At 39.2% G+C, this 72089-nt stretch overlaps 4 protein-coding genes across 9 annotated transcripts in view; 2 read left to right on the top strand and 2 right to left on the bottom strand.

Annotated features, from left to right (window-relative positions):
• Window positions 1–14364: 14364 nt before the first annotated feature.
• lepa (leptin a) lies at window positions 14365–18310 on the top strand. The gene is made up of 3 exons (XM_053623510.1): window positions 14365–14491; window positions 15524–15726; window positions 17461–18310. The coding sequence occupies exons 1-3, from the start codon at window positions 14431–14433 to the stop codon at window positions 17827–17829; spliced, it is 633 nt and encodes a 210-aa protein (XP_053479485.1). The 5' UTR covers window positions 14365–14430; the 3' UTR covers window positions 17830–18310.
• Window positions 18311–19102: 792 nt separating this feature from the next.
• Window positions 19103–44747, bottom strand: rbm28 (RNA binding motif protein 28). The gene is made up of 19 exons (XM_053623504.1): window positions 44371–44747; window positions 41974–42132; window positions 41711–41871; window positions 40402–40477; window positions 38736–38828; window positions 38558–38629; window positions 38395–38449; window positions 36935–37131; window positions 36760–36826; window positions 35823–35932; window positions 34429–34505; window positions 34122–34257; window positions 31411–31475; window positions 31062–31220; window positions 27030–27179; window positions 25052–25159; window positions 22531–22781; window positions 22308–22422; window positions 19103–20012 (listed from the first exon to the last, which is right to left on the bottom strand). The coding sequence occupies exons 1-19, from the start codon at window positions 44486–44488 to the stop codon at window positions 19872–19874; spliced, it is 2310 nt and encodes a 769-aa protein (XP_053479479.1). The 5' UTR covers window positions 44489–44747; the 3' UTR covers window positions 19103–19871.
• Window positions 44748–46961: 2214 nt separating this feature from the next.
• si:dkey-5i3.5 (uncharacterized protein LOC565091 homolog) lies at window positions 46962–55434 on the bottom strand. Of its 4 annotated transcripts, none has more exons than XM_053623506.1 (3): window positions 54703–55434; window positions 48611–49092; window positions 46962–48034 (listed from the first exon to the last, which is right to left on the bottom strand). In XM_053623506.1, exons 1-3 carry the CDS (start codon window positions 54795–54797, stop codon window positions 47673–47675), a joined length of 939 nt encoding a protein of 312 aa, XP_053479481.1. In that variant the 5' UTR covers window positions 54798–55434; the 3' UTR covers window positions 46962–47672. The 4 variants fall into 4 exon arrangements, with proteins under 4 accessions (XP_053479481.1, XP_053479482.1, XP_053479484.1 ...); XM_053623507.1 differs by having other exon boundaries at window positions 55230–55433; XM_053623509.1 differs by lacking the exon at window positions 54703–55434 and adding an exon at window positions 51897–52030.
• Window positions 55435–69129: 13695 nt separating this feature from the next.
• Window positions 69130–72089, top strand: part of prrt4a (proline rich transmembrane protein 4a) — a 6231-nt gene continuing 3271 nt past the window's right edge. The window contains exons 1-3 of one of the 3 annotated variants that reach the window (XM_053623511.1): window positions 69130–69758; window positions 70310–70357; window positions 70444–70952. In XM_053623511.1, coding sequence (XP_053479486.1) covers window positions 69682–69758; window positions 70310–70357; window positions 70444–70952 — 634 coding nt within the window. In that variant the 5' untranslated portion in view covers window positions 69130–69681. Of the gene's footprint in view, window positions 69759–70309; window positions 70953–71452; window positions 71675–72089 lie in introns of those variants that run through there. The other 2 variants (XM_053623512.1, XM_053623513.1) reach the window with 2 other exon arrangements.

Genomic DNA, 72089 nt, shown 5'->3' on the forward strand with positions numbered 1-72089 from the left:
GAAAGTAGTTCTTTTTTTACCTAGCCTAATAGGTTTAAATGTTATAATTTTATTGTCACAGTTATATACAGTTTTTTACTATTAAAAAATCTTTAGTTGTGCGGTGCGTTATCTCTGTAGCAATGTTATAGTGGAGAGGTGTGAATTGTTTGCCCAGCCGGGAGTCATACCCCTTCCATTTCCCATCCCCCTGCTCACCAGCAGCTAAACACAGAGTCACGATAATCTACACACAGAAAATCAACAGTGTCCTGACTAATTTTATAACAGACTTGTAGCAATAAAATAATTCGTTTGTTTATATTGGATGAAAATGTCAGAAAAGTCGATTATGGCCAGTGTACTGTGAGAAAGAGTAGAAACGTCCAAGTATGTTACTGGCAGAAAACTCAATTTTGGTCAAAAACTTATTTTTCTTCATATTTATCCTTTTCCCAGAATTCAGCCACAGTGACAACTGCTGGGTTTTTCCGGACTGCCACATATATTGATAAATCAATTTATATTGCAAATGTAATATATGCTGATATATTTGACATAATTGATTGTCAGTGAGTTTGAATATCATTCTGTGAAATCCTCTATAGAAAATGAATCTATATCTGAATATTCTGTTTATACTGTACATCATGTTGTTATTTTTAAAAGTATAACATGTATGCTCCTGACACTGTGTCTGCTCGTGTATACCTTCATCTGCTTCGAACACAGTTTTATTATCTCTTGAGACTAATGTTTGGCATTGACTCAGTTAGTACACTCCTGTCTGCATGATGTCATCGTCTGTACCGCTGTCAGCCAATAATCATAAACTTTTTATCTTCGTTACTGGAGAATGATGTAATCATGTTCAATATATGTATGCTCAGTAGTATGTAAAAACTACATTAGATTTGATTCATTATGAAATAATTGTTCTTAGTAGTGGAGTTTTGAACCGTGCTTTTCACACAGAATTGAACATTTTTGAACCACAGCAGTTGTCAGATTTTTTTTTTTTTTTCATCCACAGGTAGGCATACATTAGATTAATTACTGTATATCTGCATATTAAAATATGCTCTACTGGTCTCCTCAATACAAGCAGTATTTGAGCCCATTTTCAACATTACTTATACATTAGTGTATTAATGTAGTTCATATGTGACAGATAATTGTCTACTAATTCAAACATATATTCTATACATATGACCATTTAGGACATCAGTAAAAGAATTAGTTAGGAAAACACAAGGTTACATATGTACTGTAAGCACAGGTCCAGAACTGAGGACCACCAGAGCAGTTTTCTTTGGAATTTGTAGAATTTTCCCATTTGCTCATTTCCTTGCTAGCAAAGTCAACACCTTGTCATCATGACCGTGACCCCACATGTACAGCCTATTAAAGGTTTCTGCTACGTCATGTTTGTCCTCTGGCCTTTTTCGTCATTCCCATCATCGTTTGTGACCATGATTTTCTCGTGGTCCTCTATTCATTCAGAGAATCACATTTAAAAAGCATAACCTTCCATTCTACTTACGCCCGTGCAGGTTCTTTATGAACTTGTGAACTTGTTGGCATCTTGAGTACACTTTGAGACTAAGAATCTCAAGACTGAGAAAGTGTTAATAATAAGTGTGTTTTATTGATGAGGATGACTCAAACTCACCACACAGCATATGGGTTGCAATAAAGCAAAATTCATTCTGTAGAATTTGATGAGGGTAGATGATGTACTCCATGTTGTCACGTCACAAATGTCCACAAGTGAACAGTTAATGGATGAGAGCACCTTTGACATGTGTCACAACCAACTGTGGCTGTTTGGTGTATATCAGATGGATTGGATGCAATTGTTTTAAGAGAACATTTAGGCTTCTTAGATTTGAAATGAGACAAATTCCACCTCCTTTCTGGATCAAAAACTATCCTGAAAAGATCTTGGCCAGACAGGCCCATGTGTTACATATTTCTACTGTCTAATTCTGTAGCAGCATCTGAACATCTGCTGTCAATTTAGCCAGTTGGCGATGGTCTTGCACATTTGTGGGTGGACCCTTGTGGTCTGTGGTGGCTAACAGTGAACTAACTGACTATGTATACGTAGAGCATAACAATGCTTCCAAGGCACTTCAGAATTAACTGAAAAGTGCCTTGGAAGCATTATCATGGTCTGCTCTTACACAAATTGTGTTTTTGTGAAGAAAAATGATCATGCCAAGGATAACTTTTATTTATTTATTTTGTTTTGACATGACCCATGAATGGGCCTTGTGATTGCGGCCATGCTTCAACTTCCACTTCCCAAATACTGTTCCATCACAAAATGCAAATCGCAGTTCAGTCAGTGGTGTTAAAGTTGGGAGCTTAAATTTAAAGGATGATGCAATTTCCTCTGCAATCAAGGGCAATCTATTATTTCCCTACAAAGAAAAAAGTCACTCTCTAGCCTTATTTATTTATATAGGAATTAATTATGAGCAAGGTGCTTAAACTGATGATTTGTTTTTGTCAGTATAAATTCTGACTTTTGCCCCAATGTTGCCAAAGTGGAATGATTTAAATTAATTGGCTCATTGTCATCTTGCTATTTAGACTCTTGGCCCAATATTGACATAATGGATTCAAAGGTGACTGAAATCCTGTTGGCCCTGTAATCAAATGGTTGGCCCATTGTTGGCCCCATGGAATTAGCTAATGTTGGCCAAACATTGGTCCAATAGTAGTTTGCTACCTTGGTTGTGATCAGCTTTTATTTTGTGTCATAATTAAAAACCACTTCTTGTAAAACATGCACTTTTTGCATATTTAATGTGTTTATAAGGTTGACCGGCTAGAGCTGAGTTTCCAGCTGGGACTGGATTTACTAGTCAGCAAGTATCATAATTAGTTACCAATAGGGTTGCCATCTATACCCATTTTCCTGGGATTGTCCCATCTGTCCTAGAAAATATATTGCATTTCTTCACGAGACACCAAATACACCAGTTTTCTCAGTTATACCAATGTGCAATGTTCACTTCTCACTGATCAGACAGAGTTGCTAGGACCTAATTGGATATTGGACATCATAAAACATACTGCTCCACAAAACTGTACTAAAATGTATGAACTCAGGATTGCTAGGTTAACGTGAGCCAAATTCTATTTTAGGGCTAGTTGGCTTTCCCATTTCTTTAATTCAGGAAAATCCTCTGACAGTCCTTGATAGAAAGAATAAAAAAAGATATAAAACATGGTACAGTTTTTAACAGTGAATGAATGAAAAAAGAGTGGTATGCTGAAACCAACTGATGGTTATCCAAATTTGGAAATATCCAGCTGGGAATCATTAAACATGAGGATATTGAAGTACTGGATGACCAAAAAAAATCACCAGCAATATAATTTAAAAAAAACAACTGAAATCACAAGGTAATCTCATCATTTATGGTGCGATTAAGATTCAGAAGAGGATAGAAGTGCAGTGTCTGCATTATTGGGAAGCAGAGCGATGTACTGTTTGTGTCCATGTACTGTAGAAAAAAGGTCAGTGCAAAAAAAACTTCCATGACTCAAAAAAAAAGCAAAAGTGAGACATTAGTGAGGAATGTTTTGATGCCATTTAGCCAGGAGCAACTGGTTAAAGACTTGCAGAAAGTTGGCTGATTTGCTTTCAGATTTGTCCAATTCACGTCATACAGCACCAAGCTGTTTTCTTACAGTTCAGTACTGCTTAACATGAGCCAACACTATCATAGAAAAGCAGGAAAACAAGCATGGCTACAGCTACCTCAGTTCAAAGTAAAAATAATAATAATAATAATAAATCACAGAATTATATGCAAATCCTGACATGACAGCTATGACCAACTAGCAGCAATTTCCTCATTCACTCATTTTAGCAAAGTCATCAGTGATGTTATTTAATTTCAAGCCCTGGGCTCTGACACACTCAACTGTGTGTGTAGTTAATCCATTTAATCTTTCCTGAGACATTCTGCTTCTCGGGTAGTTTTTAAGTATTTTTAGTTTTGAAAATTAACATTGTGCTATTGGCTGCTGCACTGTTAGACACAAGTAACTGATGGATGATAAAAGGCTATCACATGTCAGTTGAACATGGGGCAGCATGATTTCTTCTCCAAGGGGCCTCTCCTTTAGCATGTGTTGTAGTACCCATTTTGACCACTAGGTCAACAATAGCTATATGGCACTAAATGGGGTAATGAGCAAGCTGCCACTAAATCATCAACATCTAGAAAAGAGAGCAAACACTGACTTTTATCTGTTAAATAGCATGATTTGTTTGAAATCGCTGGGTTCTCAAAGGAGGTAATTAGTATTTCAACAGAATTTTAGAATTCCACAAGATTCACACAAAATGACAATATTTCATGAGGAGAAAAAGCTGAATGCAAAGTTGTAATGCATTAGGTATCTTTTTTTTTTTTTTTTTTTAACTATATTTATTTGACTTTCATGGTCTGCTTCTAAAAGGCGGAAGGAATGAGCTAAAGAGATTAAATTGAGTAATGTATCTGTCGGAGAGTGCCATTATCCACACTTTTGCATTTTGGAATAAACAATTAGACATACTGTCGGGCCAGCACCTGGGCTCACCCAGTTCATGCGCTCTGCCATGTTAGTTCCACCCCCGAAGAAATGGACGGGCATTTGCTAGTATCATATTCACTGAAAACAGCTAATCAAATCTTCACTGCTGCTTGTTAAGGTGATGAGGCGTTTGTTCTTAAAATATTCAGCAACCTTTTCTGCAAAGTCATAAAGGTTCAGTTGCTAAAAGAGCCATGTGAGTTCCTTGATGTCAAGTATGAGGAGATATTCAGGCCTAATTGCATGGTTGAATTCAGTGCTCTGTGAGCAGCCTTTACGTTTCTATAAAAAAAAAAAAGATTTCAACATTTAGGCTTACTTGGCATAATTCTTTATATGCAACATGGGCTGTTCCTTTACAAATAAGCAATGTTGCCTGACTATTGATCAACTGAGCAAAATGTGGTATTCAGGTCTTTGGTGGCCTGAAGTGATAACACTAGTTTCCAGCTGGGCCCTGTATCAAAAAATAATTAAAATAAAGTAAGATCAAAGCTTTCATTCTTTAATTCTCTCATTATCTGTTTAAAAAAAAGGGAATTTGAAGATTCCCATGTTTTGCAAAGAAACTCATTTGTCCACCCATTATACAACACGTGTTTACTTGTAATGCAAGGAGCCTTAATTAGCTCATATACTATAATGTTTATGGTAATATATAGGCTAATGTTAGCTTGTTTGCTAGTTAATGTTAGCTAGTTTGCTAGTGTTTGGTTTCAATAAAATAAAATTTTACCTACTGTTATCTAGATTATGAAAAAACTTGTAGAGCCTGTAGTGCTGTCGAGGTAACATTAGCTAAACGTTTAACTAGCAACATTCGTGCAGTGTAAGCTTAGTTAATGTTGCTAAAGAAAGATGTGCTGATTCTGTTAGACAAACACACACACGTGTGTGTGTGTGTGTGTGTGTGTGTGTGTGTGTGTGTGTGTGTGTGTGTTTAATGCTAAAAATAGCTGTACAGCTGTACATGAGTTATTTTTTAAAAGATTTTATAAGTACAAATAAGTCACATGAAGGTCTTTTCAGTATGCCTGCATTGACCTATACAGGAAGGTCAGACTATGGGTGAGAGACAGATTTCGTCTTTTCCGCAGTGTGACGCTGTGGCAGCCAAGCAGAGAAATCCCTCAGCGGGAATCTCATTCCACACTTATTGCCACACACGCGCACACACACGTGTGTTTGTCTAACAGAATCGTCACCGCACTAATGTTGCTAGCTGAATGTTTAGCTAATGTTACTTCTACAGCACTAGCAGAGCAGTCAAGTTTTTTCATAAGCTAGGTAACAATAGGTAAAATATTATTTTATTGAAACCAAACACTAGCAAACTAGCTAACATTTGCTTATGTATTACCATAAACATTATACAGCATATACCATTCAGCCATGGCATCACAACCACCTGTCTAATATTGTGTAGGTCCACCTTGTGCCACTAAAACAGCTCTGACCTGTCGAGGCATGAACTCCACAAGACCTCTGAAGGTGTACTGTGGTATCTGGCACCAAGACGTTAGCAGCAGATCCTTTAAGTCCTGTAAGTTGTGAGGTGGGGCCTCCATGGATCGGACTTGGTTGTCCAGCACATCCCATAGATGCTCAAATGGATTGAGATTTGGGGAATTTGAAAGCCAAGTCAACACCTTGAACTCTTTGTCATGTTCCTCAAACTCCCTGAACAATTTTAGCAGTGTAGCAGAGCGCATTATCCTGCTGAAAGAGGCCACTGCCATTAGGGAATACTGTTGTCATGAAGGGGTGTACTTGGTCTGTTCCCAGCAGAACATTGCCCAGAGCATCACACTTCCTCCGCCAGTTTGCCGTCTTCCCATAGTGCATCCTGGTGCCATTTCTTCCCCAGGTAAGCAACGCACACACACCCGTCTGTCCACATGATGTAAAGAAAAACGTAATTCATCAGACCAGGCCACCTTCTTCCATTATTCCATGGTCCAGTTCTGATGCTCATGTGTCCATTGTAGGTGCTTTCGGTGGTGGACAGGAGTCAACATGGGCACTCTGACTGGTCTGTGGCTGCGATGCACTGAGTGTACTGATACCTTTCTCTCTTTTCTTGTTCAGCAATTTGTGCTACACTAACTCTTCTGTGGGATCGGACAAGATGGGCTAGCCTTCGGTTCACCAGTTGTCCTTTCCTGGACCTGCTCCTGGTACGTACAGTGAGGGAAAAAAGTATTTGATCCCCTGCTGATTTTGTACGTTTGCCCACTGACAAAGAAATGATCAGTCTATAATTTTAATGGTAGTTGTATTTGAACAGTGAGAGACAGAATAACAACAAAAAAATCCAGAAAAACGCATGTCAAAAATTTTATATATTAATTTGCATTTTAATGAGGGAAAAAAGTATTTGACCCCCTCTCAATCAGAAAGATTTCTGGCTCCCAGGTGTCTTTTATACAGGTAACGAGCTGAGATTAGGAGCACACTCTTAAAGGGAGTGCTCCTAATATCAGTTTGTTACCTGTATAAAAGACACCTGTCCACAGAAGCAATCAATCAGTCATATTCCAAACTCTCCACCATGGCCAAGACCAAAGAGCTCTCCAAGGATGTCAGGGACAAGACTGTAGACCTACACAAGTCTGGAATGGGCTACAAGACCATTGCCAAGCAGCTTGGTGAGAAGGGGACAACAGTTGGTGCGATTATTCGCAAATGGAAGAAGCACAAAAGAACTGTCAATCTCCCTCGGCCTGGGGCTCCATGCAAGATCTCACCTCGTGGAGTTGCATGGATCATGTGAACAGTGAGGAATCAGCCCAGAACTACATGGGAGGATCTTGTCAATGATCTCAAGGCAGCTGGGACCATAGTCACCAAGAAAACAATTGGTAACACACTACGCCGTGAAGGACTGAAATCCTGCAGCACGCGCAAGGTCCGCTGCTCAAGAAAACACATATACATGCCCGTCTGAAGTTTGCCAATGAACATCTGAATGATTGTGAGGACAACTGGGTGAAAGCGTTGAGGTCAGATGAGACCAAAATGGAGCTCTTTGGCATCAACTCAACTCGCCGTGTTTGGAGGAGGAGGAATGCTGCCTATGACCCCTGGAACACCATCCCCACCGTCAAACATGGAGGTGGAAACATTATGCTTTGGGGGTTTTTTCTCTGCTAAGGGGACAGGACAACTTCACCGCATCAAAGGGACGATGGACGGTCCATGTACCGTCAAATCTTGGGTGAAAACCTCCTTCCCTCAGACAGGGCATTGAAAATGGGTCGTGGATGGATATTCCAGCATGACAATGACCCAAAACACATGGTCAAGGCAACAAAGGAGTGGCTCAAGAAGAAGCACATTAAGGTCCTGGAGTGACCTAGGCAGTCTCCAGACCTTAATCCCATAGAAAATCTGTGGAGAGAGCTGAAGGTTCGAGTTGCCAAACGTCAGCCTCGAAACCTTAATGATTTGGAGAAGCTCTGCAAAGAGGAGTGGGACAAAATCCCTCCTGAGATGTGTGCAAACCTGGTGGCCATCTACAAGAAACGTCTGACCTCTGTGATTGCCAACAAGGGTTTTTAAACCAAGTACTAAGTCATGTTTTGCAGAGGGGTCAAATACATATTTCCCTCATTAAAATGCAAATCAATTTATAACATTTTTGATGTGTGTTTTTCTGGATTTTTTTGTTGTTATTCTGTCTCTCACTGTTCAAATAAATCTACCATTAAAGTTATAGACTGATCATTTCTTTGTCAGTGGGTAAACATACAAAATCAGCAGGGGATCAAATACTTTTTTCCCTCACTGTACCAACCACTACATACCGGGAAAACCCCACAAGACCTGCGGTTTTTGGAGATGCTCTGACTCAGTCGTCTAGCCATCACAATTTGGTCCTTGCCAAAGTCACTCAGATCTTTACACTTGCCCCTTTTTCCAACTTCTCACACATCAACTTTGAGAGTTACTTATTGTTCACTTGCTGTATAATATATCCCACCCCTTGACAGGTGCCATTGTAACAAGATAATCAATGTTATTCACCTCACCTTTAATGTTATGGCTGATCCGTGGATGAACTAATTAAGGCTGCTTGCATTACAAGTAAGCATGTGTTGTATAATGAGTTGACAAAAGAGTTTCTTTTCCAAACATGATTCTTCTGTTTCGTTTCTGTTTCAGGAGGACTTCTGAGAAATGCTGCGTGGAGGCTGAAACACAAATTCCTTGTCTAGTGTCAACATTTGCTGGACACAGAGTCCAGATTCTGAGCGCAAATATTCTTTAGATATCCCGCATCGTGGTTCATGGGCACGTCTGTTGAAGGCTGCAGTATTGTTTAGGAAGTGAAATGACTCTGTGGGCAGTGATGTCAGTGTTTGCACAGGTGAAGTTCCACTATTGGCACAGTGTATATGCAGGGCAAGGTGCCATATTGTCTTACATACCTGCACATTGCACAAATTATTATGGGATCCTGTTTACTTGAAATAATTAAGTTCTTTCCCAATCCTTTTCTTTTTTTATTACTTGTGTTAAGTGTTAAATTATAAACACAAGGCTGCACACATTCCTGAAATATGTGGTCTTTTCTTGTCCCAGGGGAACCAGTAAAAACTTTTCCGCCGGGTACTCACACACGCACACACACACACACACACACACACACACATATCTCCTGCTTCTGTTCTATCTTCCAAATAACAGCATCATAGCGCCAAAAATAGCAGTGTGACTACAGGAATAGAAACATTTCCTGTACGTTTTCACTTTTCCCGTAATTTTGGTGCTCCAGACACACAGCTATAGAGCCGTACGTGCCAGTGGCATACACAAGGCTCTTTTACAGTTCCGATAACAACGTGTAACTGCCACACCTGGATCTGGATCACTGTTTAACTCACACATGTGCAGACAGATCCCTGACATAGCACTAATCTCCCAGTGGAGCGATTACATTGCTTATACTGCTGAGGTTGAGAGTGTATTACCGGACGCTGGACAACACTGTCGATTGTACCGTACTGTTCTGTTCTCTGTTCCCAGTCGTCTCCTGCCGAGCACACTGACAATATTCAGAGGAAGCTTGTGTTTATACACTAAGCTGGGTTTATATGAATCCTGAGAAACAACACAACTGTATGTGTGGATCAGTCTGCGCTGTACAGGTTCTTACAACTCAGAGGTTTTAAAACTCAGTCTGAAACATTAAACCAAAGCCTATTAAAATGTTATGTTTTTAATAATGTAGGATCCATTAAAAACTGACATTACGGAAAGCAGTGTTGCATATAGTGAATAATTAAGAAATTCAGACATAAAACTAAGAATTTATTGTACAGAGTTTAGCCGGTTAATCTACAGATACCCGTAATTTTTTTCAATCGCTATATCATTATTTTTAATTACATTTTATTACATTATAGTCATTATTTCCACTTGATAAGTCATTATTTTGACTAACCAAGTTGTTATTTTGTCTTAATACGTTGATATTTTGACTTAGTATCTTGTTATTTTGACTTAGTAAGTCGAAATTATGACAACAATTGAAAAAAATAATTCCCACCTGCACTCAAAATAATGATTTGGGAATTGCAGAAAGAAAATTCACACCTTGCGGTTCAGGGCCTCCGTAAAAATCAGGTCTATTTTTTGAAGGAAAAAGAAAACCATGATCTTCCTGATCAGAGTGGTGGTGGATCCAGAGTCTATCCTGGGAACTGGATGCAAGGTGGGAACACTCATATTCTCACACTCCTTCACACTTAGTGGTAATTTCAAAGAGACAAGTCGCCTACTGGCATGTTTTTGCGAGGTGGGAGGAAACCGAAGAACCCGGAGGAAATCCACTCAGACACAGGGAGAACGTGCACCATGCCACCGGACGGTACTCTCACCCGAATTTTAGTTCTTCGTCGTGTGGCATTTTAATTTCCTGTTAGCTGCTTATTTAAGGGTGTGTTTCAATCAGCTCCCTAGCTCCCTCGGTCATGAACCAGTATATTGTGTACATGAGTTCAGGCACTGGTAAGGACCCTGACTTACTACATATTGGGTACTTACATTGTAAAAAATTAAAACGTAAAAATATTGCCATTTTATATATCATATAAATTTGCTGACTAAATTACACGCATTTCTGTCATTATACATCAAGCAGGATCGTAGCTAGTCGATTTTTTTTTTTTTTTTTACAAAAATCATTAAACAAACTGTAGAGTATACAGTATAGATCGTCAAATAAAGTTAAAAACCACTAACGTAAGTAATCATTTGTGAGCTATAACAATGATAACAAGTTACTTACATTTGTAAATGGAAGTTGGCTAAGAGTCTGTCCACCATTCAGAAAGCATTTCATATCCAGTAAGGGAACATTGTGAGCATCGATGCTCCCTGTTTTTTGTGTGCATAGTGGGATTTTTATAGGGAGCGAATGTCCCAGTGCACCGGCAGGATTTTGTGATTGAGAGAGGCCTTAAAATGGTTGACTCCTTGGTCATTGCCCTGACTACTGAACTAGGAGCTGATTGAGACATAGCCTAAGCCACATGGACATGCTCATTTCAAAGCCTTACAATTTGCTACCTATTTTAGTAAATTATGAGTCATTGTTACGTTCACTGATCGTCCTGTTTCTGAGTTTCTGGATTTGCCCTTGTGTTGATCTGTAGTTGATTACTGTGTCGCTATAGTTGCTTGTGTTATCACCCTGATTCTTGGAATTGTGATTTGAACTGTGTTTAATAGTGACTGTTTTGTGTATGATCTGGATATTCACTTTGACTACAATGACCGTATTTGCAATTATATTTCTAATTAAGGTTTTGCACATGGATCCTACTAACTACCCTCTTGAGTGCCCTTTGTTATACTGGAGCTGTGAGGCAGCAACGATATTGGCTACACCACTGTGCTGCTCAGTCTGATTTCTGAAAATGCCTTGATGATTTCTTGAAGAACTATTCTGATATACTGGTCTACGTGGGTGAATTCACACTTGGGGTGAAAACTTCATCCATCCTTCCATCCATTCCTTCCATCCTACTCAAGGTCATAGGGGAGCCTGGAGCTTATCCCTGGGGATTTGGGGCACAAGGTGGGGGATACCCTGAATGGGGTGCTAACTTATCGCACAATCGCACACACATTCATACACTATGGACAGTTTGGAAATGCCAATCAGTCTACAATGCTGTGGACTTGGAGGAAACTAGAGTACCCAGAGAAAACCCCTGAAGCACGGGGAGAACATGCAAGCTCTGTGCACACTCTGGGATGTGGGATTCGAATCCACAACCCCAGAGGTGCAAGGCAAACATGCTAACCACTAAGGCACCGTGGTGGTGCCAACTCTCAATAAAAAATTACCTTAAAGGAGACATATTATGTACCTTTTTACAATATATAATGTATGTCTCAGGCGTCCCCAGAATGTGTCTGTGAAGTTTCAGCTCAAAATACCCCACGAATCACTTATTATACCATGCTGTAAATGCCCCTTTTTGGGTGGAAGCAAAAGCACACTGTTTTTGTGTGTCTCTTTAAATGCAAATGAGCTGCTGCTCCCCGCCCCCTTTCTTGAAGAGGGCAGAGGCTTTACAGCTCGTGCTTCGGATACGAAATGATTCGCACAAAACATACACAGATTTCAAAAAGACAATCACCTTACTGTATTGCGCATAATAAAGGTGCGGTTATGAATTATACAGACAGTAACCTGTTTTCGGGTTACTAGACATAGCTCTGGTCTCTGTGAAGACAATTAGAGACAATGATAGCTTTAGCCGCATTAGCCGTGGAATCTGCAAACAAGCACGATCGGAAAGGCGATTTGCAAACATTCACAAAATATAAAGTGCGATATTTACGTCTTCTAGATATGAAGCTGGATCGTGAACAGTTGGTACTGATCCATGCTTGAGAATAAACTTTTTAGCAAATCCTACTTTGTATTGACCCTCGTTCACAAAGCAGTCTGGTGTAAAATAATTCGCACAAACATACACAAATTTAGCACTTTTTTGGGAGCACATTTCCTTCACAAATAAAAGTTCTCCACTGCGTCTACAGTGGCTCTGATGCCGGGAGTACATGAAGACGTTTATGTTCATTCTTCCAGCCAACAACAGAACACTTACAACGCTTACAAAGCTGAGACATTCTTTGTATCACTGTAGCTGCTCCAACGTGGCGAACATGGCGGACTGTGTACAGCTCACTCAGGGGAGGATCTATGCTAATAGGGCAGAGTCTGTCACCAGTCATGGGCAGGGCCTGTTCTAATGTGTCAGAGAAAACAAAAACGACTCATTTTGAGACCCTGTTTATGATTAATGGGGAATGTAAAAAAAAAAAGAGGAGTGGGTGGATTTTTACCATTGTAGAGTGGTTGTGTACACACACTACCGACACACATTTATGTTCAAACACCATGTAAAAGTAAATTTTGCATAATAGGTCACTTTTAAAGAGAAAATATCATTTTTCAACATTGAACCTAAGAAAAGTTGCACTATAACTTGCACTTAATCATATGCTGATACTGGCTACAATTTTCTCAGAAAGAAGTAACATGGTTGAAATTAACAGGTTTTTGGGAGTAAGTTTTTAGCATAGAATTAGATGTGATCAAAGAGCAACCATACTTGCAAACTGCATATTATAAAATGTGATCAACTAGCATTCATACTAATGGCATGATGACATTAAGGACCTTCTCGTTATGTACGTGTCAATTTTTTTTTTTAATTCATAATTTTGTATAATTATATTATATATACTTTTAGTATATAATTTACTTTTCAGTATATAATTTGGTGAATTCAACATGACCTTTTCAGTGAACATCACATTATCATGCAAAAGAAGAAAAATGAATGAGAGAACTTTCTTCAGGAAATGATGTAACTGCCTGCTATGATTTGTGGTAATGTGAAAAAAAAAATTGAGAAGGAATGCTGTGGGACTCATGGAAAAGGAAGTCTAAGCATGTGAGGTTAAAAGCATTCACAAGATTTTTGACATGTTTTAATTATACAGGTAAAATGGAGTGGGACACGCTATAGACATGCACGTAGGCTGTTCGGAAAGAGACTTTAACTATGTTTGAAATGTCTTTTACTTTTACTTTATGTACATATTTGTCAATGTAATATCAGTGGCACAAAGCTCAGTATACTAGATCAGGGATCAGTGGCTTAATAAAGGCAAGTAAATAACATCATGAGTGAATCAACATGTTGGGGGCGTCAGTGTTTACATTAGGACTGTTCCACAGAGTGACACACTATTACTATTATTGTGTAAAGAGAGAGAAACAGATGGTCTTTCACAATTCACAAAATAACTGTGCGACTGTGGAATGTTTAGCCGTGATATATCTTGCAAATATTCTTCCTGGGGACATGATGCGGGACATCAAAAACACACATTTCATCAGATTCCACTCTTCCACTTTTATAAATGTTGCGCCCTTTTGAAGTTAAAAGCAATGAATGATGTGCTGTCCAGTCGAAAACCAAAAATATTTGCACAATTGGTTGCAAAATCAATATGTTGGGAAATATTTCTATGGATTAATCCAATTCACTCTATTCTTTTTTTTTTTTTTTTTTTATAATTAGCACCAAACCAAAAAGGAAAATTTCCCAAAAACTCAGAGCACTGGCATGCTTTGCTTAATTTAAAAAACATGCAAGCGCAAAACAATGCTCACACTACAAGTTGAAGTGTGTATCGCTATGGTTGTGTGTGTTAGGTCTGATGTGTTAGAGGTAAGGTTGGGGGTGTTGTCCCCTTCCACATCTCTGCTCTGGGACATCACATCAGGAAAGCCTGAAGTGATTCACTGATGAGTCAACAGCTATGAGCTATAAAGCCACAGCACTGATGGAGCCTAAGCATGGCACAGCTCGCTCACCTAAAGGTAAGACCCCCAAGTCTTTTTCCTCTGGTTGTGTGGCTCCACTGCATCTGTTATTTATTTACTAATTAGAGCTCTCCATGGTTGTTTTACTTTTTTTATTTTTATTTATTTTTAAAAATCCATTTCTTACATTATCTAATACTCTGATTATTTTATTATCTTATTATTTTATTTATCTTAGAATGCAGCCCCATTATTTGGACTTAACTGAAGAAAACCAATTGTTATTTTTCGAACGGAAAGTTACACAAAAGTTATATAATAACTGTTTATACACAGCAAAAATGTGTTGAGGCAATTTGGGAACAAAACTGAGACAGCCATTTTGACAACGTAAATTGTGACCAATGTTAATTAGTCCTAACATTGCAGTTTGTTTAAATTAAGACAATAATCTTTTTTTTTTTTTTTTTTTTTTTTTTTGGAATAATAAGACAGCTTTTAATTAGTGAAGAATGAATTCCTTGAAAAGCAGTTGAAGAACTTGTAATTACAAGAGCATTGGCATCATTTAAGCGATTTATTGGAACAGCATCGATCCAGATGTTAGGTAGTCTATTTGTCAATTTATTTTGAATGCACTTTGTATATTCAATGCACCAATCAATTCAAATCTAATATCCTTCCAAGTTCCCTTTCGCTATTGAAATTTTTAATGGAATATTCCAAGATTTTTCAAGCTATGCCCTATCTGTGGCATCTGGAGTGTATATGTGATTGCAATCTGGTGTGTGGTTGAAAATACCTAGTAAAATACTGAGAAAACAACAGAACAGCAGTTTTTTTGGTTTTTTTTTTTTTTTTTTTTTTTGCTCCAGTTTCACTGAGATTTCTAAAATGAGTGAGTTTTGAGGAAATGTTTTTTTCCCCCCGGTTCTTGTGTTTGAACTCTTATCCATTGTAATCCCACATATGCTATGTTTGTGGAAGCCTGAGATTAGGTTTAAAAATGCTGGACTATTCTTTTAATATAAGTGGGGTAAAGAGGATAAAACATGTTTTTTTTTTGTTGTTGTTGTTGCTTTTCTGCAGGTAGGTGTTGTTCTCAAGGCACAAAACCACTCACACCCAAAAAAAAAGGCACTATGGCTATATACCCTGTTCTTTTTTGCTCCTGTGTAATGACGGTGCTCACGCTCGCACATGGCCGTGGTCTTCCTACAGACAGCATGAAAAACTCTGTCAAACTACAAGTCGAGAACATTATCTCCAGAATCCAGAAACACAAAGATGAGGTAAATACCAAGAGAGCAAATTATTCCTTCCACTCTTTGTTTGCTCCAGGTTATTTACAGGTATACCTATATCATAGCGGTGTTAAATTCTTGACTCTGATTGGTCAGGTGGTGTTGTTGAAAAAGGATTGTATTGTGGGTGCTTAACATAATCTAAGGCTAATAATAAAGTATATACAGTCCCCTCTGAAAGTATTGGAACAGCAAGGCCAAATCTGTAATTTTCGCTATACATTCAAGACATTTCAGATTCAGATGAAAAGATGAATATGAGCTGATGGATCAGAATTTCAGCTTTCATTTCCTCATATTTACATATAGATGTGTTACACAACTTAAAACATGGTAGCTTTGGTGTCAGACCATCTGATGTTTAGGTGATCAAAAGTATAGTCAAAGTATTGCCTATGCCCAATGCTTGTGCAATGGCTCTGACAGATTTTCCATCTTTTCTCAGCTTCAGAACGGCTTGCTTTTCTCTCATATACAGCTCTCTGATCTTCATGTCAGTTTATCCTGTTTAACAATAAATGCAGTCTTCAGAGGTGAAACTTAACATTCAAACCAAGAGTAGACGTTCAGAGCTATTAATTCTTTAAACAATCAGTTTAACATCACACTGAGCAGCAAGAAACAACTATCAGTCATGTTCTAATATTTTTGATCACTTGAAAAAATGGGTGGGTTCAAACAAAAGGTGCCATGTTCTAAGTTGTTTAACATGTCTAGATGTAAATATTAGGAAATGAAAGCTGAAACTCTGATCTGTGGTCTCGTGTTCATCGTTTCATCTCAAACCCAAAGTTCTTCAATGTATGTGGAAAAATAATAGAATTGGCCTTGTTGTTCCAATACTTTCAGAGGGGTCTGTATAACTGTATAATAATAAAGTGCGTTAAGTAACAGAAAAACATGTAATCCTTGATAAGGTGAAGTTTCTCTGTAAGAAGATGTTTAATTGACATTTTGTGTAAGGAGTCTCCATTTTGAGCACATTATAACAGCCTCCTCTTCAGGAGGAGTTCCCGGTAGCATGATAAGCTGTACTTTTTCATCCTATTAACTTCAAGAGAGAGAAAATGGAGATGCTAATAATAATATAATACAATATAAAAAAAATTATTGGCATGAGGTATAAAATACTTCGGGATGCGCTGTTATAGGAAAATGATCAACATGATGTTATTTACTGAAAAATTTGAGTATTTATATCGTTTGTATTTTATTTAGATCAGCTAATAATCTGATTTGTCGTGCAGGTCCATTATTTGAACATAACTGGTGAAACCCACTGTGTGTTTTTTAAATGGAAAGTTACACCGGAGTTATGCAATAACTCTTTATTTGAAGAAAATGTTTTGTGGCAAAGTTCAATGGCAGCTGAATTTGAGAAAACACTGCATTAATCATTCACAACGCCAAATTTAATAATTTCTTCAACCTTAGGTTGGTAATAGTAACTCCATGTTGCATCGGGTTGAATCACACCATCCTCTCGTTCCTTATTTTCCTATAACAACATATCGCCAAATGTTTTATTCCTTACCTAAATAAAGTTATCCATATTGTCAGTGCCATCGTTACAGTAGATCAATCGAGGAAATTGTTCCACAGATGTCTTAAATATGCCTACTGATCAAAATATGTTAATCAGAAACATAGGGTACTTGCATACTATGCAGAAACCTTTTTGTTTCCCTTGAACCTAACCTGAGATACAATGTCCTCTCACAGTTCCAAATACTCCATAAGATGATCCTGGATAGTCCCGAGCTCTTGCCCGAGCTGCAGTCCGATAAGCCCATCGATGGTCTGAGCTCCATGGTGGACACGCTGAACAACTTCCAGCGAGTTCTTCACAGCCTGCCCAAGGGTCACATGAGCCAACTTCACAGTGATGTAAGCACACTGCAGCACTACCTGGAAGACCGGATGAGCTCACTGCAGTGCACACACAGGAAAACAGGCACAGAGAAGAACCTGGAGGCCTTCCTGAAAAACCATAGCATGTACTACATCACCCTGGGTCACATCACTCTGGATAGACTGCAGAAATACTTACAGAGACTTAACCACAATCTGGACCAGCTGAGAACTTGCTGAAATGAAAGATCCCTGTATTGCTTTTTTATTATTCTATTTTTGTTCGATTTATTTATATGAATGTATTTATGAACCAAATAACTATTTCCTATTTTATTTTTTATATGTTTTAAGATGTTAAATTAATGCATTTGGGAACCAGACCAGACATTCCCATCAGGCTTCACGTTCACACATGCATGCACACAGACATACACATTATACACGCTGACATCACCACCAGCCAAGACATCTCAGTGATGTCACAGAGTTACCGGAAAACTCCTGACTGATCATGCTGGGAAGCACAAATCCTCTTGCCCTCTTCTTAGCACCAGCAATCACTATGGATCTGAATGCAATATGATCTTATGTATACTGTCAATAGCTGAATTTGAGATGCTTATTCGCATCTCTAAATTATGTCATGAACGTAAGGCATTTATTTCTTATATATTCATTGAAGTTCACTGAAATAAAAAATAAAAAAGCACAGTTCTCTAAGCCATGATTGTTTCTAGGATATATGCAGCTTCAAATAAGGAGCACAAAGGACCAACACAACAAACCCAGTTTATTAGCAATCATTTATATTGTACGGCCATCTGGCTGCTTGATGTTGCAGCAAAATTGTCTTGCCAGCTAAAAGCCCTGTGTACTGGGGCTTAATGAGACATGCATTTGTGGATTTAAAGGCAGGAGAGGGTTGTATAAAGTATAACACTAGACTCTAGTAAAAGAAAGAAGGCTAAATCGCCATAAAGTGTCACTTAACTGTGCTTTACGGGACAAAAACAGTCGTTTATTAGTTATCAGATAAAAGATGAAGATAGAGAGTATAACTATTCTTTTCCAGAGAAACGAAACAAGTAAAAGAATGACGCACCAAATGTACCTCCAGCATAGTAAATATTGACTCTCACCCACCCATCTACCTTTTATCTAATGCCCTGGAAAGGCAATATTTGTGAATACATCCGGGGCAAAACTGCATCATACAGGCTTGCTCTGGTTAGGAAAAAAAGCGCATTATTTCATAATACGCACGTAACTGAACCCTGACCTCCATCTTCAGCTCAATGAGCCAATGCACAGAATTCCCATCATCAACTCACTTTTGTATCCTCTTGGGTATAATATTAGGCACATTATTCCTGATTTTTTTTGTTGTTGTAACTCTGTCAGAGGTCATACACTACCTTGTTCAAATCAAGTCTGGAGACTGAGAGGGTTATTTATGACATTTCTTTTCTCCTTAATGTCTGGAATTATATTCTTTTACAGATTAAGGTCATTTTCACACTATTGTGCCTTTTTATCTGAAACCAGGGCCATTTGTTCCGAGAGGTCTGTATGTTTGGTTGAGTGTGAAATCTTGACGACAGTCGGAGGGCCGCTTCAGCCGAACCCTGTTGCCGTCCATATGGAAGTTATCCACCCTCAGCACTGTGCACAGAATAATGCGACGGGTCCAACTTGTCACGTTACTTCCTGTTTCAAGTTTCACGATAGTGAGGAAGGGTTGGTTATTGACAGCGGAGAACAAGAGAAAGGCATTCAAGCACAAATGGCCACAACTCTTAAAAACTCTTTACATACATGTGAGCAGAACCCAAAAGCTTCACTCAAACAGTTGATCAGTATCGAGCTGTATTTGCGCTCCTTAAATGACAACGGTTTCTCATTTGCAGATGTTAAGAACGTTTTTCCTATTGTTTTGCTACCGTCACCTCTGGCTTGCTGATGAGGGATCATAAGGAATTCTTTGTGACAGCAAAAAATTTGGATCAAAACTTTTGCACTCACCTAGAAATAACACCTGTAAACCAACTTTTACACAAATATTTATTTTCCATAGAGTGGTGTATACTGCTACACCTAAAAGTACAGTAGCTCCCACAATATAATATAGAAAATGCTAGAACATGAAACGTTACATTATTAGAATTTTTTTAATTATTATCTTTAATATAAAACGTATCGCACCAGACACACCAAGTAAAATTCAGTCTTTCTCTGGCATGTTCTCATTCACATTCACACAGCACTTTTTACATCCAAGCTCAACTGAACCACTTGCTCTTCTTGACGAGGGATTCGTTAGAGTTCGAAGTGCCTGTGAGTTTCTTCTTGTACTGTTCGACCAGACGGTCAAAGTGATCGTGCTCTCTGTTCTGGAACTTCCTCTTCGCTGGTTTGGCATTCTGAAAACACAAAAACTTTCATAATAACCATACTAGAAATGATTCTGGTTCTAAAGAAAATGCACACATTGTGCATCGAGTTTTACTTACGTTTACATTTATTCATTTAGCAGACGCTTTTATCCAACGCGACTTACAAATGAGGAAATACAAGCAAAGCGATATATCAAGCAGAGAACAATACAAGTAATTCTACAATACGAGTTATACGTTACAGGATCTATAAATTGTTTTAAGGAGCAAATCGGAGCTCCTGAAAGTGTGTAAAATTACACATTAGGGGCCACACTTCAACTTACAAAATTCTACTAGCATGAGCTAATGCAATTTTTTTATTTACACTGATAACCTATAAAACTTGAGGTAATTTATTTCAACTGAACTGCACACATGAATTTAGTGAAAATCTTGTGAAAGTCTGTCGTTTCATATTACTAACGAAAGAAATAAAGAAAAAAAATGCTCAAATGAAGACATAAGACTAGCTGTGCAATCAGGACAAGTGTAAATGCCACTGTTTAAAAGGAGGAGGAGTTAGTGTGTGTCTATGAGAACAAGTGTGCCATGATTACAAGGTGCCCTTTCACTCGTTTAGTCATCCCTCTGTGAGCTTCGGCTTATATGAAGTTTTGTGGCATCACTAAAAACGCGCCTGGTAATTTACAGGTAATTGGTCGTTTATTAGCAGGAGTACGAAGTTAGCGTTATTGAAACTTCTGTACAACTTTGAAGTATGGTTTAGCCCAGGGGTTCCCAAACTTTTCCAGGGCAAGGACCCCAAATGGCATTAACATTTGACCGAGGCCCCCCTTTTGCAAAATGTCTTTAAAAATACAGACTTCTGAATATATCCCACTTTTTTATTAATAATTATTAATAATAACATCTTTACATTACATTACATTACATTAGGAATTTATTGTGTGTCTGTGTGGTTGTCTGAGAGTGAGAAAGAGAAAACATACTAGTGGGAGGGATGGCCACACCAAATTGTTGAGGCCTCCCCAGGCGGCCCCCACTTTGAAAACCACTGGTTTAGCCTATGAAAGCATTTCTGATGCACAACGGTTTTAATAAAAGGCGTTTTCATACAATTTAACTCTTTTTGCGACCCATGGACACGCTAGTGTATTCAGAGAAGCAAGCGTTCTATATTTAACCTTCTGATGCCTCCATCATTACGCTTAGGAGTTCTTTGGTGTGTCTCACAAGGACAAGGGTCATCAATTAGATTCGACATGATGCCTAATTCTGACAAAGCAAATACTATTTGAACCAAAAAGCATTTCTGATGTTAGCATGTTTTTTTTTTGCTGTGTGGTCCTACTCACCTGCACACACGCTCGCATACACATACACACACCTCCAATAGCGAGTGTCTATTGCCTATATGTAGCTATAAGGTGCGTCTCAAGCAGCTCCCTAGTTCAGTAGTCAGGGCACTGATCAGGCAGTCGGCCATTTTAAGGGCTGTCTCGATCGCAAAAACATTCCCGTGCACTGGAACATTCGCTCCGTAAAAAATCCCACAATGCACCTCAAAAACCAGGAAACATCGATGCTCACTATTGTTCCCTTACTGGAAATGACGTCATATTTTCTGAAGCCTCTCAGCTTGAAAAGAACGGTGGACGAACTCTCAGGCAACTTTGTCTACAATTGTAAGCAGCTTGTTATCGTTGTTGTGGCTCTCGAATGATTTCTTACTTTAGTGATTTTTAACTTTCTATATATGGTTTGTTGGAGTCTAACGACTTTTAAGTGTTTAATGTCATTTCAAAAATCCACTAGCTAGTGTACGATTGTGCTGGAAGTACCATGACAGAAATGCGTGTGATTAAGTGAACTAATTAATATGACATATAATGTCAGAAAGATATCGGTCCTTCCTGTTGGTTATAAATGCCAGTGGTGATGTTTTACGATGCGAGCACGTAGTCATATCACCAGAAATTGAGGTATCAGTGTCTCAATGCATAGTGAGCCAGGGTCCTTACCAGTGCACGAACTCGTGTACACGATATACTGATTCACAACCTAGGGAGCTGATTGAGATTCACACACAGATTTCAGTAGGTCTTGGTGCGTCTGTATTCTACAATTCACTTTTTTTTTTTTAAGATTCTATGTTATGGAGGATGGGTTTTGGTTGACATATGATTATCCTGCCTCTAAGGAAAACGCTTCAAAAAGTGCTGTACAACAAAGCATATCTCTTTCAGAGAGACTTAACTATGCAAAGATCCTTTTCCCTCATCTGTATCTCATCTAGTTATGCTAGAATAACATGTTCACCTGTTTCTTATTTGGACTGGGTTTCTCCATCGAGAGTACTCCCTTTCTCTCCTTCCTGCTGGGGATCGTCTTCACTTTCCTAACCTGGGCATTCTGTTTACCTTTATCCCGTTTCCTGTTCCATCAAAAAGAACACATCGGTTTAGATCAAATCATGTGAAAGAGTCAGTACTGCTTAATCAGAATGTTCTGGAAAAAAAATAATCAGAGATTAAATCAGTACCTGATCTTTGGCCCGATGCGAGAAGGCATGGGAAGAATCTTCTGCCGTTTTTTGCCGTCACCCAGCTCGACGTGCTCTACTTCTGGTGTGGTTCTGAAACCTGAGTAATGGCTGCTCAGAACTCCCTGGATCTTCTTGCCTCCTTTCTGAAATTCCTCTGACTGCTGAACTGCGGCAGAGGGCTTTTTAGGAGATTTCTGCTGAGGCTGCTTACTTGTGCCTTCCAGAGTTCCAAATCTGTTCACTTGTTTCTGTGATTTGATCATTGAAATCAAATTAGAGATACAAACACACAAACTGATTTTATACTACCGTGCCCTGTTGAAGTATTGGCTTCCTTCATAACCTTGAGGAATAATTTTCTATATATACAGTTCGTTCCATCACGGTGTCACCAATTAGGTATCCAAAATGGAACACAATAATGAGTATGCAAAGAAGAGACAGCTGGCAGTGTACACACTAGTTAAAAACTGAAGAACAGGTTCAAACTAGTGGCAGAAGTGGTAGCTACTGCTGAGGACCGTTCCAAGAGTATTTGTTTACACAACGTGGGTGAGGCCAAAAGGGCAGGCCTAGGAGAGTGTACCAAGGTTGGCCACAGTGGTCTGGCACCTGTAGCCCTGTTCTACAAAATGTTTGACCAACTGAATACACAAAGTCTATGACCTGCGATGGACTGAAACATAATGAGCTAAGTGGCAGCACCTGAGGTGTAATTTTAAGCCAGAACTAGTGCTCCAAAAATGATTAAAATGCCCAACTTCCATGTTCTCTTCTTCAGGCACTGTAGACCGCAGAGGTGTGGGTCTGGTGTTGTTAGAAATCTATTGAAGAGCAGTTATAATATGGAGCATGTTGGTCAATTTGATCCGGCGCTATCAAGCAGGCATTTCCTGCTTGAAAGAACATGATCACTTGACCAGTACACACAAACACTATATTTTAGCTGTATGGAAGAACCAAAGAATTTTCAACACAAAAAGGATGAACGGTTGTTGACCTGAACAAATCAGGTAATGGCTACATAATACATAAGCAGTTCAAAATTTCACTGAGCACAAATATATATTAGGGTCACAACAAAATGTTTTACATGTCTAAAACAGTTCAGATTCGTCAGGAAGTGGACTCATGAGTGAACTAATCCCCCCCACCCACCCACCCACAAACCCAGTGAGGATGACGGCAAAAAGAGCTTAGAAATCACTACTGTAAAGTTTTTTAATTGCACAGTTTAGCTGATTCTTGTGCTTGCCAAGTTTCAAAATGTTAACTGCCACTTTCATAACAACAAGGTGTTTAAAAGCGCTCCAAGAAGAAGCCCTTGCTGAGAGTGTCTAAAAAAATCCAGCACCTGACATTCACCAAGTGCCATTACAACGGTAATTGGCATTGTGTTGTGCTCAGATGAGACCAAACTCAACCTTTTTGGTCAAGGACACCGTCAGCATGTTTCACGACATAAAAGGACTGCATAGGAAAAGCACGTTATCCAGAGTTAAATATGATGGTGAATGATTGGGGTTGTGCTGCAGACGGTGGCCCCCTTGTGAATGTTTATGGCATTATAAATTCTGCTAACAAATATGTATATATATTTGGTAGTGGGGTTTGAAAGCGAAACAAACAATACAATAAACTTCTTTGTATTCTCTTCATCATGTGTCTAAAGGTTGGTTATGAAGTTTGCCTACTGAATTTGGCATGCAGAAATAAACAAAATTTATAATAATCTCCACTGTTCTGGAAAGGCTTTCCATTTGATTTGGCAACAATGTCATGCTGGAACAGGTTTGGGTCCCTTAGTTCCAGTGAAGGGAAATTGTAAAGCTACAGCATACAAAAGACATTCTAGACAATTGTGTGTTTCCAACGTTGTGGCAACAGTTTGTCGAAGAACCACATATGAGTGTGATGGTCGGGTGTCCACATACTTTTGGACATATACATAATGTATAATCTCCTATAATTCGCTCAAAACAAAATAAGTAAAACAGCAAAAACATCTCTAAGCTTTCGCAGTGTGTGAATGGCTAGCTTAATAAACGACGCGCCAATTATTTCATGCACACACACACGTCTAGTATTTGGCGTTCGAGTTGAAATAACTGTAATGTGTTGCCAATGCTATGTACAACCTGGCACAATACTCTAGTGTTTTTTTTTTTTCCTTTCTTAAAAAGTATACTTCAGTCAAAACCGATGCAGCAGACCACATTTGGTGCAATCGGTGCACTCGTACCATAATTAAAACAAAGCAAGTCGACTGCGTTTCTTCTAATCGAAACAAATAGACCCTAAATATCATTACAGTCAGACTGACTGGGTCTGAAGAAGAGATTACTGAGGAACAGATTGTTTAGGAGCAGATGTTGATGATACAGCACATCTCTCATCGCAGACACGGCGCTGTCATTGATTAATTTCCTTCATCCAGATTTTAGAATGGAGTTTATTCATTTGGGAATTTGCTTATATGATTAAGGGAGCGTGGTGTGATTTACGTAACGAGCCTCACCTTTCCTGCCCCGGGGTAAGCCGCAGATGTCATTTTGCTCTTCTGCTCCCTCCAAGCCTTCAATTGTAACTTCCTCTTATCCTCCAGCGAAAACTCCACAATGGGCCTCTGAGCAGAACACGACAAAGGACAGCAAACCACACACACACACACACACACACACACACACACACACACACACAAACACATTTCAAGAACACTGAAAAACAGATTCAGGAAACATCAACAGTAATTATACTGTTAAATAAGCGTACTTCTAGGAAGCTGCCGTCTATTCAGAAAAAGTGCCTGAGTGGTTAGAGATCATCAAGCAAACAGATAAATCTCTATACACAACTGCGGCACTGAAGAAAACAGCCTTCACTTGGACTTTAAACAAATTAGCTTCAGCCCACTGCACACAATAAGACTAGATTTCCTCCTGCAAGCACATCACATAGCACACAACACATAAACCTCGTCATACAACACAGTGCTGAGTGCAAATGTTTGTACACCCACAGGCCAATATGAAGAGAACAGGTATTTTACAGGACAACTGGGGGGGAAGGGGGGGAAGGGGAATCCATTCTGAACGATTTGCGTATTAATCTTTATAATTAACGTGATCTTCCACAGTATCCAAAGTTTAGTTTTGAATGGAATTCTAAGTTCACTTTTTTCATGTCAACATGCTGGTCTATTTTCACTTGGGTTAACAGTTTTCTACACTACCTACATTTAACTCCCTGCTCCCTGCTCCCTACACTCTGCTCAAACAGATTTGATGCTTATATCTTTTTTTAAGGCAAAGGGTCGTAAAAGGCTTTAAGAATAAGGATCCTTGCTGTACAGCATTTCTTTGCACCTGCCTGAGACTTTTGCTCTAAATAATGAATATACAGCACCAACCAACATATTAGCGGCAGAACTTTGAAACACATCACAGATATTTCAATATAAGCATGTTTAAGGTGTTTCAGGGTGGAGGTTTCCTTACGGTTCACTGATGTTTGTTCATTATCTAAAATAAATTTTAAAAAATTCATAGTGTATTTTTTTTAAAGTGCAATGAATATCTTTCATATCCATCACGTGTAACTCTGACTATGTTTACATGGACAGCAGTAATCTAATTATTGACCTTATTCTGAATAAGACAATATTCTGATTAAGTTGTTTACATGAGTTGCTTTTAGAATACTCCTTTCATGTTCCTATTTTACGTTACAGAACATAGATCGATTAACGTCACACGCCATTATGTCCCCACGTCACGCTGTCTGACGTTCCCTCCAGAATTTCACGTATCGACATAGAGTTCGTCTTCGTTATGGTACCGTATACAGTTTTGGGTGTTTTTATTTTTAATTTTATGAAAGCTTCAAGTGCAGTTAATGATTTGTCATGCTGTACGTGCAAATAGATGAAGCCATGAGCTGCGTCCGAACCTGCATACTTACCTACTATATAGTAGTCGAAATACGTGTAATAATAGCCGTGCTCTCTTGTTTGCCGTCAAACGGTTGAGCACGGTTGTGTGTATGCGTACTGTCGCAAAATGACGACACACGACATTAATAGTGTGATTAAGGTGTGTACTTCAATAATGCGACTAAATAAACAGGAATACTCCACGTCTTAATTCGATTTGTTTTCTTCGAGTATGACTTTAGTCAGATTTAAGGTAATCAGAAATCGTTGTTTACATGCTATTTTCTTAATCAGAGCATCGTCTTTATATCGGAAAATGGTTGGCCATGTAAACGTACTGTATGACATCTCTTACGCCGTATACTGCCTACTTCAAATCCGGTATAACAATCAAGAGGTTCATGGCGTAACACTTTTTTTTTTTTTTAATACTTTTCTGCTGATTTCTATTTGCATTATAAATGCATTTAAAACCCTGGGGAACGCAGACTTTTGCACTCAACTGTATGGAACAGGAAGCAGGCTTGACCTCTTGCCCTTCTAGGATCTTTGTCACTGGACTGACCTTGTTGGCCTTGAAGATTTTAGGATTGTTGTTGAGGTGACGCAGGGCTTGGAGGGCGTGTTCATGTTCCTGAAACTCCACAAAGCCGTAACCTAGTGAGCGACCCATCGGCTCACCACGCACCGGCTTCCTGTCGTACATAACTCGGCACTTGAAGAGGGACAGAGAGACAGCAATAAGGGTCTTTAATGCAGAATAATATTTACTTGATAAGGATAACAAGTATGCAGCAAGAATTTTTAACAATGACACAGTCCAGTTCAGATCAATTCTAGAATCAGGCCAACACAATACTGGCATCTAGTGTTGATGCAAGGCAATAGTGCAGTCTAATGTAATTCTATTATGGTAATTTATTTTAAAGTAATGTTTTCCCATCCTGTGGTGTTCTATGAAAAATTGTATGTGGTGTTATGCATAAAGTTTACATGCACAAGCCCTATAACCTGCCTCACCTCCTCCCAGAGTGCAAGGTCTCACCTAGTAAATGTACAAAATGTATGATCAAAGTGAATAAAAATTGAAAGTAGGATATGCAGATCAATACTTTAGAAGCCAGAAGAAATACCTATTCTTTGATGGTATGAAATCTGGCATTAGTTGTTAACAGAAATTATCCAATTATACAATCGGCCAATCTCGTGGCTGCAGCACAATACATACAGTTGCAATCAAAATTATTCAACCCCCAGTGCAAATCAGGTTATTTGTAAAAATTTACAAACTTTCAACTGCTTTCAATGAACAAATCACACAAAAGCAATTGATAGCTTCCTTTTTCTGCCCCTAGCCAGTTCAGGTATTTCATGTGTTCCAGCTCAAGCACACCTGGCGCAACTAATGAAGCCCTTGATTAGTAGCATCAGGTGTGCTTGAGATAACACCTGTTTTGCATATCTGTGCTGTTGTGAGGGATTCTATTCAGGGGTTTGAATAATTTTGAAACTGGAGAAGTCATTATAAGTTGAATATTCGGTTGAATTTGGGGAAACCACTTGAAGCGTTCATTGTATTGAACTATTTTAGTTGCTTTGTTTGATTTGTTCATTGTAAACAGCTGAAAGTCTGTAAAGTTTGACAATAAACCTGATTTGCAATGGGGGTTGAATAATTTTAGATGTTGATACAGGTCTTCGGCCTATGTTCAGTTAACGTTCGCGTCAAATATCAGAACGGTGAAAATGGTGATTGCAGTGACTTGAACCGTGGCATGGTTGCTGGTGCCAGACAGGCTAGCTTGAGTATTTCAGAAACTTCTGATCTCACACATAACCGTTTGTAGAGTTCACACAGAATGGTACGGATAACAAAAACACCCAGTGTGCTGGAGTTTTGCCAATGGAAATGCCTTGTTTATGAGAGAGGTCAGAGGAGAAACAGGACCTAACAGGAAAGCTCTGGTTACAACCATTCTTTACAATCATGGCGAGCAGAAAAGCATCTCAAAACACACATCAATCTTTGAGGCAGATGAACTAAAACAGCAGAACACCACATCAAGTTCCACTCCTCTCAACCAAGAACATGAATTGGAGGTTACACTGGGTACAGGATCGCCCAAACTGCACAGCTGACTTCGTGATCTGTACATGCATGATTAACAGGTCAAAACTTCTGAATGATAGGGCTACGTCAAAGCTGTATATGATGGCACCCCTGCATTTTATTTATGTTTTCTATATCTGGAACTGTAGTGAAGTGTCCTGACATACTGCACATACATTGTATGAGGAAATATACGTGTTGGTGTTCTTGTATTTTCCTGGCAAATTTTTCACATCATCGTACAATTCTAGAAAAGAATGAGCTAATTAGCTTAACAAAAAAAAAAGATGTTAAAAGAAGAGTGTCAGCATGACTGACGTATCGAGTTAGCTTATCCTGTTGGAGAAGCCATAACACAAGTGTGTGAATTGTTACTAATTTGACTTTAGGCCATGGTGAGTCACTGACATGTAGTCTGTAACATAAAGGGCACTAGAACTAAACACTTCCCAGCACTATAAAGTACTATAGAAGTAGGCTGCATGAAGTGTGGCGTCATGCAGTATTCCCACAGGCCCGTACAGGCTAGACGTTAAACAAACAATCACCAAGACGCCAGCCATCACTGACAGTCTATTCCACATCACTGCTTCTCAGAATTAATTCATCATGAGGTAACGGGGAATCCTGCCACAAGACTAGCTCGACACATTTGATAATATGCTAAACGTTTTCCGTTAACATGAGCAAATAATTTCTCAGAAGACCACGTTATTGTGATGTGAGTGCAGTAAATTTCTCCGCAACTGGTTGTTGCTGCACAGGGTTGTTGCTGAGGGAAAAAAGTATTTGATCCCCTGCTGATTTTGTACGTTTTCCCACTGACAAAGAAATGATCAGTCTATAATTTTAATGGTAGATTTATTTGAACAGTGAGAGACAGAATAACAACAAAAAAATCCAGAAAAACGCATGTCAAAAATGTTATAAATTGATTTGCATTTTAATGAGGGAAATAAGTATTTGACCCCCTCACAATCAGAAAGATTTCTGGCTCCCAGGTGTCTTTTATACAGGTAACGAGCTGAGATTAGGAGCACACTCTTAAAGGGAGTGCTCCTAATCTCAGCTTGTTACCTGTATAAAAGACACCTGTCCACAGAAGCAATCAATCAATCAGATTCCAAACTCTCCACCATGGCCAAGACCAAAGAGCTCTCCAAGGATGTCAGGGACAAGATTGTAGACCTACACAAGTATGGAATGGGCTACAAGACCATTGCCAAGCAGCTTGGTGAGAAGGTGACAACAGTTGGTGCGATTATTCGCAAATGGAAGAAACACAAAAGAACTGTCAATCTCCCTCGGCCTGGGGCACCATGCAAGATCTCACCTCGTGGAGTTGCAGTGATCATGAGAACAGTGAGGAATCAGCCCAGAACTACACGGGAGGATCTTGTCAATGATCTCAAGGCAGCTGGGACCATAGTCACCAAGAAAACAATTGGTAACACACTACGCCGTGAAGGACTGAAATCCTGCAGCGCCCGCAAGGTCCCCCTGCTCAAGAAAGCACATATACATGCCCGTCTGAAGTTTGCCAATGAACATCTGAATGATTCAGAGGACAACTGGGTGAAAGTGTTGTGGTCAGATGAGACCAAAATGGAGCTCTTTGCCATCAACTCAACTCGCCGTGTTTGGAGGAGGAGGAATGCTGCCTATGACCCCAAGAACACCATCCCCACCGTCCAACATGGAGGTGGAAACTTTATGCTTTGGGGGTGTTTTTCTGCTAAGGGGACAGGACAACTTCACCACATCAAAGGGACGATGGACGGGGCCATGTACCGTCAAATCTTGGGTGAGAACCTCCTTCCCTCAGACAGAGCATTGAAAATGGGTCGTGGATGGGTATTCCACCATGACAATGACCCAAAACACACGGCCAAGGCAACAAAGGAGTGGCTCAAGAAGAAGCACATTAAGGTCCTGGAGTGGCCTAGCCAGTCTCCAGGACTTAATTCCATAGAAAATCTGTGGAGGGAGCTGAAGGTTCGAGTTGCCAAACGTCAGCCTTGAAACCTTAATGACTTGGAGAAGATCTGCAAAGAGGAGTGGGACAAAATCCCTCCTGAGATGTGTGCAAACCTGGTGGTCAACTACAAGAAACATCTGACCTCTGTGATTGCCAACAAGGGTTTTGCCACCAAGTACTAAGTCATGTTTTGCAGAGGGGTCAAATACATATTTCCCTCATTAAAATGCAAATCAATTTATAACATTTTTGATGTGTGTTTTTCTGGATTTTTTTGTTGTTATTCTGTCTCTCACTGTTCAAATAAATCTACCATTAAAATTGTAGACTGATCATTTCTTTGTCAGTGGGCAAACGTACAAAATCAGCAGGGGATCAAATACTTTTTTCCTTCACTGTACGCGTCATGACCCATTAATTAGGAACCACTTATTTAAACTCGTATGACTGATTAATTAAGAACAATTTATTATATAACTCAAAGATGTGTGTGTGGGTGGGCCTGTTACCTCCTTGATACGGACACCCTTTCCTCCCCCTGCAGCAAGCATGCAGAGTTTGTGGAGACCTTTGTTGTCCACACTTTCGGGAAGGTTCTGAATACACAGCCGGGTTTGAGAGACAAACACGTTCACATCCTTCAGCTTTGCCCGCCTCAGCTCTGCAAGCTTAAAAACACCCCCCCCCCCCAACACACACACACACACACACACACACACAATCATGTCAGCAAATACCAAAAGACCTTACACAATCACCGATATGATACAGCTTTAGAGTTTTAGCTTTAAAATTAAAATCAAAATCAAAGTATCCAGGAAATCGCAAGGAAGTGTGGAGCTGTGTCGGCTGACCTACCCTCTCCCTCTTGGCCATATCAAATTCAGAAACTCCTTCTGCTGCTTTGGTTCCAGCACGGATCACTGAATACAGGAAAATGTAAAAGAGGAGTTGGAGGAAACCAAGATGTGGAAGTGAAGAGAATAAAAATGGCAGGTATAGCATAACTATTCAGGTTAAATTTGCCATTATATACACTACACTTGTATCATAGACTGGGAGTTCATCTTAAATTTTCTGTGTCAAAGCGTCAAAGAGTGAACATACAGGGTGTCCCCTAAAAGTCTCCATTCATATGGGAAATTAACTCTTTTTAGCAAAATGTCTTCCAACATTTTTTATACTTGGTTTATATTACAGGGTCATGTGAAAAAATAAGTACACCCCATGGAAACTGTTGGCTTTTCTGACACATTTGGACAAGCAAACATCAATTCATCATCTATGAATCAGTGACTGTTAATAAAGGTGATACACTATCAAATGACACATAAAATTGACATTTTGTAGTAATTTTCACAATTTATATTAACAAAAAAACAGATCAGTCGCATGGAAAAAAGTAAGAACACCCCTACATTTCACATATCTTCAAATCCATAACATTTGAATCAGGTGTTGAAGATTGGGTGCCAGTGATTAGAACCTGCTTAGGGAGTGCAGGTGGAACCTGTCTTATTTATACCCCTCTCATATCTAGTGTCTGGTTTTTCCTTTGTTATTGAGGTGTGTGGCATCATCATGCCAAGATCTAAAGAGTTCTGAAAGGCCTTCGGGAAAAAAAGGTTGTGGATGAGTCTGGCAAGGGATTTAAAACTATCGCCAAATTATTTGAAATACATCATTCCACTATAAGGAAAATCATCTAGAAGTGGTGCAGATTTTGACTGCCAATTTGTCCAGGACTGGATGTCCTCAGCAAACTCAGCCCTAGAACAGACCGTCTGATGCAAAAAGAAGTCTCCAAGAACCTCAAAATTTCTTCACAGGATTTGCTAGTAAGTTGACCTGCTTGAGAGGCTTTTGGAATAATGACAGATGAATCAAAGATAGAGTTGTTTGGCCACAGTAACAGCAGAGATGTTTGCTGAAGACCAAAGACAGCTTTTCAGGAGAAGCACCTCATACCAACTGTGAAGCAAGGTGGTGTAAATGTTATGGTTTTGGGTTGCTTCGCTGCTTCAGGGACTGGACAGCTTGCATTAATTGATTCATCTATGAAGTCTACATCATATCAATGAGTGCTTGAAGATAATGTGAGACCATCTGTTCGAAAGTTGGAGTTGAAACGAAAGTGGATTTTTCAACGGAATAATGATCCTAGCAAATCCACCAAGGAATGGGTCAAAAAGAAGAAATGGAGGGTTATGGAATGGCCTAGTCAAAGCCCGGATTTGAATTCCATTGAAATGCTGTGGGGGGATCTGAAACATGCAATACGTGCAAGAAAACCCTCAAACACCTTGAAATTGAAAGAATATTGCATGGAAGAGTGGTCACAGATTCCAGAAAGCCTAGTGGACAATTATGCAAAAATGCCTACAAGACATTATTTCTACTAAACGGGGCAATACTAGCTTCTGAGCTGAAGGGTGTACTTATTTTTTTTCCACAGATGAATATCACATCTATTAAGATTTCTGTTGAATAAATGACTGAAAAAGCTCATTTTCCATGTGGTTTGTTCAAGTTGTACAACTTAATTAATAGGCACTGTTTCAAAGATGACTTTTCCAAATATGTCAAAATAAATAAATAAATAAAATAAAACCGCCAACAATTTCCATGGGGTGTATTTATTTTTCCACATGGCTGCATACATATTCAGACAGCCTTTAAGAACGTCTTTGACAAAAGAAGAACGTATTGAAATCATTGTCATGGCTGGATGAGGAAGCTGTCGCAAGGTTGCGATGGACTAACAGGAAACATGGCAAGCACATCACACACACGACACTGCTCCCAAACATAAATTCAAAAAGACTGGAAGTGTTGAAGACCAATCGAGAAATGGACGTCCACGAACATCCACTGACAAAGGCACACAACAGATGTGATGCTGCCAAACATCGTCCCCTATGTACAGTTTGGAGACCTTTGGGACACCCTGTAGTTTCTTTGTACACTGTATGGTTCATCTTTTCATTATAAAGCACGTTATTCACTAACTGCTATGGATGACTGATTATTACAGTGAAGCTAACAGAAACAATATGTAAGAATGAGACCCATCAACAGCTCCGGGAGTTTAGGGGGTTTCCTATACATTTTTATTATTTTTCTAAAAAAAAAATAAAATAAATAAATAAATAAATAAATAAATAAATAAACAAACAAACATTTACTCCAGGATAACAATTTTGAAAAATGCACACCTTTTAGGCAACTCTTTAGCAACAGTTGTTGGATAACATGTTTTGAAATCTCTATAATTTGCTGTTATAGTTATAACTCTATTACTCTGTTGTATTGTGATGTGAATGATACAAAATACTATTGGATTTATTTGAGTTTTTTTTTCTGTCTATCATGAACTCGATAAAAAGTATATGCTTATCTTGTTTAAATATTGAATAATGCTCTTGCAAACCCTTTTACTATCTGATCCACATCATCTTGTTTTATTTAAAATGCGTTCATTTAATTGGTTTGATAAGACTGTAAAATTATAGCGTACTCTTGGCTTTACAGCTAAAACTACTTCCCCAGACACACAGCCATGTACTTACAGCCCTCTCTGGCAAGGTAGAGGTTCCTGGAGCCTGTGTGAGTTTTCACTTTCTTGTTCTTCAGTTTGGAAGCGTCCTCTCTGGTCACTGCCAACACGATGCTCAACTTCCTCCCATCCACCCACACACCGCCAGTCTGCAACACAGAGAGCACGACTCCGAATCCGACACATACACAGAGCACGACTCGGACATGGAGCCTGAACAAAGCACAGGAAATCAAAGTACCTGAGGCTTAGAGAAAACCCTCACGTGCACGGACACACACACACAGAGACTACTAAAAGAAAAGCTCATTTGGACTCACCTCAGATTCCGTCTGTGCTGCTGCTGCTAGACATTTCTCCGCTGCCTCTTTTGTTTTGAACTGCGCAAAAGCATAGCCTGGACGGAAAGAGAGAAAAACAGGGTTTTTGTCAGTAGGGTTTGTCTGGCACTCTGGTGGGATATCGTGGTCCTACGGAGGGCCATCAATATACTTTTTTTAAGTAAGTGCAAAATTATTATTCTTCAGTTTCATATATATTTACATATTATTTGTGAGGACTTTTTTTTTTGTGAAAACAGGAAGATCACTAATTGAGTCCAGGGTTTACATCAAATACCCGAGTTAAACCCAAGTTACATTTTGTGACGAGCTGATGTGACAGCTTCTTACTGAATCAATATTTTATCTATATGGTGCGGTGGACCTCAGTGAGGCCTGACAGTTACATCAGCTCTGACCTGCTGAGGGTCACAGGAGCTTCTGTGGTCGTGTGTGTCGTAAACAAGCTTCGTACTCAAACACTGATTGCACCAAGGCAGTCAGTTTTAGTAAATGCTGAACATTATGATGGCTCTAAAGAATCTCCAAACTGAAGCAACAGCAAGATGATTATTTTTTTTTAAATTAAGAATTATTCTTTTGATCAGTTAGCACAAACTATTACAGTTCGTACTTATTATTCGAGTGTACATTAGGGAAGATGGCAAGATTGAGATAAATACATTTTTATCTGTGTGAGAAATCTGATTAATAACAAAGCCTATATTAATATCAGGATATTGGATAATATATTTATCAGGATAATATATTTAACTTCACATCAGATAAGCAATAAGAAACTTTAACAAACAAAAGCTAGTTGCTATTGTGAAACAGAAATAAACGCAAAATCAAGCAAACTTCGCAATATTCTGAGGAGTCTTTCAAATTTAAAATCTTTCAAAATTACTGCAGATTTTCTGTCGATTTGGGCCCAGCCACGTCGGGTGACGTCAGCCAAAGCCCTCTATGATTCACGTGTGTCGAACATGAGTACAGCCAAAAGGTCTCATTCACCAACAAACATCACTGTGAAAGAGCGTGCAATTGCAATTTCGCCAATTCAAGTAATTTTCCACAAAAAAAAAAGGACAAAAAAAAAAAAACGCATATTACATTGCATATTTTTGAAGAGAAAACAAAAAGCTGCAGCAAACATCATTCATTTTTGGCTACAACAATCACAAAAAAAAAAACACAATACTGTATGGACTGGTAAAATGTAATTTTACACAAATTTTAAGGACCAACAGAAAGACTTCCTAAGGGTCCATGGAAATCATGAATAATGGAGAATTATGCAATATTTAAAAAACAAACAAACAAAAAAAACTTTAAAACTAAATAAAATCAACACTGACGGATTTTTAAATATGTAATAAAGCAGCACTAACCTTTCGAGTGTCCCGTTTCAGGATGCACCACAATCCGCACGTATGCGAGTTCACCAAACTGCAGAAGAACTTCCTCTATGTCCTCTTCCTCTGAGTTAAAGGACAGGTTTCTAACATAGACAAAGAGAAAGAAGTTTCTGAGAGCCACGCAGAGCTGATGTGTGTTTGGAGTAACTTGAATCCGCGCAGTTTAACACTAAATCACGTATGGAGTCTGGACTGAAGCAAGACTACATCTGACATCTTGAGTTCCAGCACCTACATTCATGACTGAACTACGATCAGCCTGTTGGAATGGCGAGGCCAACTCGTTTGTTTTTGCTGCAGACTGAAGACATTTGGGTTTGAGATCAAAAGATGAATGAGAAGAGAGTTTAGAATTTCCGCTTTTATTTCCTGGTATTTATATGAAGACGTGTTAAACTCCATAGAACATAGTACAGTTTTGTATCAGACCACCGAATTTCTAGGAACGTGACTTCTTGTTACCCATGTGTGTCCTTTTAGATTGACAGTTTAAAGAATAAAGAGCGCTGAACAGCTACTCGGGTTTAGCCTTCGGTTTCACCTGTGAAGACGGCATTTGTTGTTAAAAAGGGTAAACCAACATGAAGATCAGAGAGCTGTCTATGGGAGAAAAATAAGCCAGTTTGAAGCTAAGAAAAGAGGGAAAATCAATCAGAGGCACTGCACAAACACTAGGCGTAGCCAATACAACAATTTGGAATGCCTTGAAAAAGAAAGAAACCACTGGTGTACTAAGAAAAGACACTGAACGGGTCAGCCAAGAAAACCACAACAGCTGATGACAGAAACATTGTGAGCTGTGAAGACAAACCCAAAAACAACAGTCAGTGACATCACCAACAACCCATGCACGCTGGTGCATACTGATGCTCAGCCCTACTCGATAGTACATACCCTTTGTGATGCTTACCTTATAAATATCGTTCTACCCTCATTCACGTCTGAAGGGAGAAGTTTCTTCGGTTTCTTCTTCTTGGCTGGAGAGAGAAGGAAACAATCCCCCCAGAGCAGCGACAATTAAATAAACAAAAAAATCTAAAACCCTACACCTATTATGAATGAATGAATCAATGAAGTAATGATACCATTTTCCTCCTTATCATCATCTTCATCCGTATCCTCGTCATCTGATGCATCACTGTCTGCTTCCAGAGACTCAGAGTCATCATGCTCTTCATCCTCGCTGTCTTTGCTGTGATCCTCTTCATCATCATCATCATCATCAGATGATGAGCCTGCCTCAGATTCACTGTGAGAGCTCTCCTCTGGCTGTGATTTAGACCTTAAAAATAAGACAGTCCTCATCACACTCTTAACAATCCTTTCAAAAGGCAATGACACAGTGCTAGCTGTCACGCCTTTAAACACTATATAATACTTATTTAGCAAAAGCTAAATACCTACCTAAACACAACACTGCTCTAAAGTTAGCCGGATAAGCAGTTAGTTTAGCTAATTACCTCTCCAGCAATAACTATAAGAACAGTATCTAGCTACGTGACAAGTTACCTAATGTTATGCTAGTGTTAGTGTATACGTAAATAAAATAAAATACACGCAAGCTAGCTAACATTAGGCTAACTGTCCTATTTTGTTATTCAAACTATTATCCAAGTCTAAAGGTGTTTTCAGACCTGTAGATCTGTGCTTTGTTCCGAAACGTGGGACTTGAATTGGTAAAATTTGGCATTTTCTCCTTGGTTCGGTTGACTTTCACAATGCAACATTTCAAAGCCTATCAGAATGTGTTTATGCGAGTCACGTGCGAGTACACTGTCCTCTCATTGGTCAGAGCGCACCTGTTTATGCTCCACAGCGGTGATCCATCAAGATGGAGAGCTAGCATCTCCGCAAGCTTATTGTGGCTTTCTTTTTTAGCCATAGTTATTATAATTGATCTAATTTATGCGTTCCACAAAGCCCATCTCCTTGAGACGCTCGCTAAACATCTTGTAAACCTCAGTGTTTTCATGCGTTTTTGCAAGTTGTTCAGAAATATGTACGTCAGATCAAATTTCAACGAGGCATTTTACCTCGTATTTGTTCCAAGTTAAACAGCGATTCATGTTGCGAGCCGTTAACAAAACAAACAAGTTTTTTACATAACGCAGTTCCCATCATGCATTGCTACACCGGTTGGTTTGGACTGCTTTCTCATAACAAGCGAATGCTCCAGAGTTCGTTTACAATTGGGGCGACATCACCTCATTCAACTGGTCTCATCCTGATTGTTTTGGTGTGGATCCGAGCTCGACTGCCATGTCTAAACAACCTGAACCAAGGGAGAAAACGCACCGGGTTCCGAAACAAATGCTCCAAACGAGCCAGGTGTGAAACCAGCCCAAAAAACAAAAAGAAAAGTGTTGAATCCTTATATTCCCTTACTGTATTTACTATCTTATCGCCCGCCCATACTAAATAAAACCTCACCGGTGTTTTTTTAAGATATATTCATTCCAAACCAAACAAGCATATACACATACAGGCATAACAACACTGTTATTACATGTTTGTAATCAAGACAAAAGACATGCTTAGCTCTTACTGTTTCTCTACAGGCTTGACATCCTCGTCATCAGCCTCCGTCACTTTTTTACCTCCTGTGATAAAAACAAATAACCAAAAAAAAAAAAAAAAAAACACACACTCAGTTTCATATTGGAAAAAATTTTCAGCAATGTACCATAAACACAAAAACCAACACATACCCGAGGCCGAGCTGAGCTGATTAGCCACGTACTTGTCTTTAGACACGGCCCAGTCTACAGCAACCTGCCTGTCTGTGGAAAACAGAGACAGACCAAAGTTAGACTCTAGTATGAATGTTATGAATGCTGATATGATCAGTGATTTGGGGGATTGGTCAGGCGAGAGAGAGGGTGTCACCTTTAATTTCTTTCAGGTTGGTTGCTTTGAGTGCTTTTCCTGCTTCCTGTATATTTTTAAACTGGACGAAGGCAAATCCTCGTTTCTTTCCATCTACACACAACCACAAAACATGACACTTTTTTTAGTAGCCAGAAACCACTGATATGAAAGATGGTAGAAAGATCACTAGAAGTAGTATGCATCAACACAACAGCAGTATAAAGCTCATTTTACACCAGAAGTGGCTCATCAAATACTCACAGCGTTGAGCATTCATTTTTGTTCACTGGTTTAATAAACCTAATGTGTAGATATGTGCAGCGACCTAAGGAAACCCTTAACATGGTGAAACTTTCCCATTTTCCTATTATATGCATGCGGCAGTCACAAAAGGAAGAACAAATATAGTTCTGATTATGCCAGTAATACACTTTAAGAAAACAAATCGTTTTAAAAAAAACTATGCAGATTTATTTTTTTATTTAGGTTACATTTTAATGCTGCATTGGCATCTGCCTGCAACGATCATGTTGTGTAAGAAGCCAGTTTTCCAAATGCACTTGTAAACAGTTTAAATCTTTGTATTTTGATGATGATGTGATGGCGCAGATGACATTTTGACACCTGGTATCAGATTACAAACTGAACTGATTAAGCGTATACATTTGGCTATGGCGTCAATGATCAAAGTGTAACATCAGGACGTCGCATTCTGCTAGCAAGGTTTTAGACATATTTCAGACCCTCCAGGATTTCACGATCTTCCGATCGCACAAGTGAACGCAAAATCAATTTTTCTAAATCACCGCAGATTTTCCGCAAATTTGGGCTGAGACGCGTCATGTGACGTCATCACGACGCGCAGTCAGCCAAAGCTCTTCGAATTCACGTGCGTCGAGCATGAGTACGGCTAAAAGGTCTCGTTTACCAACGGACATCACTGTGAAAGAGCGTGCAAAACAATTTCGCCGATTCCAGTAAACTTCCACAAAAAAAAAAAAAAAAAAAAAAAATTTTGAAGAGAAAAAAAAAAAGCCGCAGCAAAATCTATCAATCACGAAATTCCCAAGAAATCCTGTATGGACTGGTCTTTAAGCAGACTGACTCTTTTTACTGATGTGTTTGGTAAACTGGCTCCTTACACAACATGATCTTGGCATGATGATATGATATCCTAGGCAACATTAAAACATTTCTTTCCATGATGCTGAAATATATTTATGATTTCTTAAAGTTGAGGTATAAAAGTACACTCTTGGCGGTAAAACCCCAAATTTGGACCAAAACCTGATTTTCCATCTTTTCTGACTAGCTGCAAGAAATGAAACTAGCTGCACCGTGAAATCTGATGGGTTTCCCACACCACCACACACTGTTCAGACTGTGCATTATCTCTCAGACATGCTACACAAGCTTGAACGGTCATGAAATATTGCTTTTAACCGACACACTGAGTGCACACTGTAAATGCACAGCTACAGGCTGAAATATAGTCCATGGGTTGAATAATTAATAGAAAAAAAAATTCTCTTTCAAAAAAACGCCACACTGATTAACATGTAAAACAAGCCTAACAGCTTTATTTCATCACATCACCAAATGTGCTTGGATCAAATAAGCAATAACAAACACATCTTTATCACAAAACTTTATTTTCGATTCTAACTAATTTAGTGAACAGTACCTGGCTTTAGAGGGATCTTAGCATCCAGCACTGTCCCATACTTTGAAAAGACTTCCTTAAGATCAGCCTCAGAGCACTGAAAAGAAAAAAAAAAGCAAAGAAACCATTTCTTTATCTCAAGAAGAGTCCGAATCTAAATCAAAAGCAGATACAACATATTAAATACAGAAAAGACTAAGATGATACAAAATACGTGGCAATGTACATGGTAAAGTCCGAAAAGTCAGGAACCAATGGGAATATTTAGAGCAAAAATAGTGATCTGAAAATGTTGAATAAAATCCACAAAAACCTGATACAGCAGCTGAGAAGACACGAAGCGTGTAAGGGTGAACATAAATACAAACTTATATATATGTAATTTAACTCTCATTGGTTCCTAACACATCACCCTGATCTTATCAACACTGCATTGGCTCCCAGTGAAATTTCGCAATGATTATAAAATACTATTGTTAACCTATAAAGCACTAAACGGTCTCGCTGCCACAGTATCTAAGCGACCTTTTGGTTTTCAATGATCCGCCACGCCTACTTAGATCAAAAGATGCAGGCTATTTGTCGGTACCTCGAATAGCGAAGGCTACAGCAGGGGGAAGAGCCTTCTCTTATAGAGCCCCACAGTTATGGAACAGTCTTCCAATTAGTGTTCGGGACTCCGACACAGTCTCAGTGTTTAAGTCCAGGCTGAAGACGTATTTGTTTACTCAAGCTTACCATGACTAGAATTTCTTTTACAGAAAGCACAGTCCTACTTAACAATATCTCCCTCTCTTTACCTCCCTCTCCCCTTCTGTCGAGCCACACATGATTTTATGGAGATGCCAGTGATCCTGTCCTTTCTGCTCTCCGGACGTGCCTGATCCGTTCGGATGCCCTGTCTCATCAACTCCAATTCCACATGGACATTCTCACTGTGGTTGTTGGGACTACGGTTGCTGCTATATCCTTGGGACTGCAATTACCACATGCAGTTTTGCACTCGGGTCTCCTTTGAACAGTGGACTAGTTCAACAAAGACTTCATATAACAACCATAATGAACTTTCCTTTACTTTCACACTATCCATTGTTACCCAGATGAGGACGGGTTCCCTTCTGAATCTGGTTCCTCTCAAGGTTTCTTCCTCATATCATCTTAGGGAGTTTTTCCTCACCACCAGCTTGCTCATTTGGGATTAATTCACACACTTAAAATCTGTATCCTGTGTTTATATGTTTCCGTAAAGCTGCTTTGAGACAATGTCCATTGTAAAAACTGCTATACAAATAAAAGTGAGTTGAAATTGAATCGACTCATAGTCACTTACTTTGAAACTGAGATTTCGGATAATAAGCCTGGCCTTCATCTTATTCTTCCTCATGCCTTGTGACTTCGGCTGGCTTTTCACCTCTGATGGTTCCTCAGGACTCTCTGTTTTTACCTCAGGACTCTCTGTTTTTACCTCGGCTCTCTCTGTTTTTACCTCAGCTGTGCAAACGTTAAAAAAAATTAAAGACATAAAAGGCCAAGAGTTGGAATTGAGGCAAATACAGTAACTGAAATAAAGCTGACACTAAACATAGCACATACCTTTTTTCATCTTTCCCTGCTTCTTTTCATAAAGTTTCTTCTTTGCCTGAATCACTATTATTTTTTTATCTTCGTAGTACTTTATTTCTCTGAGAGCTCGCTGGGCGTCTTCTGCCATGCAGTAAGTGACGTAGCCGAAACCACGGCATGTCTCTGAGCCTGAATGGAAGTAGACATTGAGCTTTAATCATATTTACACACAAGATAAACAAGATCTCATTGCTATGTGCTTCTATGTGCTAATTTAATTTTCATCTAACTTTGGTTTCAGTTTTATGTATTAGCATTTCCTTTGGCTTATTCTGTAACCAGACAGATGTGTTCATGGTTCAGCATCCTTCTTCATAATGATTTCATGGTTAAATCTGCAAATCTAATAATGTTAGACAAGTAAATACAGTGCCCTCCACTAATATTGGCACCCTTGGTAAATATGAGCAAAGAAGGCTGTGAAAAATTGTTTTTATTGTTTAAGCTTTTGATCTTTTGTTCAAAAAAATTCACAAAAATACTCTGCTCTCATGGATATCAAAAAATTGCAAACAAACCACATGTTTATAAAAAAAAAATTTTTGTTAACTATAGGTGTGCAACAATTATTGGCACCGTTTTAATAAATACTTTGTGCTACCTCCCTTTACCAAGATAACAGCTCTGAATCTTCTCCTATAATGCCTGATGAGGTTGGAGAATACATGGCAAGGGATCTGAGACCGTTCCTCCATACAAAATCTCTCCAGATCCTTCAAATTTCAAGGTCCACACTGGTGGACTCTCCTCTTCAGTTCACCCCACAGGTTTTCTATGCGTTTCAAGTCAGGGGACTGGGATGGCCATGGCAGGATCTTGATTTTGTGGTCAGTAAACCATTTTCGTGTTGATATTGATGGATGTTTTGGATCATTGTCCTGCTGGAAGATCCAACCATGGCCCATTTTAAGCTTTCTGGCAGAGGCAGTCAGGTTTTCATTTAATATCTGTTGATATTTGATAGAACCCATGATGTCATGTATCCTAACAAAATGTCCAGGTCCTCTGGCAGAAAAACAGCCCCAAAACATTTTAGAGCCACCACCGTATTTAACCGTGGGCATGAGGTACTTTTCCATATGGCTACCTCTCTGTGTGTGCCAAAACCACCTCTGGTGTTTATTGCCAAAAGGCTCTATTTTGGTTTCATCTGACCATAGAACCCTATCCCATTTGAAGTTCCAGTAGTGTCTGGCAATCTGAAGACGCTCAAGTTTGTTTTTATATGAAAGTAGAGGCTTTTTTCTTGAAACCCTTCCAAACAACTTGTGGTGATGTAGGTGACTTCGGATTGTAGTTGGAACTAACAGGCCTAAACCTGTTCCAGCATGATGATGCCCCTGTCCAGAAAGCGAGCTCCATGAAGACATGGTCTGTAAAGTTTGGAGAGGAAAGACTTGAGTGTCCTGCACAGAGCCCTAACCTCAACCTCACGGAACACCTTTGGGATGAACTGGAATGTTGACTGCACCCCAGACCTCCTCACCTAAGATCACTGCCTGCCTGTGTCCCTTGTGGCTGAATGATCACAAATCCCCACAGCCATGCTCTAAAATCTAGTAAAAAGCCTTCCCAAAAGTTAGGTGGTTATTATAACAACAAAGGAGGAATAAATCAGGAACAGTATGTTTTAAAAATATATATTTTTTTAATTTAAATGGCTGTGACGGGATTTAAATTTCAATTTTAAGAACTCATTAGTTTTCAAAGATATTCAAAACATTGTGCCTGATATTTGCTTCCATGTTAAATGACAGCAGTCCAGACTTCCCATGTGTGCAGTAAACTGAATGGAATTAAAATTATGCCACTCAGACTAACACATTTCTAATAAAATGATGTTCATTCTCTTGTCTAAACATTATTAATCGGGTGGAAAAACAGTCAACGGTGATTTTTTTTTCATTCCTTGCTGAAAAACAAACCAACAATAGAAACCTGCAAAAACAATAGAAACCACCACAGAAATTCGAATGATTTCCACTACAAATACCATTACGAACCATCAACTAACCATTAAAACCATTACCATTATTAGTCCTTAATTGTACCCACTAGACAAAACATGCCACCAATAGAAGACAACACATTACCATTAGAGACCCACAGGGACCATTACAGTTTCCATTAAAACCAATACAATTCCCATTATAACCATTAAAACCATTACAAATACTATGAGGGTTTCTATTGCTTGTTTTTGTTTTTTTTTTCTCAGCAATATTCTGTTAATAGATCCAACATGTTTTGTCTCTACATTTTAAACACAGTGTAACTCACAGTGCTGACACCATTAGAGGGTCAGTGAAATGTTATGCGTCTACAGGAAGTGTGAAAGCAATCTTTTGGTGTATTTTTGCTCTTTACCTTTATCTCTGACCACAAAGCAGCGCTTCACCGGTCCTACTTCAGAGAAGATTTCCTCCAGGTGCTCACTGGACGCTGATGCAGGTAAATTCTGCACAAATAAAGTCAGTGCTGCCATTCTGTCTCTACTGATGAGATTCCTGGCTCAGAAACTTTCATCAGTTTACTCTGAGACAAGGAGAGCGTGTCAATTATCCCCTAGCTAAGCAGACAGCTGTCCAAACTGCCTCGCTTTGCTATAAAGACTTCCTAAATACAATCTCTAGCTTTTGTATTATTAGTATTATTATTATCCGTTAACAGACATGACTGTAAAAGCACACGTTTTCTACGAGGCGGACATCTTGGATGTTTTTTCCCACCCGTAGTTAACAAATCCCACCCCCTCATTCTGATTGGCTAGTTGGTAACGTTAGTTTCTGGTTTAAAGCGGGGATGGTATAATCATCCATTCGGAGACCTGGTTTATAAGCTACTAGCCAATCGTAGCAAAGGAGGCGGGATTTCTTCCAATGCGGGTAGGATAAACGGGTCTGACACGTTCGTGTCAAAACGGAAGTTGTGATGGTTTTACTTCCTGTTTTAAAAGGCAGGCGGAGGAAAGTGAGCACAGCAGCGCCACATACTGAGGCGGATATCCTTCATCACTCGGACTAAGGGGCAAAACATGAAAATGAAATGTGGGAAGGTACACACACACACACACACACACACGCACACACACACACACACACATTATACATACATACATATATACATACATTCATACATATATATACACACACACACTACTGTGCAAAAAATTTTAGGCACAGACAAATAAGTGCTGTAGAGCAAAGATGCCTTCAAAATAATGAAATGAAATGTTTCTACATTTAAAAAAAATTGAGTAAAGAGCAGTAAACAGTAATAAATGAAAAAGTAAATATTTGGCGTGACAAAAAAAAAATAAAAATAGTAGCCTCAGGTAGAATTAGTGCAGTTTTATAAAGAAATGAGCTGTAAGTGTTATTGAGCATTTTGCAGAACCAGACACGGTTCTTCTGGAGACTTTGCAGCAAAATCCGGGAGCCTTCATTGTGGTTTGTCTGAAAAGTGTCTCTTACCACTTAATATTCTGCTTTCTTTACCGACATACAAAATTGTTTCTGTAGCATTTAATTTTGTGCTGGAAAACTAATGTTTGGGAATCTAAAATGTTTTTGTACTGACTCAATAATGTAGACGTCATAAAATAAAAATATATTTGCACTTTTGCACACACACACACACACACACAGAGTGTGTATCACTCCGCTTATCTGTGTTCGCCACGTAAAATTCCAATTCTAGCAGCAGTTCCACTGAAACCATTACGACAGTAGGGTTAGTGACATCATCACCAGTGGACGTAGCACATGGTACATTTTTCATGAATATAACTTCTGTCTTAAAATGAATGCTGATTGATGAACAAACTGTCAGTGGGTGTGGCTTCTTTGAGATGCGCAACCTCATAGCTGTATGTGCAGCAGTTTTTCAAGTTGCACTCACACGCAATCTTTTCGAAGTATTTTGAAGTCTTATGTATTTGTAGTTTGCTCTACAGTAGTTTTATCTACTCATCTTCATATTCATTCATTTATTCATCTTCAGTCAGTCCGCACAGAATTTCACAGTTTTCTTTGTGACTGTGGTCAAAAATTACTGCGGCTTTGTTAAAAATTTGCGATGCAACTTGCAGAGTTTGTTGTTCTTTTATTTGTGGAAAACTACATGAATCAGTGAATTTGCAAGTGAACAATTTTTATATATATTATATATATATATATATATATATAAATATATATATATATATGGTCCATTCGCTGAACAAAAATAAACAATTAATTTCCCATATTGTGGCCAAAATTTCAGTTATTCGATATAAATTACTTATTTACATAACTGTTGTATAAAAGCACTCACAATCATGGTGTTTTATTGAATATCAGCACGGCTGTGATTACCCGCAACAACGGTGATCAGCGATTGGTCATCGGGAAGCAACAGTGATCCGCTATTGGTCATTGTGAAGAGTGGGGAGCAGTGATTGGTCGGTGGGAGCAATGATTAGCAATTGGACATTGGAAACAAACGGTGAGCTGATACACACTCCAGCAATGAATGCTTTATACAAGTTAAAATCTGATAATTACCATAACTCCAACATGACGTGAATAAACTAGAGTGAAACAGGATGCCATAGATTGGTGGTATATAAAGCTACTTCTAGTTAAATAAATACAATATTACTAATATTCTACTACTATGTTTACATTTGCTACTTGTTTACGCTCAATTAAAGAGACCAGTCAAACAGGATATAACTCTAAAATAGGAAATATAATAAGTTTCATAATGGTGGGCTGTGATTTCACCACTGTAACAAAATACAAAATTGCGGACCCCCTTGATATGCTTGATATAACCTCGAGGACACTTACTCTGTGAACCACAATCTCCATCAGAAACAGATCCTCATACTAGTATAAATAGGTCAGGGCCCAAGAGTACAATCAAACTAAATCAAGCTGGGGTGGTGCAAATAAAACAGTAATAGAATACTACATAACAGCAATATGGCAAACATTAGACTGCTTTTATTTGAAACCAAAACCATCAAATAAAAGTATTTATTAATAAAATATTGTATAGGTTTAGTGGCATATAAATGAATTTTTAAACACAACACAAATAAGAGAGGAACACACTGTTATTGACATGCTTTTTTGGAATTGGCAAAATTGCAATTGCGCAACACTGCTTCGCAGTGATGTTTGTTGGTAAATTAAACCTTTCAGCTGTACATGTTTGACACACGTGACTCAAAAAGGACTTTGACTGAATTTGCGTATTGATGACGTCACATGACAAGTCCTGGCTCAGATCTGCAGAAAATCTGCTGTGTTTTTGAAAAATTGCAAGCTCCTCCGAATATTGCGGAGTTTGCTTGATTTTGCGTTCATTTCATTTCACGTTAAGATCATTGGTGGGTTTTTTTTTTATCATATTGGAATATGGATTTGGGACAGCAGTGGTGTTGCAGGTTGTGGGTCGCACCTGGGGTTTGATCCTGAGCTCGGGTTATTGTCTCTGGGGGTTTCCTCCAGTTCTCCGGTTTCCTCTTACCTCCAAAAAAGCACGTCAGTAGGTGGACTGGATAGAGTAAATTGCCTCTAGGAGTGCGAGTGAATGAGTGAGTGAGCGAGTGTGATGACGGCCGCTTTTGAAACACTGCTTCATGAAGCGGGGTGGGGGGTATGAAATATTGAAAAAGGAATTCACATTTTAGCTTTTAGAGATACCAAGTTGAGAGAACAGAGGAATTGTTCTAGGACTGACAGGTACTCCTGAGGATGGGTGCGCAGATGCCCGGCATGGACAGACTCCTCCCACTTCTTAACCGTCATAGGAATACCCCGCAACTTCCAGTGTTCCAGCAGCTTTTGTATGGCCTCCGGGTCACACAGGATATCGTTGCCGCAGAAGAAGTAAAGCGCAGGACAGGTCAGAGGCGTGTTCCGGAACACGTCAATACACATGTTGAAGTAGTCCTCCGTCTGCCGTTTGAACACGTGGAAGTAAAGCAGGCTGGTGCATCTCATCAGGCGCTCAAAACGAGGGAACACGGTCTTACTCACACCTGGAGTGCAACAAAAGCGCATAAATGATTCAAATCAAATCAGGTCAAAATGTTAACAGATAATGTGAATGTAGTCGTTATGTTTCTGTGGCTGAATCCAAAATGTCTCTCTATTAGCCCTATAGTGCACTATTGAAGTTCTAGAAAGACACGGTTATACCCAACGTAGTGAGTGAACATGGTGAATAAACAGCCATTTGAGATGTAGCCTGTGTATCAAATGATTTCACATTTCAAAAACATTCTGTGTTACAGGGAATTGAACGTGGCAGTTTTTACATGGATCCCTGGTCATGTAATAAATATGAATCTAAGCATTATTACTGTAGGTAAATGCTAATACTTATTTTGTTTGTGCCAGTATAAACATGATATGTTCATTAATATTTAAATATACTCTTTACTCATGTGCCAAGGTTTCCACATCAAGCAAAAGTTAAGTTCAAAACTTTTAGGGTTTTTTTTTTTTAATTATTTTTCAAAGTATTTTTTTCTTTCAGAAATGACAAAATTCACATAAATGCCCATTAATTACTGATATAAACCATCATACACAAAGTCTCTTTACACACCTACCTATAGCCATGTGCTCCAGCGAGCCGACAACCAGACTATCGTAGATCTGCCCTCTAACTCTGTTGATCAGGCCATGATAGCGCTGAGTGTCCTTGGCCACGTGAACAAGCAGCTGAGCAAATGTGTATCCTCCGATGGAGAAGGCATGAACCACCACGGGGCGCTTTGAGAAGCTCTCGCCCTCCAGCAGCTGCAGCACTTGTGCACCTTGCTCCAGGCCCCAGCGAGGCCACAGGAAACTACTCACGTTGCTCTCCACCACCAGCACATCAAAGCCTGTTCTAAGGTAGATATTGCAGTACTTGGCTTGAGCTTGAGGCCTCGAGCCAAGCCATGGCAGCATCAAAAGCAGCGGCTTGGCTTGACCATTGACCACAGGTTTCACCGTACTCTCATTAACATAGAATGTGATACCCTTGCTGAGGTGCTGAATCGTTATGCCCTTCAAGGGCCCGTCACCAAGAGACATCACACTAGGAGACCTAAAGAGATAAATTTTGCACACAAACACTTGCTAGTAATTTTATATATATATATACACATACATGAATATATATATATATATATATACACACACACACACACACACACACATATATATATATATATATATATATATTAGGGCTGGACGATTAATCGAAAAGTAATCAAAACCGAAATTCAGAACATCTAGCCGACGTAAGTTTCCCTTGTCAGTTATTTCAGTTTTTAATTCCTGTTACTACTTTCCCTTCAAAACATGCTACCGTGTGTGTAGTCACATGACTCCGCCCCGTCCAGTCATTGGCACTGAAGCAACATGGAGGCGAACTCAAACACTGAGTCAACTTTGCACCCGGAGTAGCTCGTACCAAAGAAAAACACTGTGTCCCTAATTTGGATACATTTTGGCTTCAGTAAAGAAAACACCAAACAAAATGACATTAAATGTAAACAGTGCAGAAAAACCGTTTCAGAGACCAAAGGTAATACCACCAATCTGTTTCAACACTCGGAGCACAATCACGTTACCAAATATGAACAGTGCAAGGCTCAAAAAAAGAGAGACTGACAAGCACCCAGCAACAAGTTTCTCCACAAAGCAGGTGTCGATAACACGAGCATTTAAAAAATGCTACACAATATGAAAAGGATTCAAGAAGATGGAAAGAAATAACTGACGTTATGTGTGCTACATCGCAAAAGATATGGTTCCCATAGCGACAGTGAAGCACAGTGGGTTTAAACACCTCGGTAAAACTCTCCACAGAACATACACTATGCCATTGCAACCATATTTTTCCCAAACTGCGCTGCCCAACATGTACAAAACATGTCATAAAAAGGTAGCTGCTACACTGAAGTCTGCACTTTGCAGCCACATCTGATCTCTGGTCAAGTAGGATGATAGTTTATATAATTTAATAGTTTGTGTTGTATAGTTTATAGTAGTTGAATAGTTTGTGTTTCCTTCAATTATTTTAAAATAAGATTTAAAAAATGCATGCTTAGAAAAACATTCGATTAGAAAAAAAATATCCCACCGTTAATAGTTGAGCATATTTACAGTACAAACCTTGTCAGTAAATTATCAGGGGGGGAAACCCCCCAAAGCAAATTAATCATTCATTAATCATAATCGAGATTTTGATTTTAGGTCATATCATCCAGCCCTAATATCTATCTATCTATCTATCTATCTATCTATATATATATATATATATATATATATATATATACGCACACAAATACACCATATAATGACAATAAACTTAAATTAAAATAAACCTTTTAAGCAGCTTACACCAGTTTCCCCTGCCCCTTACACACAGTGGAGTATTTTGGATATAAACAAAAGTTTGGCCTCGTGCATCAGTTTGATTTCCGCGGTGTTTAAAATGCACCCCTCCCTTAGAGGACTTTGTTCCTCGGTCACGTGACGATTTCGCTTCCGTCTGATGAGGACTGAGGTCATGTTGGGAATAAAAGTAATGCTGACAGAAAGTAAACTGAAGAGTCATTGTCCGTGAATCTGGGTGTCTGCTGATGCTAGTGTGCATATGACGTCATGCGCAGTCGTGGCTTATACTTCCGGTTAGTTAAAAAAAAAGACAACGCTAGTGTTATATTTGAGATGATATTACCTTTCTAAAATCCACACACTAGACAGTAGTGCAGAGTGCTTAGTGTACAGTACTTCATTTGGGACACAACTTTAGTATTTACTTTCCGAAGCGTGTTTTATGAACAGAAGTAACGTAATGTGTAAAGCACCCCCGTGCCGAGTGCAGACCAACTAATCAATAATGAGATTCGTTGACGATTTTCATAATCGATTATTATCGATTTTATCGATTAGCAGTTGCAGCTCTGCACAAGTTATAGTCGCCAATCATCTACTGTGCTGCCTGCAGCACACACTGTATTTGAAAATCTCTACAGCTGACAAATTCCTTACAGTTCCTCATTTACTCTATAAACCTCTCACCAGTACTACCTGGCACACAAAACAGGCCTGGTTTTTGCTGTTCCCTCACTGACTTGTGTTTGTGCCAGCACAAAGATGCCTTTGGACAGCTTATTTCATGGTAACACTACGGCTTTACAGACTGAAGTGTCAGTTTGGGAAATAGGCTGGTTAGGTAATTACTGTATATGCGCTAAACTAAGACATGATACAGTATTCAAACACATTTTTGTTAAGATCGTTGGTGGGGGTTTTTAGCATACTAGAATCTGGATTTGGGACAGCATGGTGTTGTAGCAGGTCGTGGGTCGCACCTGGGGTTTGATGCTGAGCTCAGGTTACTATCGGTGGGGGTTTCCTCCGGTTCTCCAGTTTCCTCTTACCTCCAAAAAAAGCTCATCAGTAGGTGGACTGGACAGAGTAAATTGCCTCTAGGAGTGAGAGTGAATGAGTGGGTGAGGGAGTATAGTGACGGCTGCTTTTGAAACACTGATTCACGAAACCTTTACGAATCTTTTGTTTTGAATCAGTGTATCAAATTGGGCAAATCACATGATTCCGCAAACGAGGTTTCGTTACGGCATTACTGTTTCGAAACTCCGATGGTCGCCACTAGTGATGGGAAGGTCGGATCATTGAATCAAGTTCAGCAAAATGAACAAATATTTTACCGAGTCATTTCGTTCATTTCAGCAGAATATAATTAAAATGTTACATGTTAAATTCCCCAACACATCTAATACTTATGCAAACATTGATCACATTTGGAATAAAAAAATCAACTATAGGCTAATGCAGCCAAGGCCAAATTATGAGAAACAGAAATGATTAATTAATTACTTAGCTGGGTCTTCAGGCTATGCAGTCGGTTAGTTCACCTCACCTCCTGATTCGTCTGTTCCCCGAAAACAGAAATGATTAGTTCACCTCTTGAGTCTTCGGGTTCGAATCGTTCTTTCATCACGTCACAGCTCCGTAGGCTGAATGTAGAGGGGCTGTGACGTAATGAATGAACGACTTGAACCGCAAGACTCAAGAGGTGAACTAATCATTTCTGTTTCCTGTACAGAGCCTATGGAGATGTTACTGCTCATGTGCGGTCAACACAAAGTGAACGAATCACTCTCTGAGACAACTCGTTGTTCCCGAGTCATATTAAAGATTCGTTCAAAATGAATGAATCGTTCATGAACGACACATCACTAGTTGCCACTAGGGGGTGTTGATCTCAAAGTGAACCCATGAATCAGTGTCTACTAAGGTTTTAACTGATTTTATGTATGTATCGTATGTTAACAAAACTGAACCTTAACATCATCGTGCTCCTTCTCCTGAGTCATAACATTACCCCCTTCATTTTGCTAGTGTTTTATAGGCATCTAATGACAAACACAGGTGTGTATAATTAAAAAGTAAAAGTAATTGCATGTAAATGGTCTGATTAGCAAAGACCCTAACTAAAACACCGAATACAAGCACTAATATTTAATGGTATTTAACGATGTGTAAATAATATTAAACTGTTAAACATTAAACTGTTGTGACGATATCTGCAGTTGTTTTGTAAAAGATGTCATTATGTTTGTGCCTAAATCTCGTGGCTTTTGCACTGTTTTGACCAGCAGGTACCCTGAGACAGAGTGGTGTTGTGTCGAACTCCATTTCCCCGTCGGGATAGTTTCCTCTAGCCCCGCACCAAACCGCTAAAAGAACCGCGTGCATAAAAAGCTCGCCCCGAAGTGCCGCACTTGTACCGCTGAGGCACCATGGAAAGCCAAAAAAGACGAAAAATTTTTTAAATGACTTTTATCTGTAAAATGTTGTATTCCAGAAGTGAAAGGCATTATTTCATGACTGTCTAGTTTTATATTTTGAGAATGGGGTAACAGAACTTGTTTGTTTTTATGTCTTTATTAACACAAACATATACCGTTATGCCTTTCAATAAATAGTGTTATATTTATGAGGTTTCATTTTGAATATTGTAGAGTTCAGGAAGAAATGTGCACTCACTCACATAACTGGTTTTCTAGACTAAATATCTGACCATTCTCAAAAGGCACAATACCTTTTGATCATATTTCACCCCCCTTAATACAGTTTTTTGTTTGTTTGTTTGTTTTTAATAAATGCAGTTGTGTGAATTTTTTTTTTTCTTCACATACTGCAGCATGTCAGGGAGCTGGGGACAGAGCACTGGATCAGCCATGATGCAGCGCCCCTGGAGCAGAGAGGGTTAAGGGCCTTCCTCAGGGGCCCAACAGTGGCAGCTTGAACCCCCGACCTTCCGATCAGTAACCCAGAGCCTCAACCGCCAAGCCACTACTACCCCAAATTTATACTACTATATATGTTTACCCACAACAGCCAAATCCTGTGATTTTCAGCCTACTATCCCTTTATTTGCCCATCATAGCAGGGGGAATGCACCTGAGACACAGCTGAGAATGTTCCTGTCAGATACTGTACTTTACATTCATGCTTCTATTCTTAAATTCTTGTGTTAGTAGATCAGGTAAACTTAACCTAATGGATTAATTAACTAGCAAAGTCAGTTACAAAAAAAATAATTACTAAGGGTGGGGAAATAAGAGAAATATGATCACTAGGTCCAGGTATTGTGCCTTTTGAGAATGATCAAATATTTAGCCTAGAAAATCAGTTATGTGAGTGAGCACACATTTCTTCCAGAACTCTATAATATTCAAAATGAAAACTCTCATAACTATAACACCCCATTCTCAAAATATAACACTAGACAGGCATGAAATAACTTTTCACTTCTAGAATACAACATTCTACAGATAAAAGTGGTTTAAAAAAAAAAAAAAAAAAAAAAGTTAGTTTTGAGCTTTTCGGCTCCCCATGGTACTTCAGTGGTACAAGCACAGCACCTCAGGGGCGAGCTTTTCGTGCACGCGCGGCTGAAGGAAACGAAGTTCGACCCGACACCGGCGTCACTTTTCCTGGGATGATTCCTGCCTCGCGCCCCGTGTTCCCATGATAAATTCTGGATTCACAGAAAACCTTAACAGGATAAAACACCAAATAAATTAAAATATAAATGAACAACCACCACCTTAATTCAATAAGAGCCCAGTCATGTACGGATGTACAGAGTAAACTGATTTAACGCTTAATGGCGTTTTTTCCCTCACTAACCGCTGTATGAACAAAGGGGAAAGGAGGATGTTCGTGTTTATATGACTTTGCTACAAACCTGCGGATTCACACAATGTCAAAAAAGTAGTTAACTGATATTTAATATTTTCACTGCGGTTAATATTATAATTCATGTTGTCGCATTAACCAAAACATTCATGCAGTTAGCAAAAAAAAAAAAAAAAGTCCAGTAACTTCGAAAACGCATAGCTGTGTATATTTTGCTTTCGTTTTTTTTTGTTTGTTCGTTTGTTTTTTTAGTAGCGAAAGTGCTGAAGACAAGCTACAGACTACATTTTTGCCTGCTTCCACTCAATGAACAAGATGTATAAACACCAAACAGGGAAAGATGTTGGCTAGCTCTACGTTTCATGCGGATAAACTCAGCTCTGAGTCTCACACGGTTTAAATGTCTAACAACATATTTAATTAAGTCACGACTTCTGAACATTTATGCAAGAGTTAGCTATCTTTATTTAAATACCTGGTCACGCTGGATTTGTTTACAGCTGTACGTAAGCCACGGTAAACGACATTTTTATAATAAGGTTGGAAACTTCTGAGCAGTACAGAGAGCATGTCGGAGTTCACCCGAAAGGATGAGTCACAGTGGAAAAGTGCCTTGGCCGATATGGCCTCTATGTATACGCTATGTACGTAGCCACGCCTTTCAAATACGGAAGCTCTAAGCGGCCAGGCATTATTATTTTTTTATTTTTTTTTTTCTGTTGTTTTCTCGTGATCTCGACATAACAAAAGGTTGTTTTCTCGTGAACTCGACTTCATTTTCCTGTGTACTGGACATCCATCGTCCCGAAGTCAATGGTTTTTTTTTTATTAAATGCCTGAAATAAGGTCTGGGGTTAAAAAAAAAAAGCTTTTACGTGTCTTGAAAAAGATTTGTTGCTAACAAGTCGCTAAATGGAACTACGGAGGTTGTCGGGGACATTAAAGGTCATCACGCCGAACAGGAAAACACTTCTACTACAGTTTTGTTGTGTTCATACTCACGCTCTTGCAGCTCAACTTTCCACCTTGTAGATTTATCAAGTTGTAGTATTTTCCGATTGTATTGTTGTTGTTGTTGTTGTTGTTTTTAAATAAAGATTGAAAGAGTTGTCGGAAGCGTAGCGGTGGTGATGTTGAAGTCATGTGACCGTGGTGTAGTTCGTTTATAGCCTAACATTAGCAGAGAGAATTAGTTCGTATGTATTGTAACTTTATTTTTGACAGGTCTAGGTCAAAGGTCATCATCAATCATATTGATGTTGACAGGTCTAGGTCAAAGGTCATCATCAATCATATTTATGTTGACAGGTGTAGGTCAAAGGTCATCACCAGCTGTCATTATATACAACTTTAAATTTTGCTTTAAATCAATTAATGCAGAAATTTCAGTTTAAATTACACACAATATTAAGTTGATGTAATTACCAACATTATTATGTCAACACAACTCATCAAAATAATGTTTACAACTTTAAATAATTAATTAAATGAATAAATTAGAATTTTTATCTTGCAACCACAAATTTAATTAAGTTGTGGTAATAGGTCCCGGAATTACTTTTTAGAAAAAAATTGTGATTATTTCTGACGACGAGTTTCCTGAGACAACCGCTGTGTTCTTTCACACACACACACACACACACACACACACATACATATATGCATATCCCCCGTCTAACACTCCTGAGCCAGGTCAAAGGTCATCACCAACCGTCATTATCTTAATAGGTGTAGGTAAAAGATTAATATCGGTGGTCCTTCACATGGATCCGTATGTTCATTGTGCATTCCACAAGTACATACATGCATATGTAAGAAAAAGTGTATCAAATGGCTAATATTGGTTATACCCTTGTATGTATTCGGGGGGGGGTTCGTTTTGTGTTACTCCGCTGTTAGATAATACATGATAGTTGAATGTGAATGTGAACATACGTGAGCAGAATGTAAGTTTATGAAATAAATGAAACATATGTTGATTACATTTTTGAGAAAATGGTGTGACTTTGAATAAAAATTTACTGAAATAAATACCCTGAAACATTGATATGGCTGAAGAAATGTAAAAAAAAAAAAAAAAATGTTTTTACATACCTTCTAAACAGGGTCCTTTTGGGAGGTAAAATGTTTAAAAGTGCTGTTTATAAGAATCGCGCATATTACATGCCTTCTAAACATAACCCTTTAGGATGTAAAATGTTTAAAGTGTTGCTTAAAAGAATCGAGCATTTTGTTTAAACTAGAAGACAAGTTTTTCGGGAGATGTCTTGTAGGCGTGGATACACAGAACTGCTGGTAAATACAGATCATGCCTATACACAGCCCTCCACACGTGTTTCCCCGGCTGACAGTTCTGTAGATAGTGTAAATTTATGAGCTCTGGTGACAGTGTCTGAAGTGTGCGTTCGTGTGTGTGTGTGTGTGTGTGTGTGTGTGTGTGTGTGTGTGTGTTTGAGAGCGAGACAGAGACAGGTGTTTTTCTGGGGGTTTTGCCGACCAGAATGCTTACAAATGTGTTTATGTTAATGAATTAAGGGGAGTCGTGCGTCTCAGTGTTTAAATAATGGTTAAGACGTTGTGTTTAAAACAGAAGAAACTCTGCAACTATCTGTTAAAATGGCTGCTCCGAGAAATCCTAATACCCCTAGAAGAATGCTGTGTATTTCACCAACAATAGGATATGTTGAAGTGAGAGAGGACCTGAGCTTTGTTCCAAGAAAAAAAAAAACAAGATGTTAGTTTGACAATTTCTTCATGAAGATATTGTGAAGACGTTGTTGTTTAACCCTGAGCAGGGCGTCAACAACTCAGAGGATCGTCTCTTAAGTCCAAGGGTTTATTTAGGAGGTAGAAAAAACATTTAAAGATGATGTTTTAAAAGAAAAGGGTGTTTCGTCCTTAATGGTAAAAAAGAAAAATGGCTGTACTCCAATGTGAAATAAATCGGTAGAGACACACTGAGTACATTTCTGTTCCATGGTCTATAAGGATCACCACCCTTAATTGTAGAGCGACAAATGTACATACCCTCCCTGACTACATTACTTAAGGTTTAAACATTTTTATTTTGTGATGGCAGCAAGACAAAACTGATGTACATTTGGTATCTGGTGATTTTAGAATTAGGCCCCAACTGTCAAAAATGTTTTGTGAATGGCTTTGTCAGGCCAAGAGCACAATGGCATGGAAAGAGTATACAGGAGTAATTGGGGTGATCTAATGCTTAGGAGTTCTACAGTACTTCAATTCGGGAACATTCCAACATGGCCCTCAGAAAGGTATTATCTAAGGTACGTATATATAATATAGATCAGATCACCAGTTTGTCTTTACCCAACATATAGCCTTCTAGCTCCATTGTAGTCAGTTTGCTCTTTGACCAGATTTAGCAGCCTTTGGACTGTGGATAGTTCTATGAGAGGGATAAAAGTAGTAGACACAGAGTTTTTCTTTTTTGTCTATATTGCTCATTTCATTCAGTGCTTTTATGTCTATAAAACCTGCAGAGATGTTAGGTATGATATTTGTATTGTAAATTACACGGGATTTTACTTACTATTATTATAAAACTTAGTAATTTTTGTGTACAGAATGCACAGAATACAACAAATCTAACACATGTAACATAATGACAGTTGGTGATGACCTTTTGACCTGGCTCAGGGGTGTTAGCCTAAACAGGGGATATGCATGTATGTGTGTGTGTGTGCAGGAATGCACCAGAACCGGACTTAAAAGTTTACTACTGATAATAATCACTTAGCTATGGCTTAAATATTTGAACAGACGTGTGGGAACATGACAGATTACAACAAACCTAGCACATGTAACATTATATATCTTTAACTACGCCTGTCAAGATCAATGATTAATCTATGGGAAAGAACGTGTAAAATCATCCATTTTTAAACTTCACCTGTTAGGATAATGACAGTTGGTGATGACCGTTAAAGACAACTATTAAGAAAATGACGGTTGGTGATGACCTTTGACCTACACCTGTCAAGACCATCCATCTTCTATACCACTTATCCTTTTCAGGGTCACGGGGAAACCTGGAGCTTATCCCAGGGAACATCGGGCACAAGGCGGGGTACACCCTGGACAGGGTGCCAATCCATCGCAGGGTACAAGTGATGTATCATGGCTGACCCTGCGCTCTGACCCCAACTTCCTGACATGCTGACGTATGCGAAGAAAAGAATTTCACTGTGCATACGTATGTGATGAATAAAGACTCATTATGAGAAAACAACTTTTGTTGTGTCAAGATCATGGGAAAATTAAGTCGTGATCACGAGAAAACAACAGAAAAAACATTAATAATGCATGGCCCCTTAGGGCTTCCATAGACAATTTTCAAAAGCAGTTGCAAACTCCATTTGTTGTGACATGATGCAAATGAAATTACAAATCCTGTAGTGTCTGGCAAATTTCAAATGGAAAGGTCCATTTACCATTGCATTTCCTATGTCTTACGAGTTATGATCCTGTCATATCAAAACAGCAATATAGCAGTTACCCCATTTGCCATTTAAATTCCTCGGGGCGTACAGAAACGCTTTGCATTTTCATTCCCGATGCCTTGCAGAGAAACCTGTCAATCAGGGCTGGGGGTGGACGTATACTTTGGGGCGTGTTTGTATTTGGAAGTGACGTCACTCACAGTCGACGGCCAAGAAGTAAAATGTGCTGTACAGATGGTTGTGCCATGCTTTATTTAAATATAATAAAGGATACATCTGTCGCCATTAGGGATAGGGAAAATGAAGGCTCATAAAGCACTGAGGATTTCCCCTGACTGTTCCGGGAAAAGAATCAAAGCTTCGAGAGTGTCGGAAACAGCGCCATCTGGTGGTTAGTAAAAATTAAAGCATTGGGAAGAAGCCTGTGGAAGAAGATCAGTCTGATGAAGCAGCCACCGCACACTCCATAGATAGTTTCTGTGTTATGTGCACAAATAAAAGCCTAACACGTGTGTGTGTGTGTGTTGCATTTCTCCCTCTGATAAATTCATTTATCCATTAAAGTGTGGCAATAAATGCCGGTATGAATTAATTTAAATCAGTATGATGTAACAGAAGAATAATGTACACATATATGACTAACAGAGTTGCACACTGTGAGTATTTTGCCTGAAATTATTTGTATTCTTCATATTATTTGTATGATAGGGTATTTAAAAATGCAATTGAATAAGTTTGAATGGAAATCATCCATTTTGACATGGACAAAACGATCCATTCATGTAAAGTGTGGGACTAAAATGTGAATAAGGACACAGTGTGATGGGTTCACCTGGGTATTAAATCTGGTTATGAGACTTGGCAGTGATAGTGCTTGTGTAAATGGTGCTTTTATCCAAAGCGGTTTACACTGTGTCTCATTCACCCATTCACACACCAATGGTAGCAGAGCTGCCGGGCATTAACTTGCCCAAGGACACTTCAGCATGTGGAGTCATGCGGGCCAGGAATCGAACCGCCAACCCTACAATTAGTGGACAACTTTTACCAGTACTTCCCTTTGACACTGCAATGCCAAAGTGTATAAATTACCATCCATCCATCCTCTACCGCTTACTTCTTTTCAAGGTCATTGGGAACCTGGAGCCTATCCCAGGGAGCATTGGGCACAAGGTGGGGTACACCCTGGATAGGGTGCCAGTCCATCGCAGGGCACACGATCACATACACACTCACACACCCATTCATACACTACGGACACTTTAGACACGCCAATCAGCCTACCATGCACGTCTTTGGACTGGGGGAGGAAACCCCCACAGCACGGGGAGAACATGCAAACTCCGCACACACAGGGCCCCGGCAGGACTTGAACCCCAGACCCTGGGGTTGTGAGGCGAACATGCTAACCACTAAGCCACTAAGCCACTGTGCGCTGTATAAATTACAATAAACAAAAACAAAAGTGCAACAATTCACCAAGAAAAAAACTAAACAACAAAAACAAGAAGTCGTTTGTGACACATAATTAGTGATGATTTAAATGTAACGTATTGATTATCCAACTTTCAAAGTACAGTACTCCTCACTAATCAACCAACCAGACTGAACCAATGAGGACTCGTAAAGTAAGATCTGGGGCAACACGCAAAGCGAATCGCACACGTGATTGGACAGAAAGTGAGGCTTCCCTAATAGCAAAATTGCTGTGGCCCGGATCTGGCCCACACCTGACACTTTTATCCGGCCCACATACCGTGTGGAATGATTGCAATTGGGCGGTCCGCTCCTGTTTGCCAGAATTGGGCTGCAAGCAAGCCATAGCAATGCAGCATGTGCCACATTTTTGCTAATGGTGGTCCACATTTGTTTTGTGATATTTGGGCCATATTCACTATTTACCACAAGGGCCACTTTAGGGTCACATCCAGATTACACATTGCCGTGAGCGCCGCATCTTTGCCTAAAAAAGCCCACTTGTGATTTGGGATATTTGGACCACTTCAGGTTCATATCCATTTTGTCTGGGCCAAAAGAAGGCCAGCAGTGCCTGAAGTGGCCCACATCCGGATGCTATCTGGGTTTGATTGTCGTCGATCACGTGACTCTGTGAAACCAATACACGCCCTGGTACAGGGCTTCACTGGAGATTGTGTTGCTGGCTCGATACGTGCTTCAAAGCTTTAGTGTCATATGTAACATCACTAGTCGCCATAAAACCAGAGACTTCAGATAACGTTTTCTAATAAGCTTATTGTTGCACTTGCAATCTAAGAAATACACTCCTATCATCAGGCAAGGTGGTTCTTCCTTTAACGGTGAATATTGTATTGAGGATTTGAGAAGATGAGCAAGGTGAAGTGATGTGCCATTAATTACCCTTGAAAACTCAACACAAGTCACATCAAAATTCTAATTCCCAATGTGAAAAAAAAGTGAATCCCCAATAAAATTTGAAATGAAAATGACATTCTCACCACATATTTTGTTAAATAAGGTCCTGTTTCCATGCAAAACATGCTGCTTATTCTACACAATACATCCGTGGGGTGAAAAGTTGTGTTTAAAAGCCAACTTCTATGAGCCTAATGCCTGTTCCACACTGGATGCGTGAGCAAAGCAGAAGCAGCGTGTATTTATTTATTTTTTTGGCGCCCATGTTTTGTTTTTTTGGTTTTTTTTTATTGAACATAATGAACATAATATACATTTACAATGGCATTCGTAAATGCAAATAAACGGGTATTAAAGCAGAGTACATATCAGTGTAAATAAAGTAGAAAGGAGTTTAAAAAAAAAAGTTTTAAAGAGGGGTCTCTTCATTCCTCTTCTAATAAACCAAGGTCTCTTCCCAACAAATTTCTGGGCCTTTTTAGTTTCCATACATTGCAATGATGGAAAGTAGTTACAAGTAAAGTCTCATTTAAATACAGAAAATTAAGGTTTTGTCTTCATACATCCACATTTATGAATAAAGAATGTGCCCAGAATCAACATTACATTAATGAAAAATTCAGTCTTTTTATCATCCAACAGCATTCCAAATATAATATGATTTCTCAAAAAAGTGGGCAGTGACTATATCTTTATCTCCAACCAATAAGATACATTTTCCCAGAAAATATTTGAGTGCACAAATAAAGAAGAAGAAGAAGAAAAACATGATCAGTTGTCTCTATGTCAACTTGACAAAAAATACAGACTACTACAGACTGATAACTGCTATTGCTATTTTGATATGACAGGATCATAACTCGTAAGACATGGGAAATGCAATGGCAAATGGAAGTTGCGTTTCCATTTGAAATTTGGCAGACACTGTATGTTCGTGTAAGCGAAAACATAAACGATAATATACGATTTGCATTCGCATTATGTCATATTATGTCACACATAATTTATGCGTCCACTATTAGGAAACTAAATCGCAAATACAGTGTGCAATTGCTTTTGAAAATTTGTCCTCAAAATACTTCCATACATAAAACTGCTTGAGGATTGTGATATGATGTATGCAATGACTGTACCATATACATTATATGGCCAAAGGCATGTGGACACATGACCACCACACCTATATGTGCCCAGTCCCAAAACCATGGGAATGAACACAGAGTTGGTCCCGTCTTTGCTGTGATGGTAACCTCCATTCATCTGGAAAGGCTTTCCACTAGATTTTGGAGCACGGCTGTGGGGATTATTCATCCACAAGCACATTTGTAAGCCCTGCTGAAAAAAGCAATCGAAACCATTACAGAAATTTCCACTACAAACCATCAGCTAACCATTAAAACCATTATGTTATTGGTCCTTAATGGTATCCACTAGACATAACATGCCACCAATAGAAGGCAAGAAATTAAGAGTATAGACCGAGAGGGAACATTACAGTTTCCGTTAAAACCAATACAATTCCCATTATATAACCACTAAATCCATTTTCTATCATCCATAATAGAATCCGTTTTCAATCCAACTTCTATGAGGGTTTATAGTATTATTTTCAGCAGGGAGGTCAGGCACTGAAATCTAATGAGAAGTGGGGTGAAGTCGGCATTACAGTTCATCCTAAAGGAGTTCAGTGGGGTTGAGGTCAGGGCTCTGTGCAGGACACTCGAGTTCTTCCACTCCAACCTTGGAAAACCATGGCTGCGTCCGAAATCGGGTAATGTGACAATATCTACTGCATTCAATTCAGTACCTAATGCTCGGCCATTGATACAGTATGTACTGTTCAGTATATGTGTGTAGTATGAATACAATCTGGACATACACCATGTTGGCATTGTCATGTGACCTACATCTTAAAAAGAACCGATGTGCTGCCTTCAGCCATTTTTTATTCTGATAGCTCTTCCTCACCATTCCTGTTGCCTTATGGGATAGCGCAGTGTCCATCAGTTCCCTACTGCAGAATCTCAGCAGAAACAGTAGATCATCTGGGTATTTCTTACCTACTGTTTTATGAATACTGAGAATTCTGACTTACTACTCCTTTGGTGTACTACTTTCCGCCTACTGTATGGTAGGGTAATAGGGATATTCAGACCCATCCCATGTGTTCATGGATCCCGCTTTGTGCACAGAGGTATCGTCATGTAGTGCATTTAGTTCCACTGAAGGGATATCTTAATGCTAAGCACACAAGGACATCCTATACAATTGTATGCTTCCAACTTTGTGGCAACAGTTTTGGAGAAGGAACACATATTGCTGTGATGGTCAGATGCCCATATACTTTTGGCCATATAGTGTATGTTACCCTGAAACTATTCTCTTTTGGTTGTGTCACATGGTAGAAGCTTTCTGAATTGAGCTGCACACCTTGAGCAGTCCAATAGTGATATTTGCTTTGAAGAAATAGGTCTTAAATTTCAACCCCATCGAAAATAATGAAAACCATTAGCAATATACACTCATCAGTCATTTTAATAGGAACACCTATACACCTGCTCATTTATGCAGTTATCCAATCAGACAATCATACGGCAGCAGCACAACGCATTAAATCATTTAGATACAGGTCAAGAGCTTCACTTAATGTTCATACCAAACATCAGAACGGGGGAAATTGTGATCTCTGTGACACTCCAGACAGAGGCGTATCTACAGTGCAGGCAAGGCAAGCAATTGCCTGGGGCCCCGTGTACACACACAAACATTAAAACCACCTGTCTGATATTGTGTAGGCCCCTCTTGTGTCGACAAAATAGCTCAGACCAGATGAGGCATGAACTCCACAAGACCTCTGAAGGTGTTCTGTGGTATCTGGCACCAAGATGTTAGCAACAGATCCTGTAAATTGCGAGGTGGCACCTCCATGGGTCGGACCTGTTTATACTGATCCAACTTGCTTGACTGATTATTGACAAAGAGCTATATATATATATATATATATATCATTTCCCTCCACCAATTTACTGCGAAGAGAATGTTGTGAAATTATATATTGCAGTTTCCTGTGAAAAAAGGTGTGAATACGCATGCAACAGGGATAGGCGAATGTGGAAATATGCAGAGCAGGGTTAGGAGGGTGAATATGAAAGTAATGTAATCGGATTACTTTTGGATTACTTCAAGGTCACATATGTAAATAAAATCAAGAGAAAAGCAATATGATCTAAAATACTGATTTATTTAGTGCTTATTTTAGAAAAAAACAAACAAACAACATGTTCAATGTTTGGATTTGTTTTAAGAAAAGGAATCAATAAATAAAAGATCACTGTCCCTGATGCGGGGTCTTAATAGCGTTCAGAACAATGTTACTATCAATGCAGACTTTAAAAACTTTAATACACTGAAAAAGACACACTATTAGCACTATTAGCATCACATAATAAGAATAATAATAATAATAATAATAATATATATATATATATATATATATATATATATATATATATATATATATATATATATATATACATACACACACACACACACACACACACACACACACATACCCATTCCTACATTCTGTTGAATGTCCATGGAATAAAATAAAATATTAGATGGCATGAATGTAACTTCTGCCATCATTTACACATTTGAATGATCACGTAATACGAAGCATGATACGTGATAACGAAATAAAATATGACCTTATATGGGCATGGGCATTGTTTTGACTCAGGACAGCTGTCATTTGCTTCAGCAACATGTTTTCTGAGAGTAGGCTAATGGTTTAGAGGCAGGAATTTGGCCAATAGTTGCTGCAAGCCTTTTATAATCGACCAATTGCTGTGTGAGGAGGCGGGAATTACAGAGAGGGGTTAAAGCAATGCAAATATGCATACACATGAACCGAACTAGCTTCATTAATCTCTTCAGCAAAATCATCAACTTGCATACTCGATCCTTTACCTACATGTTTCTTTAAACAGATTTGTCCTGGAGTAATTGAACCGCTTCTAAATATAATACATTTTCCCTTAGCACTGGCTATGTACCTAAATCATTTAAACTAGCAGTTATTAAACCCCTGATTAAAAAACCTGACCTCAACCCTTCTCAACTGTCCAGCTAAAGACCTATATCAAATCTCCCCTTTTTCTCCAAGATATTAGAAAAGGTTGTAGCACAGCAGTTATGCTCGTACTTACATAGGAACAACATTCATGAAATGTATCAGTCAGGGTTTAGGCCTCATCATAGCACAGAGACAGCATTAGTTAAAGTAGTAAATGACCTACTACTGGCCTCTGATCAGGGTTGTGTCTCCTTGCTTGTGTTACTTGACCTTAGTGCAGCTTTTGATACTATAGAATCTATAGGGTGCCAATCCATCGCAGGGCACAATCTCACACACACACACATTCATACACTACGGACACTTTAGACACGCCAATCAGCCTACCATGCATGTCTTTGGACTGGGGGAGGAGACCGGAGCACCCGGAGGAAACCCCTGCAGCACGGGGAAAACATGCAAACTCCGCACACACGGCGCTGGCGGGAATCGAACCCCGGACCCTGGAGGTGTGAGGCAAAAGTGCTAACCACTAAGCCACCGTGTGCCCCTATTTGGTTTTAAATGAAAAATAAAAATGTAATCCTGATAGTATTCCCATTTTTTACAAAATGTACCTGCAATCTGGTTCCTTTGTTTTTTGACATAACTGCAACGGATTACAGCTACCAGTTTTTTGTATCCTGATTACGTAACGCCCTTACATGTATCCCGTTACTCCTCGTTACTCAGTTCTCTGTGCTTCAAATGTTTGCAACTTTGTTTATTTATGTGTGTACATTTGTGTGTGCAGGAATTCAGAGGTTTTCATGATTGAAATGTTAAAAGTTCACGGCGTACGTATGTTATCTTATGCACAAAAAAGGAAAGAGAGTTAAAGAGAGAAAAAGACAGATACAAACACATGAAGAAGGTGTAAGGAGGATAAAGACAAAGTAAGAGTAAAGGTCAGGAGTCAACATTTCTATTTTACTTTTATAATGGTTACCTTTCTTCCCCCCAGACAATTTCCACACTCATTACTCGTGAGTCCAGTAGACCCCAACACCATTTTTGTAATATAAATGTGTAGGGAGGAGCACAGGGGGCACTCAGACACTCACAGGAGTGTCAGGTTAAAATAATAACTGATAGTAGAATTGTTCTTTCACTAAACTCTGACAGTAGGTCTCACAGACCCAAATACCATACAAGGGCTAAAATAACCCAACCTTTTTTTTCTAAGAATGTAGGTCGATTTGTACACCTGAGCTCAGAGCAAGTATGAACAGTTTGGCTTACAGCAGATGTCCAAATGTCTCTTTTCAGACAAAGTTGCAGCTACTATGCTTTATTTCTCCCCGCCTTGTGTCTCATGCCCCCTGGGATAGGTTCCAGGTTCACCCCAACCCAGTAAAGATAAGCAGTACAGAAAATGGATGGATGTTTTATCTCTGCAGAGTAGCACTTTCTTTACTGGATAAGTAAAGCCCATGTATGTTATCAGTCATGGGTCTGTTGGCACAATCCCAATTCAGCAGGTCTGCTAATCGCCTGCTTAAGGTCACTCATGCAGATGATTAGCAGAAGAGGAGCCATTGGCCTGACTGGGAGTCAGGCGGCGGATCACAGTGATGTCATATGTTTAACCAGCTCGTCATTGCCCTATCCTAAAGTCCATTTTAGTTCTGGCTCATTTGCTGTCTTCCTGTGCTTTTAAACAGTGGAAAATCAAACACACAGAGGCCATGTACCACAGTGATGCACAGCTCTGTGCAGAACAAGAACCTGTACTAATACATAACATTTGTGAAATACAATACTGCATGTTAACGTTAGCTAATTTTTGCTGTAAACGCAATGAACACAGACTGTATTTATCATCTACAAAATCGGTAATCTAATAAACTGTCGGCTTATTGTACATATGTAGGCTATACACCAACTATATTGATAGAGTAACCAGGAAAATAGTCATTGCTATAATATTTGTATGTTTAATTGTAACACTCATGTTAGGAAACATTCATGCTTCTTGTATCTTTCCAAAGTAGGTCTTTGTAAGAGTGTCCTAGTTTGTATTCTCTCAGGCTAAGTTTTAATTGATCTGGATCCTGACTGCTCTGTCTGACCACATACACCGACTGATTCTCTCCAAAATCCATCATATCCTATGACATGTACATTTACAATGGCTGTGGACACTAAGGGGTCTTTCGCTGGTTAAGTGTTCCAGCTTCATGAAAGGGGTCTTTTTGTTTTTTTGTTTTTTTTTTGTTTTGTTTTTTTACAAAACCTCCGGTACAGTGTTCTAAGCAGAACCTTTAAGGAATTCTCCAGAGGAATAAACCGGAGAAGCTTGTACAGAGATGGAGCCTTTTGTTATTCTTCTAAGAGTGCATGTCCTAGGTTAACTTTGGTTCCTGGGCAAAAAATGTGGAATTAACTCATAAAAAGAGTGTACCTGTAATGTACGTACAAATGAGGCAGGATGCAAGTGCAGGTGCTTCATGTGTGCTTTATTCAGGGCCAACCAAAAAACATCATCAAAGTCCAGGCGGGGTGTGTGTGTGTGTGTCAATACACATGTAGGCAATATCCATCCATCCATCTATCCATTTTCTGTACCACTTATCTTACACAGGGTTGCAGGGAGCCTGGAGCCAATCCCAGGGGACTCTGGGTACGAAGCGGGGGACACCCTAGACAGGGTGCCAACCCATCACAGGGCTCAATCTCACACAAACATGTACACGTGCACACACACACACATGTACACACAACGAACAATTTGGAAATGCCAATAAGCCTACAACGCATGTTTTCGGATTGGGGGAAGAAACCGGAGTACTCGGAGAAAACGTGTAAACTCTGCAAACAGAGGGTACACAAAAACAGGGCTCAAGAGTCATACAAGGATAATACATACTGTGTACAAAATCAAATATCAGCCCAAGGTCAAAACCAGAAAGTACTCTGAAACAGGACTCAAAGAATAAGGCTTGACATTAATGTTACAAAAACATGTTCAGACTTTGCATTAAAACAAAAGATCCAGCATGGTATATGTGTACTAAAATCGGTGACGGGAACAAATCGATGACAGGACACGGGATGGAGACAAAACCAAAACAGAAAACAAGACAAGTAGAACTCGAAGGCAACGGCCATGACAAGGATGCCTCCACCTCCAACAAGTCTAGTCCTTCTTGTTATTAATTTTTATGCCTGAAATACCTTTAAAATATACTTCAAACAGGAATGAAGCTATTGAAGAAAAACTATTTCAGACATTTGACCTTGCTTTGGCCTTGACCTTGTTTGGATCAATTCCAAAATCGAATTATTTCATCTGCTGGTTACAATGATCATTCCATATAAATCTTACAAACATTCATCCACTCATTCTTGAGAGATCACACTAAGCGAGACAGATGGACATATGGAGAACCCAAAAACATCACGCCTCCACCAAACACTAGCACATGCCAATAGTTGCCATGGGAACTGCAATGCAAAGGAGGAATCCATGACAGTATCTGTTCATGGTGGTGTGTAGATCCGAGTCAGATAATGATATCAACCTTAAATGTGCTTTGGTTTGTCCCTCAGGGAAAAAAGCTAGAAAACTAGAAACGTCCACAGAACCCTTGAAGAACCCATTTATTTAAATGTGTACTATATTGTGTAAGCGGTGTCGATGAGATGAAGGCTCTTTCATTTTTTCCTACTGTTTCTTCACTCAGAATTCAAATGTGCAACATCTTTAAGCTCTTCATATACACCAGCATGCCTTTAGCTCGGAGGAAACGCTGATATCTGAGCTTAATGTGCAGTGATTATCTCATATAATGAGTTATAATATATATGATGAGTTGCTTTCAGTGCTGTTTATTAAATTGGCAAACTGAAACTGAACATAGTCTGAAGAAAGGTTTCATTTGCATGCATATATTTGGGGGGGGGGGGGGTATTCTGTTGCGAATGTGATCTTTTGTGTGGAGAAAGGTCTTGCCTTGCTATGTTGCAGTTGCAGTTTACTCAGTGAAGTAAGACGAGGGGAAGTCAAACACCTATCAGAGCTAATCCACTCTTGGCAAAGAGAGCCGGACAGAGGAGCTCGGATCAACACAACTGAAGGGAGATCAGACACATACACCGTAAGAGCGTTGGGGGAAGTGCAGTCAGATAGGGGGTGTGTCAGGCAGAGTGTGTTTCAGAGAGAGAAGCTGAGGCAGGGATGGGGTGTGTGTGAGTGTGTGTGGGGAGCAGAGCAGGAGTGAATGCACTAAAACTCGCACACATGCGCAGGAACCGACAGAAACGGAGACAGCTTTTCAGCAGCAGCTAAGGGATTACTCCTATTTTCGTCTCCATCCTTCCTAGGGTGAGCCCCTTTCCTTTAGCTTTAACAAATCGTATGTGCATGTGTCTTTAACTGCTACTGGGTTTGAGAATGTACATCACTGAATGCAGCTGCTGAGAAATAAGTCCAGTGCTGGTCATGTGGACCATATAAACATGCATCATCCAGAGAATGAGGCTGCATTCAGAAAAGAGAAGACGACCAGAAAATGGGCCAAGAGGACTTGAAGGAGACGGGGAAAAACTGAGGTTTGAGGTTTCTACTGCAGATGGCTTAATGCAGAGCTTCTACACTCAGATAGAAGGGCTGGTGTTTCAATTTTATTATGAATTTAAAATTTAGCGATTAATCAGGTACTGTAGCTTTTCTTTTATGTGTATCTGTTTTTGAGGATCAGTCAATAGTCCTGATTGGGATGGAGTGGAAAGCCTAATTCACATGACTAATCAATGCTTATAGGGAAAGATTGATGAGGATTGATAGGACTTGACGTTGGATCTTCAGCACTGATCCAGTGATTTAGAGCTCTCCAGGACAGCTCCATTATGACAAAACAGTACTGCAAACTGGGGCAAGCTGCGAGAGAGCAATGCCAGGAGGAACAGAAACTGACCAGAACATAACACAACCAGAGCAGACTGCTATGTGAAGAGCAAATTAAAGGAATACTCCAGTATTTTTCAACCACTATTTTTTTTCCTACAGATACAGTAGATGGAGATTTTGGTTGGAAACACTGGAGTATTTTTTTAAGAACTTTGTGTGTGTTTTTTCTTCTCTTTATTTCTTTCATGTTTAGTGCCAGAGGAATACTGGAGACCCGAGATGGAGTACAACAGGACACAGTGTGAGCTGTGATTTCTTCAAGAGGGTTACAAACATGATCCCTCAAAGTGCAAGATTCTTACTGATTCTCAGTCTTACTTTGTTCAGCAGCCCACATGCTGCTTACCTGACTGGAGATGGAGGAGACCAAGCATGGACACAGACAAGCCCTGTTAAAGAGCACAAAGAGGTCCATCCTGCTGGCAGCTTACTGTGGAGCAGGCAGACATCAAGAGCCAATACGGACACCACTACTCCATCAATAACTACTCCACCAAAAACACAAAACTCTTGGCCAGCTACTCATGGTGAGACTGGCCATTCATCACTAACCACCTTATTAGCAACACTGGGGTCATCCCCCAATCCAGTCTCCCAGGCCCAGAGCAAGGTATTCAAAGCACCAGCATATACAACGTCTCCTGACCAAAGGAGACATGAAATGAGGCTTAGCGATATCTGGGTAATGGGGGAGCCCAAAGCTACTGCTCAAAGATCAGATGACACAGGTTTGAAACAAAAGCAAACAGACCTATTGACTACTCTACAGGATGATAGAAGAATGGTAGAGGAGTTCACCAGGAGGCCACCTCACCTTGGTACCAATTCCCCTAGAGGTAAACATTCATATTTATTCATTTAGCAGATGCTTTTATCCACAGTGACTTCAATTCAGAATAGACAATTCAGAGAGGATACAAGGCAACCATGATAAGGATCAGTCAGTACACTGACTCTTCAGTCAGTATCTTCAATCTGCTGTCAGTACACTGTAGTTGCGTAGCATGTTATAGTCTCACTCGCCGCAGTGTACAATCAGTATTCCAGAGGCGTACAAGGGACATCCGTCTCAGCGAGTGGGGAGGGAGGCGGGGGGGTTAGCCGTTGCTTCACTAAGACATGCTTCTCTCTCCACTCATTTTAATTTCTGTTTCATCTCAGTAAATATTTAGGATTAATAGATTGCTAAAGACAGCAAGCTGTTCTTTTTAGATTGGTTTATTGTCCTGATTTATAAATGACATGATTTAATGATGTTTGTGAACACCATTTTCTGGTCTATATTAAATACAGATCACATGATATTAAGTTTTAGGATTGGACTGTACTTAAAATGGGTCAGAAAAAATCTGATGTGCCCAGCTGATTAAGTGGAGATCGCTAATCTAGTGCTGCATTCATACAGACGTTTTGAAACTAGACTCTATGCCCAATCGGACAAGTCCTGGCTTGGACAAAGTGCATGAAGTTCCATATGAGAAAAAAGATAGTCGGAGTTCCTTAAAAGAGGAGACATCCAGACCGAATCCAGGATTGCGAGCACGCACTCTTATTCCAGGTAATTCTTAGCACTCACTCTGTTTACACCAATGCCTGAATGGCGGATACACAGTATACACATCAAGGATAAAGGCACCATGGAGTTCATCCTTAGCTTAAAGAATAATGCTGATTCATACGTTTGGCCTCTAGGCATCCAATAACGCATTTGATGCAGAACATACCCGTTGATCAATAAGAAATAATCAATATATACTCAGCAAAAAAGGAAACGTCCCTTTTTCAGGAGACTGTATTTTAAAGATAATAGATAAAGATAAATCCAAATAAGCTTTACAGATCTTTATTGGAAAGGGTTTAAACAATGTTTTTCATGCTTGTTCAGTGAACCATAAACAATTATTGCACGTTCACCTGTGGAACAGTCCTTAAGACACGACCAGTTTACAGGCGATAAACAATTAAAGGTCACA

Source organism: Ictalurus furcatus, chromosome 4, assembly GCF_023375685.1.
Source record: "Ictalurus furcatus strain D&B chromosome 4, Billie_1.0, whole genome shotgun sequence".
In the NCBI taxonomy this organism is placed as follows: domain Eukaryota; kingdom Metazoa; phylum Chordata; class Actinopteri; order Siluriformes; family Ictaluridae; genus Ictalurus; species Ictalurus furcatus.

Excerpts from the sequence above, each read along its gene's own strand:
- lepa (XM_053623510.1), top strand. The coding sequence starts at position 14,431 with ATGAGCTATAAAGCCACAGCACTGATGGAGCCTAAGCATGGCACAGCT. Across the intron at positions 14,492-15,523 it reads CACAGCTCGCTCACCTAAAG|GTAGGTGTTGTTCTCAAGGC; the intron begins GTAAGACCCCCA and ends GCTTTTCTGCAG. Across the intron at positions 15,727-17,460 it reads TCCAGAAACACAAAGATGAG|TTCCAAATACTCCATAAGAT; the intron begins GTAAATACCAAG and ends GTCCTCTCACAG.
- rbm28 (XM_053623504.1), bottom strand. The coding sequence starts at position 44,488 with ATGGCAGCACTGACTTTATTTGTGCAGAATTTACCTGCATCAGCGTCC. Across the intron at positions 41,872-41,973 it reads GCAGGGAAAGATGAAAAAAG|CTGAGGTAAAAACAGAGAGA; the intron begins GTATGTGCTATG and ends ACGTTTGCACAG. Across the intron at positions 36,827-36,934 it reads TGATGATAAGGAGGAAAATG|CCAAGAAGAAGAAACCGAAG; the intron begins GTATCATTACTT and ends TTCTCTCTCCAG.
- si:dkey-5i3.5 (XM_053623506.1), bottom strand. The coding sequence starts at position 54,797 with ATGCTCTCTGTACTGCTCAGAAGTTTCCAACCTTATTATAAAAATGTC. Across the intron at positions 49,093-54,702 it reads AACAAATCCAGCGTGACCAG|GTCTCCTAGTGTGATGTCTC; the intron begins GTATTTAAATAA and ends TTATCTCTTTAG. Across the intron at positions 48,035-48,610 it reads GCTGGAGCACATGGCTATAG|GTGTGAGTAAGACCGTGTTC; the intron begins GTAGGTGTGTAA and ends GTTGCACTCCAG.